Below are 72,089 nucleotides of genomic sequence, written 5' to 3' on the forward strand. Positions count from 1 at the left end.
TAGCATTATTAGTATCTTTATCAGTCAAGAGAAGCACAGATAATAAACACACATTGCTAGAATCTTTAACCCCTTACCACCATATCAATAAGAGTCTTTCAGCAAGGTGATAATTAAACTATAAACTGAGGAGTTGATAGCAACTCCCCTGGTCAGAGATATGGTCTAGCCCTCTGGGAGCTCAGTATTAGATACATTTTGTATCCAACACTGACGCCAAAACTGATGGAAGATTTTACAGCTGAGAGGAACAGCTGTGTGAGGAATCAAATTGCTCCTAGTACTTGCCCTAATGTGTGCTACAACATACAGCATTTAAAAATAAATGCATACATCGATAGTATTCCTTTAAAAACGGTTTTTATGACAAGTAGTGAAAATATCACCTAGGAGAAAACTTAGGTGAAAAAGTGAATTGCATTTGGGCCTAAGTCTCTTCTACAAGCATGTTACAGAACTGGATCAGAACTGGACCAAAGTACATTATTTTTGTGTGGTTCTGATCCAGTTCTGTGTCATGCCTGAAAAAGTAACTCAAAGTTTCAATATCTTGCAATGAAATCTAGTACAGTTAGTCATTAAAGGTATTACTTGAAGTTTGTTTGAGGAATCTAAAAAAAGATGTATTCTGCCATGACTAAGAAGCAGGAGAGTCTTAACCAAGCCAGGGATACCAATCTCTGGCAGAGTGTCTTTTAAAATATGGCCAGCTCTTTCATACATTTCACAATGAGAGAGGTCATACAAGATATTTGACCATTGATATAGAACCCCTGATTGCCTCAAAAAAATGGGGCAAATTCCCATCTGATATCTGTTTTAAAAGCTTCAGTGGTCAAGCTGATTATTCACATTTTTGGTGGCCTTTCCCACTTGACTTAGAATTTTGGCAATGCAATTTTACCTTGTGTTCAGAGATTTTAGAAACTGAGGTTAGACCAGATCCTAGAGTTGCACTATTCCATAATGCTGGATACACACGGTGCATTCGCGCACTCGATTTCCCGCTCGATTCCCGTCGATTCGTTTATTTCCAACATGTCCGATTTGGATTTCGATGGATCGTTAGGTCGATTCGCATGCAAAGTATGCCGAATCGACCTAACGATCCATCGAAATCCAAATCGGACATGTTGGAAATAAACGAATCGACGGGAATAGACAGGAAAATCGATGGATCGTTAGGTCGATTCGGCATACTTTGCATGCGAATCGACCTAACGATCCATCGAAATCCAAATCGGACATGTTGGAAATAAACGAATCGACGGGAATAGACAGGAAAATCGAGTGCGCGAACGCACCGTGTATCCAGCATTAGACTATCCCTTCTCCATCCAATGCACAAAATATATTATTAGGCCACATTTTTCTCACCACAACTTGATTTTTGCTCTCCTCCCAGATCTGCCTTGGTTCCTTAGTTCATAAAATAGACAACATTTACTTAAAAGGGCATTTAACTTTCTCTATAAATGACAACAGCAAAAAGTTTTTTTCCTATGTGATCTTTTCACACCTTATCAATAAAATGCCTTTTGAACTCAGAAAGCAAGAAAATACTCAAAATAATTTTGACAATACTTTTTTACTTTTTAGTACATTTTCCATTGTGGTGTGCTAAAAAAAAGTTATTTTAAACAGATGAAAAATTATCTTCTAGGAGAAAACGTGAAAAAGTGAATTGAATAAGGGCTCTGATGTCAATGGTCAGCCAGGTCTTCGCCCTCCCTTAGGGCCTGTTCAGACTATGCGCGTTCCTAGCCGTTTTCAGGGAACACGTATGGGTACCAAAAACACATAGAAACGGCTCCTAATGCTTTTGAATGGGCTAGTTCACATGTATGCGTATGAGACGCATACGTTTCTTATCCGCATTGCTGCATGCAGTTCTGTGCGTCACACATAGAAACGGACGCAATGAAAGTCTATAGATGCGTTTTAAAAACGCGTACTATTGCGTTTTTAGTGTACGTTTCTCTCTGCGGTTCCCATAATTCTTTTTTTTCCCCCTGGGTCACGTGTGTGTGCAAAACTCAATAGAAAACGCATTAGAGCGCAAGAAAAACGCATGCGTTTTTCAACTTGCGTTTCTTTAAATTTTAGGCGCGTGCTTCATACGCTGACAGTCTGAACAGGCCCTTAAAGTATAACATTGAGGTGTTGTACTTATGGCATATTGATGCTGCCTAACCCTGACATGTTCACTTTTTGTTACACTGCATGGTGGCATAGTGGATAGCATGCTTGCCTTGTAGTGCTGGGTCCCTGGTTTGAATCCCAGCCAGGGCACTATTTGCAAGGAGTTTGTATGTTCTCCCTGTGTATGTGAGGGTTTCCTCCGAGTGCTCTGATTTCCTTCCACATCTCAAAAATATACAGATAAGTTAAGTGGCTTCCCCCTAAAAATTGGCCCTAGACTATAATAGATATATGACTATGGTAGGGATTAGATTGTGAGTTTCTTTGAGGGACAATTAGCGACATGACTATATTTACTCTGTGAAGCACTGTAGAAGTTGTGAGCGCTATATAAATGCTAAATAATAATAATAACTTTGGTTACCTCGCATATTGTATTACTTCTCTACTATCCCACTCTTTCTTCCTAAACTCTGGTTTGTGACCTTACAGAAAGCTTTCACTAAATTTATTTGGGGACAGAAACCTGTTAGAATTAGGTTCACATTAGCGTTCGCTGTCCGGATTCGCCTGATCGGATCCGGACCGTATACTGTACAAACGGAACGTACGTTCCACATAGTAATGCAAAGTCTATGCGGACGTTTACATGCGTCCGTTCCGTACAGAACGGAGCCGGATCGGATCCGGACTCCGGACACTTTTCCAACATGCACTATTTTTCGGGTCCGGATCATCCGGCCCACGCACCCGGACCGGAGCCTGACTGCACCATCCGGAAATAGAAACCAATGGGAAATGGAAAGCACAGAACACACTGGCTACAAACACCTGACGTTCTACCCCACTTCCTATGCGTATTCTAGCGGCCATTTTGGATGGGGACACATGGGCCAAGCATTTCTGGAGTGGAGCAGCAGTGACTAGCGTGCTGGAGCTGTTTGGCAGTATGTCGGAGGTGGAGGTGAGGCCTAAACAGCGGAGGACCTGATTCTACAGGTGCACCTTCTGCTGACCTCCCAGACCCCAACAATTATATAGTTTTATTTATTACTTTTACCAAACGGATCCGGTCCGGTCATCCGGTTCGTTTGGCACAGAAACGCAAGTGTGAACGGGGGCTTAAAACAGATAAACGAACTTATCCTAGAGACAGAGGAGGAGCAGGACTTCCTGACATTTGGAGATACTATCAAGCCTCCATGATCATCAGAATTTTGAATTGGCATTGTAATGAAGACTCTAAAGATTGGGTGAGTCTAGAAAAAGATTTCTTTGGCCAAGACATTAAGTGGTGCCCATGGAATCCTACACTAGATTACAAATTCTCAGCTCTACAATACATTAAATTTCATCCATTAATTAATGCTACCTTATTGACCTTTCGAAAGTGCTGTTCAGAAACAGAAGTCTCGACTATACCTGGCCCTTTAACTTCATCGAGAACAACCAATAATTTCCTTCCTGGACACCAGACAGATTTTATGCCCCACTTGAACCTACGAAAGGATCTCCTTATAAAAGATCTAGTTGATGGACAGACTTGTATCCCCATAACTACTCTGGAAACTGACTCAGAAAATAAGATCCATTTTTGGCAACACTTCCAATTAAGAACATTCCTCTCAGCAAAAGACCTGATTAAGGTAGCCCAAAATAAACTTACAGACTTTGACTCCTTGATTCTACAGAACACCCCCCAGAGAAACTTAGGGCTATATCCTATTCAAGGTGATAAGTAGCTTGCAGATGTAAGCTACTTATCACCTTGCCATCGCACGAGGATTACCGGCAAATCCTATTGCCCATATCCTTCGCGCAATGGCCGATCGTTAGGGAGCATTACTCGGGCGAAAGCCTGAGCGATGCTCCCTTTTACCGAGCGATGGGGAGTGAAGTTTACGCTGTGGTGCTGTCCATCAGCACCACAGCCTCACTCCCCACACATGCGCACTCGCCCGCGAACATCGCCGCCATCTTCTGCCGCAGCATCTGGGGGTCTCCCTTATTAAGGAGACCCCCAGAGCTCCCCGTTGGGTCGCCGCACACTTTAGAAGCCCCCACGCAGCTCTGCTAAGGCTCCCCTCTCATTATAAATACCTCCGCTGATTACCCGACGCCTCTAGCTGCAAAATCCGTCACGTAATTACAGTGTATCTAACACTGTAATTACTGTCCACATAGGAGCCCAGGCAAAGCATCTTTGAATCTGCAGCCGGGCTCCCCATTGGTCCGCTGTCTGAGCCAATAAAAAGCAGAGGTCAGAGGCAGGCAGCAGGCAAGGCGTAGTCGGGGTCACAAGCAGAGGTCAGAGGCAGGCGGCAGGCAGTAGGTGAGCCTGACATTGCCCCCCCCACCCCCCCATGGATAGCCTCTGGGTGTCCTCAGGGGCCGGCCTGTCTGGATGAGCTCTATGAAAATTCCTAACTAATCTTGGGGCATGAACAAACCGTGCTGGCTCCCAAGAATTTTCCTCAACGCCAAACCCCTTCCATTTAATTAAATATTGCACAGACCGTCCCCTTTTTCTGCTATCCAATATTTTTTCAACCTCGTATTCCTCAACTTTATCTAAGAGGATGGGAGAGGGTGGGAGATTCGACCAGGAAAATAATTTGAAATAACTCTCTTAAAGCAAGAAACATGAAAAACTGGGTGAATTTGTACTGAACTAGGTAACGTTAATTTAAAAGTCACTGAATGAATTTGCCTTTCGACGGGAAAAGGTTCAATAAATCTAGGTCCTAACTTCTTAGATGCATAGGCTTGGTGATGCGCTGATACCTTTAATGACTTAGGGTGCATGGTTTATTGCAAGCTGTCAAAAACCTTAAGTTTCTTCTCTAGGCATTATACAGAACTGGATCGGAACCATACAATAAGATGTTTTGAATCACATGGAGACTCATATATGATTCTGTAGGCTCAATCTGACATGATGGCACACAGTTGTACGCGTACTTAAAGAGAAACCGTAACCAAGAATTGAACTTCATCCCAATCAGTAGCTGATACCACTTTTCTCATGAGAACGTTTTTACTTTTCTCAAACAGATCATCAGGGGGCTCTGTATGGCTGATATTGTGGTGGAACCCCTCCAACAGTGTGATGTCAGGACCATGGTTCTGACGTCACACTGTGGGAGCCTTGTTGCATTTTGGGAAATAACAGCTGTTTACAGGTGTTTCCAACTGTCAAAAAACTAAGCAGCATCTCCTTCCACTGACATCACCTACCAGCAGTAAAAATGTCACCATGTGATAAATGTCAGAATTTAAATCAGGGAGAGGAAAGATTTTACAATGGGAAAACACTGACTAAATCATTTATACATAATTATTGTAAAAATGAAGCACTTTCTTATTACATTATTTTCACTGGAGTTCCGCTTTAAGTACACCACACTGGTGAGTTGGGCGCAGGGCAAGCCGAATGACGGCTCTTCCAGCTACCGCAAAACTCTCTGGCAGCGTTAAATACAATTCAGGGTCCGGCCACCGGCAGTGCACACACAGCATTACAGTGGTGCTATAGGGCTAGTGCTAGTTTGCCGAAACAACCTGTTTTGAGTATTACCCCCTTTAAAATGTAAAAAGACTTCCTCACTATTCAGATCTATTGAACTCTAGCAGCATTTGTCAATGGAGAGCAGAGAGGCGACAAACAGAAGTGTCAAAAAGTCAGCCAGTCTTTAAAGAAAAAAAAAACAAAAGAAACTCTGCAAAAACGCAGGTCAAATGGTGTTAAGATTAATAAATACTCATGAACCCAGGCCTTATGCTCAAACTTTTTTTTTAGAGTCTGAAACATTTTCAGAAACTTGTATTTAAATGTCCACCATCCTTTTCCATGGATTATCTGAAGCTGAAGTAGGGGAGTGACCCACAGGAACATCCTGGAACCACAGCAGAATGAGCTTCTCAGCACCTCAGTGACATAGTCGTGGGCTTTCATCTGAAAAACAGCTGTGAGGTTTCTCCCCTGTGATGGAGGTTAAAGGAGGGCGCCAGATTTCTATAAAGGAACCTGGTCCAATGTAGTTACATTCCTGGGAGGGGTACACCGCCGCTAGAGACTGAATGCCACATGTGACTGCTAGCAGAGAATGGGGGTGGGGTGCTCATGTGAATGCTAGGTAGGGCTTCTGTGAATCCTGAAGAGTCCTGTGAGTGCTGAGGGGCTCCAATCATTCATTTATTCACTCATGTACCTTCTGAGGAGAGAGGGTTAGCTAGTAGGGTTCTGTCTAATATTGCCATTACATAGCACATTTGGCAAAATTATATTTTGTATTACAGTTCACAATATTCAGAATAAAATTGCAGCTATCCACATGGGACAAACTGCAGAATCAACAAATAAATCCCAAAGTGATTGTTTGCTCCCAATGAGAAAGATACATTTTACTATAAATATACATTTGTATGTCTACAGCTTGCAAACCCTGCGTTTGTGCTGATCTGAAAAACTAAATTATCCTATTTTATTTCACCAACATTAAAGAGATTGTTTTGAATTTTTTTTTTAAGTGAGGCATGATTATTGCAAACTCAGAAATTTTGCTTAATAAGACTTAGGCGTCACTCTGGTTGCTTAACAAATGCTCTTTAAGATTTCGTTTTTTTCATATTAATATTTATTGTTAAATTTAAATAAGGCTTGTGAGTTGTGTAGATGTAAGGAATACAAAGCCTTTCAGAGACGAGCCTCATGTTTTCAGAAAGGAATACAAGGAACATGGATAGCTTTGAGTTAAAATTATATTTGATGAAAAACAAAGATAACAGTCACATTTTGCCTGATGAGAGCTGGTTTAGTTTAAACATTATGGTAAATGAATTAGTAAATCATCTGTTTGATAATCATAATTGAGTGATATGTAGCAAGCACGTCCTTAATGTCATTATGCACAGAAACATAATTTCCTGCTAATGTATTGATAAAATGCAAGACTCAATCACTGATGTTAGCAACACAGTCATTTACTAAAAGCTTTCAAATGGGGAGAACAATATATAATAAGTTGGGTGACTTTCCTGGTGTGACAGCTTCAATTATTATGATTATCCTTTATTTAGAAAGTGTCAGAATACACTGTAAATAAATAAAAATGGGATCAAGTTACCGTACATATTTTTAGACATTGTACTAAATGAGAGACAGGAGTATTTAAGGACTTCAAAAAAAGCTTACACACTTTAAAAATTCAGCATTTTTAATGTATTTTTTAACCTTTAGCCGACCGCGTCACGCCGATGGGCGTGGCCATGGCAGCAGCCCCAAGACCGCCTAACGCCGATCGGCATAAGGTCCCCGTTTGAATGACAGAGCTCCGCTCCATCATCAGCCTCCCCGTGGCGTTCATCGCTAGAAGACTGTTAGAAGGCAAAACCGCCAGCTAATTAGTCTGTACAGCGCTGCGATCCACGGCAGCGATGTACTGGGGACAGCCGTGTGACACAGCTGTCCCTCTGGGGGAGACAGAAACGATCTGCTGTCATAGGCTGAAGCCTATGACAGCCGATTGCACTGATTGGCTGGCTGTGGGAGGGGGGAGGAGGGAGGGGGGATTGGTAAAATAATAAAAAAAATAGGTTTATTTATAAAAAAAATAACAATAAATATTTATATCAAAAAATAGACATCCTGGGAGAGATCATTGCCCACCAACAGAAAGCTCTGTTGGTGGGCAGAAAAGGGGGGGGGGAATCAATTGTGTGCTGAGTTGTACGGTCCTGCAGCAAGGCCTTAAAGCTGCAGTGACCTATATTGCAATATATTGGTCTTTACAGGGGTTTAAGCCCGTGGTCCTTAAGTGGTTAAGGTCACATGCATATCCTGGAATTCCGCCACGGAACGATAAAACTTCTACTCAGTTATCTTATTTTCTAATATTTTATAATTGCCTCTAATTCTTCCTCCAGGAAAATGAAAAGAAACTGCGTGGTTCATGTACTAACTCCAGTAATCATTTCTTCTCTTCAGTGGCATAGCAATAGAGGTTGCAGAGGTCTCGATTGCACCAGAGACCTTGGCCCAAAGAAGCCTTGTGGGGCCCTCTCTCAACTAAAGTATTAGCTCTCCATTGATCCTGTGCTTGTAATAATCACTTCTATAGATGCTTGAAATAGTAGTAATCATTAACAAGCTGTTCCCCTTCCCTTTCTTGCATCTCTGACAATGTGGTTGTCCTTGGCAGGTTTGGTGCGCCATATCAATTGTTATGTATAGAGTACTTGGGGGGCACCATGTAAAACTTGCACCAGGGGCCCACAGCTCCATAGCTACACCACTGCTTCTCTTGTTTGGAGACTGGTGAGATGTGCTGTCCAACGGAAATTGTGGAAGGAAAGCACTGTGATTCTCTCTATGACAAACAGACCATCAGCGCCTAAACCTCTGATAAAATGTTTAACCGGAGCCAGGGTTTTGTTTTTGTAGAGCTCCATTATTCCCGACAGCTACAGATCTTTATTGCTTTTCTCCTTTTATTAAGCTACCTAGCCACATTGACTGGAAATTCACTTGTAGTTGTCCTAAGCTGGAAGCAACAACGACTCCATAGTCCTATGTATTTCTTTCTTAGTAATTTATCCCTACTAGAGATATGTATTACAAGTACAATTACACCAACATTTTTCTCTGTCCTTACTACCCAGAACCGCTCCATTTCCTTCTGGGGCTGTATGTTACAGAGCTACTTTTACTTCTCTTTGGCTTCTGTGGATTTCTTTCTCCTGGCCGTCATGTCTTTTGATCGATATATGGCAATATGCCATCCATTACATTACATGACTGTGATGAATTCCAGGCTATGCTTGAGCCTTGCCATTGGCTGCTGGCTCGGTGGATTTTTAGACACTGCACTTTCATCCATACTGACTAATTCTGTATCGTACTGTGGCACCAACACAATTAACCATTTCTTTTGTGATTCTGAAACAATTCTAAAGCTTGTCTGTAAAGATATTAGTCTTATAAATCTTGTAAATTTACTAGCCTCTTCCGTTACTGTATTAGGGTCGTTTTCATGCATCACTGTGTCCTATACACTTATAATTATAGCAATAGTCAAATTACCAACTGAAGGCCAACGCTGGAAGACTATTTCAACATGTTCATCACATTTATTCCTAGTGTCTATGTTCTACACAGGTTCACTACTGATGTGGTTGCGTTTCCTTAAAGTCTCTTCCATAGACTTTGGAAAAGTAGCAGTCATTTTAAATACCATTATCACACCAATGTTGAACCCATTCATTTATACTTTGAGGAATAGCCAGGTGCACAGTGCCTTGAAAGAATTTATATGCTGGAGATAGAAAGTCAATTTATAGAGCAACTGGGAGGGAGAAGGTGCCCCAAAAATAGGTGGTAGTGAATGGCAGGTATATCTATATTATGAGACTAAAACTAATAAACAATAATAAATAATAAAAATGGCTTAACTCTAAAAGAAGAGGCAATGCCAATTTCAAACAAAAGATGTATTATTCATCAGACACTATAAACAATAACACGTTTCACAGGAGCACAGTTCGCTTCCTCAGATGAAATAGAAAACAGTGTCTTTATACCATAGACAGTAATTCTGAAGCACCTAGATAGATTTAAAAAATTATAGAGTGTTCATATAGCTGTATGGGCATGTTCACATCTCTGCACTGTAAATTACAACTTTATCCAAATACACTCTCTAAAGTGCGTTTCTGGATAACGTGTGTGTTAACAAGCACATTACTATGGCATTCTTCATACCATGAAAAATAATGTGCACTTTCTAATGTGTGGAGTATGCTTTGCTCTATGCCCGCATTGTAGTGCAGGCATTAAACAATATGCATAATGCGAACTTAACCTAATTCTTCGTTTAAATTGTTTTAGTGAGTTTTTTTGCATTTAGCTAAAAAGTTGGAGAAATTATACCCTAAACCAATTGTCTTAACCACTTAAGTCTATCCAGCCCACAGTACCCATTCATTGATCTAAGTCCCTGTATGAAAGACCGACACCGTCAACGAAGTGGTTCTGTCTTTCACAAATCCCCTTCTGTCCCGGGCCACGCATCACTTCTGCTTTGCGGAGAAATTTCGGCATGCAGAAGTGAGCTGCGAGGGCATCTTATGGCCAAATAGTAAAATTACATCTGAAAATAAAAATTCCCAGACAATGACATTTTTTTTTACTTTTAAAATTGCCCCTTACCTCCCACACTCTCCGATAGGTACACATAATTTTTTTTGTAAAAAAAACAAAACCCAAATCTACATGGCCCTGTGTGAAAAAGTGATTGCCTCCCCTTGTTAAAAAATAAAAGGTGGTTTATTACACCTGAGTTCAATTTCTGTAGTCACCCCCAGGCCTGATTACTGCCACACCTGTTTCAATCAAGAAATCACTTAAATAGGAGCTATCTGACACAGAGAAGTAGACCAAAAGCACTTCAAAAGCTAGACATCATGCCAAGATCCAAAGAAATTCAGGAACAAATGAGAACAAAAGTACTGTAATTGAAATCTATCAGTCTGGTAAAGGTTATAAAGCTATTTCTAAAGCTTTGGGACTCCAGCAAACCACAGTGAGAGCCATTATCCACAAATGGCAAACACATGGAACAGTGATGAACCTTCCCAGGAGTGGCCGGCCGACCAAAATTACCCCAAGAGCGCAGAGAAAACTCATCCGAGAGGCCACAAAAGACCCCAGGACAACATCTAAAGAACTGCAGGCCTCACTTGCCTCAATTATTATTATTATTATTTAGTATTTATATAGTGCCGACATATTACGCAGCGCTGTACAGTGTATATATATATATATATATCTTGTCACTAACTGTCCCTCAAAGGAGCTCACAATCTAATCCCTACCATTGCCATATGTCTATATTATGTAGTGTAAGTACTGTAGTCTAGGGCCAATTTTTTAGGGGGAGCCAATTAACTTATCTGTATGTTTTTGGAATGTGGGAGGAAACCGGAGTACCCGGAGGAAACCCATGCAGACACGGAGAGAACATACAAACTCTTTGCAGATAGTGCCCTGGCTGGGATTCGAACCAGGGACCCAGCGCTGCAAGGCGAGAGAGCTAACCACTACGCCACCGTGCTGCCCTTAAGGTCAGTGTTCACGACTCCACCATAAGAAAGAGACTGGGCAAAAACGGCCTGCATGGAAGATATCCAAGGCGCAAACCACTTTTAAGCAAAAAGAACATTAAGGCTCGTCTCAATTTTGCTAAAAAAACATCTCAATGATTGCCAAGACTTTTGGGAAAATACCTTGTGGACCGACGAGACAAAAGTTGAACTTTTTGGAAGGTGCGTGTCCCGTTACATCTGGCGTAGAAGTAACACAGCATTTCAGCAGAAGAACATCATACCAACAGTAAAATATGGTGGTGGTAGTGTGATGGTCTGGGGTTGTTTTGCTGCTTCAGAACCTGGAAGGCATGCTGTGATAGATGGAACCATGAATTCTACTGTCTGCCAAAAAATCCTGAAGGAGAATGTCCGGCCATCTGTTCGTCAACTCAAGCTGAAGCGATCTTGGGTGCTGCAGCAGGACAATGACCCAAAACACACCAGCAAATTCACCTCTGAATGGCTGAAGAAAAACAAAATGAAGACTTTGGAGAGGCCTAGTCAAAGTCCTGACCTGAATCCTATTGAGATGTTGTGGCATGACCTTAAAAAGGCGGTTCATGCTAGAAATCCCTCAAATAAAGCTGAATTACAACAATTCTGCAAAGATGAGTGGGCCAAAATTCCTCCAGAGCGCTGTAAAAGACTCGTTGCAAGTTATCGCAAATGCTTGATTGCAGTTATTGCTGCTAAGGGTGGCCTAACCAGTTATTAGGTTCAGGGGGCAGTTTCTTTTTCACACAGGGCCATGTAGGTTTTGAGGTCTTTTTCTCACTAAATAATAAAAAACATCATTTAAAACTGCATTTTGTGTTCAATTATGTTATCTTTGACTAATAGTTAACGGTTTTTGATGAGCAGAAACATTTAAGTGTGACAAACATGCAACAGAATAAGAAATCAGGAAGGGGGCAAATTGTTTTTCACACCACTGTATATATATATATATATATATATATATATATATATATATATATACACAATAAAAAGATTACATAAATAGTTACCTTAGGAACTGAACTTTTTTTTAATATGCATATAGTAAAGTATATTACTGTTATGTTTTAAATTATATTAATAAGTGATGAACCCAAAAACTGAAAAAATGCACCTTTATTTCCAAATAAAATATCGGCGCCATACATTGTAACAGGGACATAATTTAAATGGTGTAATAACTGGGACAAATGGGAAAATAAAATACATGGGTTTTAATTATGGTAGCATAATAATGAATTTTATCCATTTTTTTCTTAGTCTTCCTGTTAAAATGGATTTATAATACAATAATTCTTAGCAAAATGTACCACCCAAAGAAAGCCTAAATGGTGGCAGGTAAAAAAAAGATATAGATCATTTCATTGTGATAAGTAGTGATTAAGTTATTGGCGAATGAATGGGAGGTGAAAGTTGCTCGGATGCATAAAGTGTAACAACACTGGAGGCTGAAGTGGATAAATAACTGTTTTTGGTTCTTAAAGTGAACCTCCGGACTAAAAATCCACTCAGCAGAACTGAAAAGGCTTGGTGTTTTTTTAACAGTTTCACAGCATCAGAACTTTGTTTTTCTTACCAAAGCATCATTTTTAGCTGCATTTTCAGCTAAGCTCCACCCATCAAAGAAAAGAAGCCCAGGCTTTTTGTCCCTGATGCTGTGCAGAGCATGATGGGGTTTCCTATGTTGTTATACACGCTACCTAGCAACTGGAAGAGGTGCTCTGGACACAGGACAGTTGGAACTATGTCTCATGCTCCCTGTCACCTCCTTTCAACCAAAAAGATGGCTGCCATCATAAAATCAAACATTTACCTGTTATTTTAAAACAGGGTGGGTAAGAGATTATATTACCTATCTATTTTAATTAACATAACTAATGTAACTTCATGACATTATGTTTGTTTAGGCTGGAGTTCCTCTTTAACCCTCTGGGGGATAATCCCGAGCTGAGCTCGGGGTAAGCCGCCACAGAGGTTTTCTCAGGCCCTGGTGGGCCGATTTGCATAATTTTTTTTTGTTGCACGCAGCTAGCACTTTGCTAGCTGCGTGTATATACCGATCGCCGCCGCTCCGCGCTGATTCGCCGCTACTCGCCGTGCCGTGCCGCTCCCCCCCCCAAGACCCCCTGCGCAGCCTGGCCAATCAGTGCCAGGCAGCGCTGAGGGGTGGATCGAGACTCCCTCTGACGTCACGACGTCGTTGACGTCGATGACGTCATCCCGATCGTCGCCATGGCGACGGGGGAAGCCAAACAGGAAATCCCGTTCTGAACGGGATTTCCTGTTTGCTTTGTATGCCGGAGGCGATCGGAGGGGGTGGGGGGATGCCGCTGCACAGCGGCTATCATGTAGCGAGCCCTGGGCTCGCTACATGATTTAAAAAAATAAAAAAATTTAAAAAATAGTGCTGCGCCACCTCCTGGGCGATATAATTGTATCCCCCAGGAGGTTAAGTATTATTGTATTGTGGAATGTTTGGAAGCTGTTTGTTAAAGTTCTGTTTGATCCCCTAGCCAGACCTAACCATTTTTGGAAAGCTGAAATTCCCAGCTTTCCTTTGCATTGGGTCCCAAGTCAATGCAATGTCCCATTCCCACTTAGGGGGGTTTGGGGGACGGTGTCCCATGCACTTTGCTGCAGAGAGCACAGTGGACGGAGAGGAGACGAGGGTGCATAGCTGCACTGCTCCTTCATCTGTAATGAGAGACCCAGGGCACTTAACATAAGTTTTAAAGACACAGATTTATGCTGCGAAGGAAGAAGACCTACCGGGTGTGCTGCCTATCATCATGTCAGTTTCATCCCATACTTCTGTAATTGCACTTTCTGCAGCCAAGTTCAGGGGACACCCTCCTTCAAAACCCCATAACTTGGGAACTGAGCATCGTACCGACTCGGGACCCAGGGCAACAGACAGCCGGGACTTTCAGCTTTCCAAAATGGTCAGATCTTCCTGGGGAGCAAACAGAACTTTAACAAAAAGCTGCCAAACTTTCCAGGCAGGATGATACGTAAGTGCCCTGTTTTTTATTAAATGTGTAAAACTAGATTTGCCTGTACAAGTTTTTACATCCCTTGCTAATTAATTATTGTTAGTATTATACATTTAAATAGCACCAACATCTTCTTCAGTGCTTTACAGTGAATTTAGCTGTGTCATGATATAGTTAATTTGCAAGTGAATAATAAGCAGTTACTATAGGAAACAGAGTGTTACAAACAACATATTACACAGTCATTTTTTAGTTCATCAATTTCACAACAAAAAAAGTTGTGAATTGGGCACCAAATGAAAAAAAAATATTTACAGTGGTAAAGACAATAGTAAAACATTGGTAAATGTTACCAATATTTTACTACAAATAACCCTACTCTCACACAGAACCCTCCAATGCAGAACCTTAAAACCCCCTTCCTGACATCTAACCCTAAAACCCCCCTTCCTGACTAGAGATGGCCCGAACGGCTCGCCGGCGAACGGTTCCCGGCGAACTTCCGAGGTTCGCAATCGCAGAGAACTGCAAACTTTACCGGAAGCGCATCATGAGGGTCAACTTTGACCCTCTACATCACAGTCAGCAGGCACATTGTACCCAATCAGGCGACACTCCCTCCTGGAGCCACTCCCACCCTTATAAAAGACAGGCAGCGTCAGCCACTTTACTCACTCGTGCGTCAGCAGTAATTAGAGAAGGGGAAGCTGATGCAGACTCTCATAGGGAAAGATTAGTTAGGCCCTTGTAGGCTTGTTAGCTTGCTCCTTGCTGATTCTTATTGCTAAAAAAGCACCCCTCAACAGCTCTTTTGAGAGCTAATCTTGTTCTTGTGATCTATTTTTTTTTTTGTGTGTGTGTGTCCCACTGACATTTGTGTTGCATAGCCATTTAAGGACCGCAGTGATTGAGATCTACGCCCTGTATTGGTGGGCTCCTGGCTGGCAGGGCATAGATCTCAATCACTGTCCGCAGCGCGCATACGCCATTTCCGCTGCTCCACGCCGATTCGCCCGCTCAAACCCGACGATTCTCACCGCATCTCACAGTCTCTGCCTGTCTCTATGACGGCAGAGTCATGTGAGCGGGTCAGGAGCCGATTTCATTGGCTCCTGGCCCTGTCTTTCAATGTAAGCCATTCCCATTGGCTTACATTGAAAAACAGGGTCAGGAGCCAATGAAAGCAGCTCCTGACCAGCTCACATGACTCTGCCATCATAGAGACGGTAGAGTCTATGTCCTGAGGGTCTCAGCGAGCGGCGATGACGGCGGTTGCGGCGGGTATGTGCGGCGATTCGTCGGGATTTCGTCGGGACTGGACGAGCGATCTCTGGTCTTTAAGTGCCCAGAGACTGCTGGTCCTTAAATGGATAGACAGCCTTGGTAATTCCTACTGTGTGTGCCACTGCCAGGCCCAGGACATTCAGTGACTACTACCTGTAAGTGTGACAGGTGCACATTGTAATACCCATCACTGCATATACCTACCTGCTGTTTACAGTGCACCCACCTACCTACGTGAGCTGAGCACACGCAGTGTCATTGTGCCTCTCCGGTACCTGTCTGTGTGTGACAGGTGCACATTGTAATACCCATCACTGCATATACCTACCTACCTGTTGTTCACAGTGCACCCACTTACCTATGTGAGCTGAGCGCACGCAGTGTCACTGTGCCTGTCTGGTACCTGTCTGTGTGTGACAGGTGCACATTGTAATACCCACTGCATATACCTAGCTGTTGTTCGCTGTGCACCCACCCACCTACGTGAGCGCACGCAGTGTGATATACCACTCTGTGCATACCTGTTAACTGTACCTGTGTGACTGCCCATTGTATTAGTCAAGTCAGTGCATACCTTTCACTTCATCCCCCCTGATATGGACAAAATGGACAAAGCAGGTAGAGGCAGAGGTAGAGGCAGACCCAGAGGAAGGCCACCCAGCAGGTCTGTGCGAGGTTGTGTTGATGTGATTTCGTGTGGCCCTGGCCCAAAGTACAGTGCTCAGAAGAAGGCACGTCCCATCAACTCCAAAGATTGTCAGGACGTGGTTGACTATTTAACACAGAACACCTCATCTTCCGCAGCCACCAGCGCTACTACAAGCACCACATCCGCTGCCTTTGACACTTCGCAAGAGTTAATTGGTGGGGAATTAACTGATTCACAGCCATTATTGTTACAACCAGATGAAGGCGCTAAGCAAGTTACACCACCTCATATGTCTGAGTTAGCTGGCAACACTATGGATGTACCGTGTGAGGAGGAGGATGAAGTACCTGCTGTTGGTGCAGCTTTGGAGGTGTCTGAGGCAAGCAAAGCTGGGCAGGATGATTATGATGATGACGATGATACGGATACCACGTGGGATCCTAAGAGACAAGATGACCAAGGGGACAGTTCAGAGGGGGAGCCAAAGAGGAGTAGGAGGAGACGAGTTGCTGAAAGAAGCAGGGGCAGCTCGTCACCAGAAACAGCTGGTGGCAGTCTCCGGTGCCAGCCAACATGCCCTTCAACGTCAGCTGCTGATGTCACCATAGTGCCATCACCCCAGGGGGGCTCAGGGGTTTGGACATTTTTTAGTGTGCCGTCCGTAGATCAGAGCAATGCCATCTGTTCTCTCTGCCTCCAAAAATTGAGCCGTGGAAAGGCCAACACCCACGTAGGGACAACTGCCTTATGAAGGCACCTGCAGAAAAGGCACAAACTGCAATGGGAAGAGCACCTGAGCAAAAGCAGCACACAAAAGCAAAGCCACCCTCCTTCTCCTCTTCCTCCTTCAGGTGCAGCATCTTCAGCCGCTTTCTCCCTTGCACTTTCACAGCCACCCTCCTCCACTCCGCCTCTACCCTTGAGTGGTTCCTGCTCCTCTGCCCAGAGCAGCCAGGTGTCCGTGAAGGAAATCTTTGAGCGGAAGAAGCCAATTTCTGCCAGTCACCCCCTTGCCTGGCATCTGACAGCTGGCTTGGTGGAACTGTTAGCTCGCCAGCTGTTACCATACCAGATGGTGGACTCTGAGGCCTTCCGTAAATTTGTGGCCATTGGGACACCGCAGTGGAAGATACCAGGCCGCAATTATTTCTCTAAAAAGGCGATACCCAAACTGTACTGTGAAGTTGAGAGGCTAGTGGTGTCATCTCTGGCACACAGCGTTGGGTCAATGGTCCACCTGACCACGGATGCCTGGTCTGCCAAGCACGGTCAGGGCAGGTACATTACTTACACAGCCCATTGGGTCAGCCTGGTGACCGCTGGCAAGCAGGGAATACGTGGCTGTGCAGCGGACCAACTTGTGACACCTCCACGGCTTGCAGGCAAGCCTTCCGCCACCTCCTCTCCTGCTCCTCCTACTCCTCCTGCTACATACTCTTCGCTATCATCCTCCTCCTCCTCCTTGGCTGAGTGGCAGTTCAACTATACTGGTGCTGCGATCTCCTCTCTAGCTACACAGACCCATCTCCCCAGGGCCTTTACTGCATGCCAGGTACGACGGTGTCACGCCATCTTAGACATGTCTTGCCTCAAAGCGGAGAATCACACTGGAGCAGCTCTTCTGGCTGCTCTTAACAAACAGGTGGATCAGTGGATGACCCCGCACCAGCTGGAGATTGGCAACGTGGTGTGTGACAATGGAAGCAATCTCCTTTCCGCTTTGAATTTGGGAAAGCTGACACATGTACCCTGCATGGCACATGTGCTGAATCTAGTCATTCAAAGATTTGTGTCAAAGTACTCAGGCTTAAAGGACATCCTGAAGCAGGCCAGGAAGTTGTGTGGGCATTTCAGGCGGTCTTACATGTCCATGGCACGCTTTGCGGACAATCAGCGGAGAAACAACTTGCCGGTAAAACGCTTGATATGTGATAGCTCGACTCGCTGGAATTCGACCCTGGTCCTGTTCTCTCACCTGCTAGAACAGGAGAAAGCTGTCACCCAGTACCTGTACAATTACAGTAAAAGGACACAATCTGGGGAGATGGGGATGTTCCAGCCCAACAACTGGACACTGATGCAAAATGCATGCAGGCTCATGCGGCCATTTGAGGAGGTGACCAACCTGGTGAGTCGCAGTGAAGGCACCATCAGCGACTTCATCCCGTACGCTTACTTCCTGGAGCGTGCTGTGCATAGAGTGGTGGATCAAGCTGTGGAAGAGCATGAACAGGAACAGTTACGGGAGGAACAGTTGTGGGAGCAATTTTCATCAGAACCAGATGTTTCCTCAACACCTGCGGCAGCACAGAGGGGGAGGAGGAGAAAGAGTCGTGTGGAGAAGAGGAGTCAGACTCAGATGATGAGGAAGGTGTTTCTTTGGAGGAGGAGGAGGCGGCGGCAGAAGAACAACCGCAGCAGGTGTCGCAGGGGGCTTAAGCTGCACAAGATTTCCGTGGTATTGTTCGTGGCTGGGGGAGGAGGAGGACTTACCTGACGTCACTGAGGAAGAGCAAGAGGAGATGGATAGTACGTCTGGATCCAACCTTGTGCAGATGGCGTCTTTCATGCTGTCCAGCCTGTTGAGGGACCCCCGTATAAAAAAACTCAAGGGGAATGAGCTGTACTGGGTGGCCACGCTACTAGAGCCTCGATATAGGCACAAAGTGGCAGACATGTTACCAACTCACCAGAAGGCAGAAAGGATGCTGCACATGCAGAACAAGCTGGCAATTATGCTTTACAATACGTTTAAGGGTGATGTCACAGCACAACGCAATAAAGGTACCACTGCCAGTAATCCTCCTCCCATGTCCACGCAGACAAGGACAGGACACTCCAGTGATCTCATGGTGATGTCAGACATGCGGACATTCTTTAGTCCAACGCCTCGCCTTAGAGCTTTTGGATCCACCCTCCTGCAACGCCTGAACCGGCAGGTAGCCGACTACCTGGCCTTAAGTGTGGATGTAGATACTGTGAGCAGTGATGAACCCTTGGACAACTGGGTGCGCAGGCTTGACCGGTGGCCAGAGCTGTCCCAATTTGCCATCCAACTTCTGTCTTGCACTGCCTCAACTGTCCTGTCAGAAAGGACCTTCAGCGCAGCTGGAGGCATTGTCACTGAGAAGAGAAGTCGCCTAAGTCACAAAAGTGTTCAGTACCTCACCTTTATCAAAATGAATGAGACATGGATCCCGGAGGGCTACTGCCCACCTGAAGACTAAGTCAGTCCCCACACACAGCATCTCTGCCTGCACGCCGTGTGACTGGCTGCCTGCCCCAAGACTAAGTCGCTCCCCACACAGCACCTCTGCCCGCAGGCTGCTTGACTGCCTTCTCCGCCACCACCAACAGGGTCCAGGACTCCAGGCAGATTCCTGAATCTCCAAGGCCGCGGCTGGCAGCGGCCGCTATAATATTTTTCTGGTGCGTGTACATGCCTGCCTAATTTTCTGGCTGCACTGCAGCTGCAACAACAAAACAAAAGGCATTTACATGTGCCAATTCCCCTTCGTGATCATTACCTTGCCGCGGTGAAGGGGCTTGCATATCACAATGAAGCAATGACTGCCGGTTATATGAGTGTCTCGGGGGGTGGCACACCAAAGATAATAAGGTTGTTGCTTCATTGTGGACAGACCAAATTTGATCAGCTGGACAGTCACTGTTCTGTCATTCAGCTACCTCAGCCTGACTATATGGGCTGGAAAGCCGCCATCACCTGCACTCTCATCATGGTGCGCACCAGTCCAGCACGGCCGTCACTACACAAACAGCTGTTTGCAGTCACTGCATACCTTTCACTGCATCTTTGACTGCACATTGTATTATACCTGGCAGTCAGTGCATACCTTTCACTTGAATGGATGGCAGACTTGCCCTCCATAACAGATTCTCGTTAAAGGATTCAAAGTTGATTCATCTCATATAGAGCAGGGCCTCAAAAGTCCTCCTGTATTGTTATTTTTGGTCACTACCTCGGGACATGCATGCCATGCCTGCTGCCTTCCTTGGATGTGTGATAGCCGTTCCTGCTACTTTGCCCACAGCGTGCCTGCTGCCTTCCATTGATGTGTGGTGGTGGTAGCCGTTTCTTAGGCTCCCACTCCAGACCGGAATTGATCCAAGATTCCCCAGCCATTACCCGTGGTCACCATGCTACTGAGAAAGTACCATCTAAAGTTTCATAGAGTTGAATGAATGGCAGACTTGCCCTCCATAACACATTCTCGTTAAAGGCAAGTGGTGTCATCTCTGGCACACAGCGCTGGGTCAAGGGTCCATCTGACCACAGATGCCTGGTCTGCAAAGCACGGTCAGGGCAGGTACATTACTTATACAGCAAATGGGTCCTTACTTGGATGTGTGGTGGTGGTAGCCACTTCTCAGGCTCCCACTCCGGACCGGAATCAAACCCCAATTCCCCGGCCATTACCCGTGGTTACTCACTATGGCAGACTTGCCCTCCATAACAGATTCTCGTAGCAGGTACTTAACAGCAAGCAGAACAATTATTTAAAAAAATAGATTTAAGCTTTAACAATGGTAGAGAAAGAACCATTGAAAATTGATAAGGCAGTCAGACATTACCTGATATCACTGAGGAAGAGCAATCTCGCCATGGTGCGCACCAGTCCAGCAAGACCATCACTACGCAAACAGTGAGTTTGGTATGTCAGTGTGAAGCAGTACTCTAATTACACTCCCTGATTGATGTATACACATGCAAGATGTTTTAAAGCACTTTAGGCCTGCAATTTAGCATTCAATATGGTTTTGGCCCTTAAAACGCTGCTTTGTGTGAAATCCAGATTTTTCCCTGGGACTTTTGGTGTCTATCCTACTCCGCCATGCCCCCCTCCAGGTGTTAGACCCCTTGAAACATCTTTTCCATCACTTCTGTGGCCAGCATAAGTGTTTCTAGTTTTCAAAGTTCGCCTCCCCATTGAAGTCTATTGTGGTCCGCGAAAGTTCGCGCAAATTGAACGTTCGCGAACCTAAAATTGGAGGTTTGGGCCATCTCTATTCCTGATGCCTAACCCTAAAACCCCCCTTCCTGATGCCTAACCCTAAAAACCCCCTTCCTGGCACCTAACCCTAAAACCCCCTTCCTGATGCCTAACCCTAAGACCCCCCTTCCTGATGCCTAACCCTAAGACCCCCCTCCTGATGCCTTATAGCCCCTTTCCTAACCTTATAATTTTCAAAACGATGCATTTCAAAATGATAATTTTCTAAAATGAAAATGTAATTAATAGCAAAGACAAAACATTTAAAAAAACTATAACTTTCTAATTTTCAAAAGTAAAAAAAAAAAATCAGGTAGATGGGCCCAGCACCCATTATTTATCTAGTGGCCAAATTTCTGATTTGGGTGCCCAAAAGCCGATATTTGCATCAACGCCTATGGGGCTCCAAAATCCTTCATTAGCTGCAGTCACCCAAATGTCCTGCTTCCGTTTGGATGCACCAGTAAGTCAGTCAGTATTTAATACCCAATTTAACACATAAGGGCCTCTAACCAATTAACATTTTCTCCTAAGTTTTCTCTTAGGCGAAAATTTACCATCTTCTATTTAATATAACTTTTTAGCACTTTGCAATTGGAAAAGTACCACAAACTTGGCGAAAAAATACTATCAAAATTATTTTGAGTATTTTCTTGCTTGTTGGTGGTTTAAAAGGCATTTTATAGACAAGTTTGAAATTATCACCTAGGTGAAAACTCAGAAGAAAAAATGTATAGCATATGAGCCGATACATCTTGGAAATTCCTATGTGTCCAGATAGTATTTCAGTTTCCATTGTAGGGAATTTGCACACACTTTCTCTACCACCCACATCGTTCTCTATCCCTCCCTAAGCTTGCTATATTTTTCTTTTTTTTAATGTTTACTGAACAATGTACATATAAACAGATTACTTATATATAGGAGCATATGTTATTAACATAAAACACATGTTATGATTATAAAACATAAACCATCATACATATCAATTTAAATAGCATACAAGCCATAAAACTAATTAAAGGAACTCCGAGCAGTGCAGAAACTATGGAAAAATGCATATCATTTTAAAGCTCTCTTTCGCTTCTTTCCAATGATAAACAAACCACCGCCCTACGCCTTTTAGTTTTCGCTATTTTCGCGATCGAAATTGCCGCGGCCACAATGATTTGTTTATCATTGGAAAGAGGCGAAAGAGAGCTTTAAAATTAAATACATCTTTCCATAGTTTCTGCACTGCTCGGAGTCCCTTTAAAGTGCTATACAATCTAAATCATATCAAGTGAGATGCAAAAAATGATTTAAAGTATCTAGTTATGTAGGATAATTAGAAGTTTGTAGAGCACCATAGAATTTATTCCAACCTATTAAATATATTCAAAGGATATAGTTGTAGTGATTAACAAAGAAAAATATAATATACAAAGGTTACAGTATACAAACTAAATTACCAAAAAATGTAAATAAATCCATAAGGATGCTGCCTGATCAATTTGTTCCTTCTCTTTTCACTAAGTATTAGCTAAAAACCTTTCCATTTTAAAGTGTATTAGAGCTGTCACTATACTAAGATTCGATACTTACCAGGGGCCCCATAGGCACATGTAAGTACCTCGTCATCCTCCCGCAGTCTGCCGTTCAGCCACGATCAGCCGCAGTAACTGGCTTAGTCACATCAGTCTTCTGCACATGCGCAGAGGTCCTGCTTATATATTGTCTATACAGTAATTGATACGTTTATTGAATGTGGGTTAATAAGAAATGCCCCAGTGTCTTGAATTGCAGATCTACAGGCAACTAAACTGTGTGTTATTTAGAGCATCTTTACAGTGGGAAATTGTAGGATTCCTACATGTAATAATGCCAATCCAGGCTTTAATTTAGTATTCGATACTGTGATAGACTGAAGTATAATAACAATATTATTCCATACATGTTTAACTACAAGGCATTCCCACGACAAGTGAAACAAGGAGCCAACCTTTTCACATTCTCTCCAACATAAATTCAATGATGAATCACTAAATTCTGATATTTTCAACAGTGTATATTAACACATCGCCATATGTTTTTTGTAATGCTCTCCCAATGAAAAATATAGCGATAGTGTCTGTAACATTTATGAGATTGGCTTCCCATTTGAGTGCTGCACTTTCTGGGGCTAATAAGAGCAGGAGTGAAATGGAGCAGGAGGTGGCTTGTGCGGGATCTACAAACATACAAAGGGATCTGAACAGTTAAAGACCTGTCTCCAACCACCCCTTTCTGGAGAAAGTTATTGAAAAGGCTGTCTATCTCCATCCTGAAGCCAGGTTTACAAGAAACAACATCCTTGACCATCTTCAATCTGGCTTCTAAAAAACATCAGAGCTGTGAAATAGCCACCCAGATGTTCAATGATCTGCTCATGGCAAGAGACAGAGTTCAATATTCCTTCCTTATTTTTCTTGACCTCTCTGGGGCTTTTGACACAATTGACCATGAAATCTTGCTTAACAGGCTACAAGATTACTGTGACATAGCTTAGTTCTCCAGTGGGACAACTTGGCTGGCAGAACACAAAAGGTATCCCTGGGGTATTTCATTTTCAACCTTGTACCACTAAAATATGGTGTACCCCAGGGTGTGATAGTATCCCCTTTGCTGTGCATATATGTTGCCTCTTGAAAAAAATCACCCAAAAGCATGGTCTGACATTCCACTGCTATGCTGCTGATACCCAGCTATATTTATCATTCAAACCTGGGGTCACAGACTCTACTCCACAAATAAACGCATGCTTAGCTGAGCTTCAGGAGTGGATGAATAATAACTGGCTAAAACAAAATGCTGACAAAATTGAGGCTCTTGTTATCAAAAGTCAGCGCTCGACAGCAAAAAAAGGCTCCAGTCTCAGCCAGCACCACTAAGGATAGGAATCTCAGACCTGAACAGCTGAGGCATTGTGCGCATCCTGGATGTAGTGATTGATGGGGAAATAGGAATCAGTTCTCAGCTGTTGGGAAACATTAATTCTTTCATCTAAGGAACATTGCAAAAATTAAGCACCTCATACCTTCAGCAGATCTTCCAATCCTAGTTCATGCCTTCGTCACATCACGGTTAGACTACTGCAATGTTCTCTATACAGACCTTCCCATCAAAGACATGCACCGCCTGAAATTAGTACAGAATGCCACTGCAAGGCTGTTAGCAAGCCAACCCCGCCACTGCCACATACCACTGATCCTTCACTAACTCCTCTGGCTACCTTTAAAATGGAGAATTCTATTTAAGATTAACTTATTGTCATTCAAATCCTTGCACAACCTGGACCCTCAATACCTTAAGGATTTGTTGTAACTGCATCACACATCCCACGATCTTAGATCAAAATTATCTACTAACTTGGTTACCCCCATAATCCATCTCAAAACCTTTGGAGCCAGAGCGTTTTGTCATGCTGTCCCTACATTTTGCAACTCCCTGCCACACCCAATCAGAACATCTCCATCCCTGGAAGCATTTAAGTCCAAACTGAAAAGCCACTTGTTTAGTCTGGCATCTATGAACACCTGACTATTTGGTCAGTAACACAGTCCACCCTGCAACCATGTATGATCTGAGACATATCCTTTAGATTGCAAGCTAAATTTAAGCACTGCGCACCTGTTGACCAAACTACTGATGGTTTCACCATGCCCCACCAACCACAACAATGCTGATTCTCATTGGCTGCTCCACTGCTGAACTCACCACCAGCTGATCCATCATTGACCTCCAGACAAACTACATCATTACCAAACCAGACACCCCATCTACCAATCACATACAGCTGGATTTTTTGCCATCATTGATGTTCTGCCAACTTCACTGCTGATCTCCTGTGGACTGCTCCATCCCAGATTGATTATTGATGCAACTTCACTGAACCCCTTCAGACAGATCATCCTTGACAATTATCTCATCTTGGTCTAACTGCTGCCCCCCGTCTATGCTTCTACTCTCCACACCCCATCCTACCTCATCCCTTCAGTACAAAATTTACCCCTTCCCTCCTATTTAGGGCCCTGACCCCTAGGCCATTTCCCAGCCATCTCCCTCCATCCTCATTTCGCTCTCCCCATCACCACCACCACATGCTCTACCTCCATCTCCTTCTACGCCTTGTCCTCCTTCTGTTTCCCCGCACCCTATCCCCTTCTGTCTTTAGACTCCCATTTGGCCCTCAACCCCCATGCACCTCCCTTCCCTCCCTCCCACACTCTACCTGCATACCCCCCCCCCCCCCCCCCGGCATAACCTTATTCTAATCCGTCCTACCCCTAGGCATTCACTCTCTATTTCCTGTGGCTTCTGGAATGCCAGGTTCACGTGCAATAAGCTCACAGCTATTTACAAGCTCTTCATATCCAAATCCCTCACCTTCCTTGCCCTCACAGAAACATGGCTCACACCCTCTGACTGTACTGCTGGTGCAGCCCTCTCCTATGGGGGCCTCCACCTCAGTCACACCCTCAGACCTGACAACAGGACTGGAGGAGTGGTGGGCTTGCTCCTCTCCCCATCATGCACCTTCCGGGTCCTTTTACCTCCCCCCCTCTCTGCAGTTCTCATCCTTTGAGGCCCATGCAATCCGCCTCTACCATCCCTTTCCAGCCATCATTGCAGTCCTATACCGCCCCCCATCTAGCTCCACATCTCTCTTCCTTGACAACCTAGCCTCCTGGCTGCCCCACATTCTGTCATCAGACCTCGCTACCATCATCCTTGTGGACTTTAGGGATGAATATTCCTATTGATGCGCCCAACACACCTGCCACCACTCAGCTACTTTACCTTGCCAATTCCCTTGGCCTCTCCCAGCACGTAAACTCCCCCCACCCACTCTGCTGTTCATACCCTCGATTTCATCTTCTCCAAATCCGCCTCCCTCACCAACATGGCCATTGCACCATTTCCTATCTCTGACCATCACCTCCTCACCTTCACCATCTTCCAATCCTCCTCCTCTGCCCCCCCCCCTAACCAGCCTGGTCAAGGGCAAAGGGATCTACGCAATCTGAACCCAACCATCCTAGCTGGCCCCCTCCTGTCCCTCTTCTCCACCCTCCCCACACTGTCATGCCCCAATCAAGCAACAGCACAATATAACAAGGCCCTCTCATCAGCCTTAGATGAAGCTATCCCCCTAACCTTCCACCCCAACAACCCCCCAATCCCCAACCCTGTCACACCACCCACACATGCAACCTCAAGAAAGGGACACAAGTCGGATATGGAGGAAATCGCGTCTCAATCCCGATTTCCTGGATTATAAAGCTAAGCTGCTACTTTTCCACACTGCAGAAGCTAAACAAAAGTATTTTGCAGCCCTGATTGGAACTTAAGCCTCCTACCCACGACATATCTTTGCCACCTTTATCTCCCTACTTAGAAAAAACCCTCACTCGACGCCTCCCTACCCTCCAACTACCGCCCATTCTCTCTCCTCCCTTTTGCCTCAAAGCACCTCGAAAGCCTGGTCCAAAGACGCATCACGCACTACCTCAGCACCAACTCCCTACTCGACCCACTACAATCTGGTTTTCATCCTGCCCACTCAAAAGAACCAATTTCGTCAAGGTAGTAAATGACCTTACCCTTGCCAAAGCTGAAGGAAACTACTCCATTCTGCTACTGCTTGACCTTTCCTCAGCATTTGATACAGTTGACCAATGACTACCCCCTCCTCCTTCAATCCCTACAGTCCTTAGGGATATGTGACAGCGCTCTTGCCTGGATCTCCTCATACCTCTCTAATAGCCACTTCACCGCCTCTTTTAATGGTTCCTCCTCAACTCCCACACCCCTCTCGGTTGGAGTCCCCCAAGGCTCTGTTCTGGGCCCCCTACTGTTCTCAATTTACATCTCCTCTATCGGCAAAGTCATCTCCTCCCTGGGCTTCAAATACCACCTATATGCCGATGATACCCAAATTTATCTCCAATCTCTCCCCCTTCACTATGGACAAGGTCTCCTCCTGCCTCTCAACCATCTCTTCCTGAATGTCAGCTAGGTTCCGGAAACATAACCTGGATATAACTGAGCTCATAATTTTCCCACCCCGCTCTGCACCACACCTCCCAGATATTCACGTTACTAACAACACCGCTCTGCTTCCACTTCTCCCCTCTGCAAAGTCCTACACTGGCTCCCTATCTGCTTCAGGATTAGTTTTAAGGTCCTGTGCCTTACCTACAAATCTGTGAACAAGACCTGCCCAACCTCCATTTTGTTAACAGATATATACCTGCCCGCCCCCTGCGGTCCTCCAATGATCTCCGCCTGACCTCCCCACGCATTTATCATTCCCATGCACGCTTACAAGACTTCTCAAGAGCCCCCACCCTATGGAACTCCCTTCCACTCCCCCTCAGACTCGCTCCTTCCTTCAACACCTTCCAGCAAGCCCTCAAAACACATTTCTTTAAAATGGCCTACCCCACATCTACCACACTAACTCAGTCAAGGACCTTTTCCACAGTCCTACCTTATGTGTCCCTCCCCCACCCTTTAGATTGTAAGCCTTTGGCAGGGCCTCCCCCCTCCCTTAGTGTGTCCTTCTTAATATTACTACCCCAGCAATGACACCCTTCTCATGGACTAACTCTGACTTGTTTTGCCGGGTCTCTGTAAAATGCATTTTATACCCTGATTGCATGTATAACCTTGTGCTATGTTGTATAACCGTTTGCTACCTCTCTGTCTGCTACCCCTTGTTGCAATGTATGTATCCCTATTTATTGTCCAGCATTGCGTAATATGTTGGCGCTTTATAAATACAATTAATAATAATAATAAGCTCACAAGGACAGGGCTCTCTCACCCTTTAGTGTCTTGGAACTTGTTATACAGTGTTTTATTCATCGTGTTACTTTTGTCAATGTAATAACCAATTCTGTATTTTTCATTGATTCTGTATTTTGAAACCAAATTTGTATATTGGTGTATACCCTTGTCTGTATTATTACAGTGCCATGGAATATGTTGGCACTTTATAAATCAATCTTAATAATAATACCTATGCTTTGAGTCCTATGTGTGAAAAGCCCTTTACACATGTTATTGTATTGTTTTATTGTATTGTAAGGGCATACAGACATACTGTACAGCAGACGACTTGGAAATTATTATTATAGATAACGGAAATTTAGGAATATCACACTACACCGGTAAAGTTGTTTGTATAGGAAACATCCTAAACCGTCTTGGTTTGTATATCAATGAGAGTTCGGATCAATACTTCTTTATGGTTAAAAGAAAAAGTACTTCAGAATCTATGTCTACCTACTTTTTATTATATTAAGATTATCAATGTTTGTTCTGATCTATAATGCAAGCTTTATAGTACGTTCAAATGCAAGGTAACCATGGGCCTTGCCACAATATGACATGGCCAAGGAACTTTTATTTTTTCATACCTCTCAAATTTACTCCTGTATTGTCTTACAATCTGCCTTGCCTACAAATCTAAACACAAAAAGTTGAAGGCGCACCCTCTGGACTGGTTGGCGTGCCCGGACTCCTACTCCTGTGTCCCCAGGAGTACACTCCATTGCATCAAAGAATGAGTCGGTACCACCCGAGTATTTTATAGCTCTTTTATGGTGTAGGCTGCTTTGTTGCCTGCTAATCTATACACAAGTTTTGCTTGACCTCTGACCTGATACACCTGGCCGTCCACTCCACTCTCTCAACAACCTCCTCTGAACCACCCCATGCATATTGCACTCGTATGTGCGACTTTAGGACTTCACTAGAGCTGCCTCCATCCTCTGGAACTCCCTCTTATGCCCATCAGGCTTGCCCCCTACTTCAGGTCCTTCAAACAAGCTTTCAAAATTCACCTCCTGAAGATGGCTTACCCCACCTCATTGATGTCCTAACTCTCTCTGGCAAGAACCACTCGATGCAGCACCCCTCCTATCGTGTCACCACTCCCTTCCTTTAGATTGTAAGACTTTGGTATGGCCCTCCCTTCCTGTGTATCCTACTTGATCATGTACCCTGCCTACAGAATAGCATGAATTTGAATTACTGACACTACTACTACTACTACTACTACTACTACTACTACAACAGTGCATGATCCTATATCCTATGTATCTTACTGCCTATTGCCTGTATTGTGTTTTCCATCACTGCTTTTATCATTGTCTGTAACCTTATTTTGTGTCTAACGCTGTGTAATATGTTGGCGCTATATAAATCCAATAAATGATAACCTCAATCACAGACAATATCATTGCATTAATAAGCACAGTGTATTACAAATATGGCTACAGCACAGAACACAAGCTTTAGACTAAAACATATGACCACCAGCGCACTGCCATATCCTGATCCTTTACCCAAAGAAAAAATGGAGTGCAGTGACTCTGTGGACAAAAGTCTTGCCTTGCAGCGCTAGAGTTCAAGGTTATGTTGCTGGCTAGGACAATATCTGAATAAGTGCATGTACATAAAAGTTGCGCTCTTGGGCTCTATATCTCTTCCATAGATCAGGTTAAAAATCCACAATGCACTCCCTCCAGCAGGGTTCCACTCACAAGATCCAAAAGGTCTCAAAGACCTGTGTGCGCTTTCTGAGGTGTATGGGCCCCATCGCCTCTCTGGCAAAGCTCTTCTGGATGGGATCCCCGTCTCCTGTTCGATCAGGTAGTCTGTGCCTGGATCACTCCAACTTTGCAATATGAGGGGAAAACACAGACGAAAGACCAGCTTCCAATAGTGTCAGTATGCTTTATTTTAAAAATACATTTAAAAATGGCTGCCTGCGGCAAAGCAATATTACAGTGTGCTGTAGGTGGGTTCAGCTCCCGGGTGGCTGCCGACACTGATTGCTGGCTTATGCCACTGCTCGCCCACCGCCTCAATATAACAAGTTCCTCGCTACACGCCGGTCTACTTCTGCATGCATTCGCCTACCTTCTCACGTCACTCTGTGGCTCCACCCCGTGGAGAGGAGCCACAGAGTGACGTGAGATGCTAGGTGCATGAGGAAGTAGACAGGAAGTAGACAGGCGTGCAGCAAGGAACTTTTTATAATGTGGCGGTGGGAGAGCAGCGGTGTGTGGCGTGTAGATTTACATATGGTCATGAAGAGTGAGACTAAACGAATGAGGAGAAGGAGGATTTATATAGTGCTAACTTCTTCCGCAGCGCTTTACACAGTATACATAGTCTTGTCACTAACTGTCCCTCAGAGGAGCTCATAGTCTAATCCCTACCATAGTCATATGGCCATCATAGTCTAGGGCCAATACAGAGGGAAGCCAATTAACTTATCTGCATGTTTTTGGGATGTGGGAGGAAAGCGGAATGCCCAGAGGAATTAAGCAGGCCACTTCGGCACTGGAACCATGAAATGATAATTCACAAATCCTGTGAAAATAGTTAAACAAAGCACCTATTTATCCCCAAGGCACTTTATTGAAAACTAGCAGACCTAAGCCCATTTAAAAACGGGCTCTAGGTCTGTGATTCCCCACCGTCACCTGTTAGTGCACACGCGCGCACGTGCACACTCGGCCGCCCTCTCACACGCCCGCCCATACCCATCCTCCTGTCTGTTTGAGGCTGGGTCTGTGCTGCGAAAATGCGCAGTAGCAAAAAGCACGGACCCAGCTACACAGAGACAACTGTCCCTGCTGTACGCAGGGACAGTTGCCTATTATTATATAGGATAGGTTCAACGTATCAGAGCACATAAAAATAGCTCAAAAACAGCACTTAGATGTAAAAGATAACATTTAATGAATAAATACTTAGCTACAGAATGATGGTCAAACATCCAGATGTCTTTCAGCTCAATCAGATAAGTTCACAAATAGTTCTGAGGGGACCCATACGACCTAATAGGCATCTCAGGATTAGGGCACCTGGGTAAACTTTGCTGTGTCCCATCATGAAGCCGGTGATATAGGTTGTTGGCTCCCTTTTATACCTATACAGACAAAGACATAGTCCCAGGCAATCCTAAGTGGTCTTCAGACACCTTACCTTATAAGCAGGGCCGGGCCGAGGCATAGGCTGGAGAGGCTCCAGCCTCAGGGCGCAGAGTAGGAGGGGGGCGCATAATTCATTCAGCTGTCATTCCTAATTGTGTTTGAAGCAGAAAGAAATAAGAAAAGGGGATACATGGAAGTGACTGCAAGCCAGATAACTAGAGATTAAGGTGTTGGGGAGGTTGTGGGCCATTTGGCGCTTCTTAGTCTAACAGCAATCAGTGTGTGACAGCTGAGGTAGCAGGGATGGAGGGGCGCACTTTGGTGTCTCAGCCTTGGGTGCTGAAGGACCTTGTCCCAGCTCTGCTTATAAGGCAATGGTCATCTGTCCAGCAAGATATATTACATGTACTTAAAGAGACTCTGAAGTCTCCCGAAAAATTAAAATTATTGCCCCTCCTAAAACCCTGCAGAACAGCGGCTGAAAACCCCCTCAATCACCCCAAACTCACGGGGGTACATCGCAGGCTCCTTCCACATAGAGGCAGCTCTGCCTCTATGCGCGTCAATCAGCCTGGATCGCTGCCTCTTCCCCACCCCTCTCAGTCTTCCTACACTGAGAGGGGTGGAGGAGAGGCAGAGATACGCACTGATTGACGCGCATAGAGAAGGCAGCAAAATCCACGACCAAGAAACTTGTGGATTTTGCCTGCCGAGTAAGGGGTGAGTTTGAGGTGATTGAGGGGGTTTTCAGTCACGGTTCTGTGGTGTTTTAAGCTGGACAATAATGTTAATGAGGTTTTTAAAATAAAAACCTAATTTTCGAGAGACTTCAGAGTCTCTTTAAAAGACTGTTCCATATAAGGAAATAGTCAGTAGTAAAGGAAATGGCTGAAATAAAGGAATGTTAAAGCGGATCCGAGATGAAAAACTAACTATAACAAGTAACTTGTCTATATATCTTATCTAAAGTTTAGATAGTTTACTCAGCAAATCTAGCTGCAAACAGCTTTAATAGAAAATGATTATTTCTTCCTGTAATACGACAGCAGCCATGTTTGTAAACATTACACAGAGGCAGGCTTAGATGTCTCTAGATGACTCCTAGATGTCTATAATAATCTATAAACTGCTATATTTGTCATATTTCCTGTGTTGCAAGGCTGCCCTGCCCTCCAAACTCACAGAGTGTGCCCGGCTTTGCCTGGCGCTGGTACTGAGAAGGTCTCAGAACATTATGAGTTATGGGCTGTCAGTTAGGCAGTTCGAAAGTGTCCTGGTGATACCACCGGGGTCCTACCCCTCGTGTTTGGTATCATTGTGCTGGATAAATTGGGACTGACCTGGAAATGTTAGTAAATCTGCCCTGACCTGTACGGTTCTGTGAGATAGAGCCCATATATGGTTAGATATGATTTTTGGTCCCCAGGAGAAGGGGAGGACTCATCTCATGTTCTAAGGGGGTGTGTGGTTCCAGCCCTCACTCCCTCCTACTGGGTCAGGGGTATAAAAATGGCAGAGGACCCAAAATCAATGTCCTCCACTTTGAAACATCATCCTGAGTGATTACATCCTTGCCATCTTGAGGACATGCTGGCATCCGGCTCGTTTGGACTTTGACACTGAGTCCTCTACTCTGAAGCCAAGGACTTAGCATTTCTTTTCCCAGAAAGGACATATTTCCACATGAACTTAAGTGTACGTATTTCCTTCCATTTTTATTTCATACTGTGCTATTATTTGTCTCTATAATTGTTGATTTTAACGATTTTCTGTATATATTAATTATTTCTATTGTATTTTTTAATAAACGACGCTAACGTCCTTTATTTGTTCGGCTACATCTATTATTCAGCAACACAAAAAAAATGAACCCTGGCTTCTGCAGAGTCGCTACTATTGTTGATAGCTAGATAAAATAGAGTGTGTTTAACCGTTTTCTATTTGCAGGTCTAGAGTCAGCAAGTCAGTGGTTTCCTCTGTCCCATGGTAACAGAAGTAGTGGCAGTTATACCCTGAAATAGTGTGTAATTTGTATTACCGTAACTCACAGGCTCCCTTCTAGTCGGTCTGCTGCCAAATTTCAAGTGGCTTCTGCACACCGATTGCAACCACAGATTGCATGGTCTGTGTGCTGAAACCGATTGGAAGGCATTGTGCGGTCCGGCCAATAGGGGTACTGTGACAGTAATGCTATAGTCCGCACCTACGTAGCTGTAATTTGGGTGCAGGAGATAACATACAAACTCTGTGCAGTCAATGTCCTGGCTGGAATACAAACTGGGGGCCCAGGGCTGTAAGGATGGAAGGGCTATCCAGTATGCCAGTAACAAAATATGTCAATTGATAGAATAACATGTTTTTTTTTCTGTTTGTTAGTTCTTGAAGGACAACTGAGATTACATGTGACATGATGAGATAGACATGTGTATGTATAGTGCCAAACACACACATTACTAGGCTGTGTTTCTTTTTTTTTCTCTGCCTGAAAGAGCTAAACATCAGGTATGCAAGTGATAGTTTCTGTCCTTGTCGGGACCGGGTCGGACTGGGTCAGACTATAGCATGACATTAACTGATAAGTAATTACAGTCATAAAATTCTTTCCTGTCAGTAAATGGCTTTCTGGAGCAGGACAGAGATAAAAAGGATCAATAATTCATACATTTATTTATTTATTGTATTTATAAAACGCCAACATATTATGCAGTGCTGAAATTTGAGCTGTAGCATACTTCAGTGAAGGTGTCATTGAGCAGAGACAATGAAACAATAAAATCTTAAAAACTAGATTTAAATATCAAAAAAACTGTGGGTTATCAAAAAAGTCATGTTTTAGGAGAAGGAGGATAGATACAATAGTTTTCCCCTTCAATGTTGAAAAAAAAACAATAGTTTTCCTCATCAATTTATTTTCACCTCGGTTGTCCTTTAAAATTCAGAAGTGAATTGCAGATATCCACAAGGGGAAAACTGCAGAATTAACAAATGAATCCCAACGTGATTATTTCCTCCCAGTGAGAAAAAGATATTTTACTATAAATGTATGAATGTCTACAGCTTGCAAACAATATGTGTTTAAAAGGCCCTGCACTTGTGCTAGTCTGTAAAACTAAACTGCCCTATTTAATTTTACCTTACTTTAAGACTAATAATCAAATTATCCAACATTTTTCTTAATAAAACTCAAATGTTATCCAGATAGCTTAATAAACGCTCTTCAAGGTGTTTATTAATGTTAGATTAAAATACAGCTTGTGGGTTGCTTACTGTGAGAAAGCGCGGTGGAGCCGCCGCCATGAACCAGCGGCGGGCGGCTCCTTCCGCATATGGCAGCAACTCACACGGAGAGGCAGCCGCCTCCTCACATCTTGAGGCGGCTACCTCCGTGAATCAGCCAGCTGAGAGCGGCGTAACCGCCGCGCTGGATGCGGCGATTAGCCGGCAGGTCCCCGCTGCGGAGACACCGCAGAGCGGGGCTGTGCTGGTTGGGACTCGTAGTCCCTCAAGATTCAGAGTGACGCGCGCGCGCGCACTCAGACAAACTTTATGACACCAGGGAAGAGTCAGCTGACCAGGCTGATCAGCTGACCATAGCTTCACTTCCCATTGGTCCAGCAATCAGGGAGGTGCTGGGGGACACCTAATGTGTATATATACTGCTGGCTGTCCATTCATCTGGTGTCTGGCGTTGCGTTCACATACGTGGGAGCACCCAGATCCGTTAGTCAGATCCTTAAGTGTGCCGGGACCGGCTGGAGCCGTAATCCTACACTTAGTTAGAGATTGATAGCTAAAGTACTAGTTTGATTGTGATTATTTGTTATGACTCTTGCCTGCCTCGACTATTCTCCTGAACTCTGACCTTGTACCTCGTTATATCTGATACTCTGTTGCCGACCCCGGCTCGTACCTTGACTCCGCCTTTGCCTACTGATTTTGTACCCCGATATCTCTGATACCTCGTTACTGAACCCTGCCTGTACCTTGACTCCGCCTTTGCCTACTGATTTTGTACCCCGATATCTCTGATACCTCGTTACTGAACCCTGCCTGTACCTTGACTCCGCCTTTGCCTACTGATTTTGTACCTATCTGTCCGTGTGTATACGACCTGGCTCGTCCGACCTCGAGAACCGACCTCACGATTGGAGGCGGTTCCCCGTCCTGTTAGTGATACTCCCGCCTGAGTGTCACTTTCGGACTTTCCTTCCCACTGTCAGTCTGACTCCTCCCGTCTTGGAGAGCTCAGACCTGCGGGAGGAATCTGTGCAGTTCTCCTTGCTGCACTGAGGCTTGTCCTCTGTATTACTGTTGCACCAATCACAACACTCTACCCAGGTGACCAGAGGTTAGCTAGTATATCGGATTATCGGTGATACTGCAGATCACATATAATCTGGTATACGTCTGTATTTCCCGTGATACTGCAGATCACCGGTAATCAGACCTCTCTGTGCTTCACCGAGCGTTACAGAACGCCAGACCACAAAAACGATGGAATCACGCACTGATCCTCTGACTGTGCTTGCCACTTTGGTGGATAACATTCACCAAGCACTGGGCCAGCACAAAGCCTTAATTGATGCCTTATCAGGCTCTGTGAAAACCCTACAGACATCAGTTGATTCAGTGCGATCCCCTCCTAGTGATGACATACGTATGCCTGTACCAGATAAGTTTTCCGGCCACAAGTCTGACTTCCGGAATTTCAGGAGTAGAGTGTTGTCATATTTCGAGTTAAGACCCCGATCCTCGGGGACTGAGACCCAACGGGTCATTTTTATTAAAACTTTATTGACTGGAGACTCCCAGTCTTGGGCCTACAATTTGCCTTCCACCGATACTGCCCTGACCTCGGTGGAGGAGTTCTTTAAGGCCATGGCCATAATCTACGACGACCCTGACCTTGCTGCGTCCTCAGAGCGGAAGCTCAAACTTTTACGGCAAGGCAGAGGTTCGGTCGAGGATTATGCGGCGGAGTTCCGTAGGTGGTCCGTCACCTCTAGATTTGATAATTTTGCCCTTATGGATTACTTCTTGTCTGGGTTGTCGGAGGAGGTCTCCGACCTAATGTTAACCGTGCCCGAGCCCAAGACAGTTGACGAGGCGATATCATCGGCCATTCGCGTAGATCGCAGGCTACGCCATCAGAGACAGGCTAGGAGTAGTCATCGGGTCAGGGTGACATCGTACGCAGTACCGGCTGCTGCATCTTCAGTAACAGCATCTCCGTCCGTCTCGCCCTCTCCGGCCTTGCCTCCACCAGAGCCAATGCAAATTGGTCGATCAAAACTGACCCAGGTGGAGCGGAGGCGGAGAATGACGGAACAACTGTGCCTATACTGTGCAGAGGCAGGGCATAGGGTACGAAACTGCCCTAACAGGTCGGGAAACGGGTCTGCCTAGGAGTAGTGGGGGGTGGCACCCTAGGCACACAATCCTCACCCCTTAAAGAAAGAAAATTAATTCTCCCTTGTACTGTTACATGGGAGGATAAGTCCGTAGCCGCTGAAGCTTTTCTTGACTCCGGCTCAGCGGCTAATTTTATGAATTTTGAGTTTGCTCAGGAGTTGGGTCTACCACTCACTCCCGTGACACCCCCCATTCAGGTCACGGCAGTAGATGATTCCCCTTTGCAGCGGAATTGTCCCCTGTCACAGACTCCGCTTGTAAAGCTCACCATTGGGGTATTGCACGGGGAACAGTTGCAATTTTTTGTTTTACATATGTCAACCTCCACTATTATCCTAGGCATGCCTTGGTTGCAGGTTCATTCTCCGCAAATTGACTGGGCCACAGGGCAGTTGACAGCATGGTCACCTCATTGTTTTCAGCAGTGTTTGGGGAGGCTGACATTAGGTCAGACCAAGGTGCAGGTGGAAGGCGTACCGGAACAGTACTCGGATTATGCCGATGTATTTTGCCCCAAGGCGGCAGATAGATTGCCCCCACATCGCCCGTTTGATTGTCCCATTGACCTTCGTTCAGGTTGTATGCCTCCTCGTTGCCATTTATATAATTTATCTGGCCCCGAAAAACTAGCCATGCAGGAGTATATCCGCGAGAACTTGGCCAAGGGCTTCATTCAGCCGTCCCGATCACCCGCTGGGGCAGGCTTCTTTTTTGTTAAGAAAAAAGATGGGGGGTTACGGCCGTGCATCGATTACCGTGGCCTCAATAAAATCACAGTGAAGAATCGCTACCCGCTGCCACTTATAGACGATTTATTCACACAGGTCACAGGGGCTAGGATATTTTCAAAACTGGATTTACGGGGGGCATACAATTTGGTGCGTATAAGAAGGGGCGACGAATGGAAGACGGCCTTCAATACCCCTGATGGGCATTACGAGTACAGGGTAATGCCCTTCGGGTTATGTAATGCCCCGGCCGTCTTCCAGGAACTAATCAATGAGGTTTTTCGAGAGGTGTTAGGGAAGTTCGTTCTGGTCTATTTGGACGACATTCTCATTTTTTCTAACAACCTCTCGGAACACAGAACCCATGTCAGGATTGTATTAGACAAACTGAGGCAGAATTTGTTATACGCCAAACTTGAGAAGTGTATTTTTGAGGTCACGTCGGTTGCCTTTCTGGGATATATAATCTCCACCTCAGGTCTGTCTATGGACCCTGCCAAAGTCTCCGCGGTCCTGGAGTGGCCGCAGCCGGTGGGGTTAAAATCACTACAACGGTTCTTGGGGTTTGCGAACTATTATAGAAGGTTTATAAAGGGGTACTCCACGGTGGTCGCCCCTCTCACTAGCCTTACTAAAAAAGGGGCAAACACCACTCATTGGCCTCCTGAGGCCTTACAGGCGTTTTCTAAGTTAAAAGGGTTGTTCTGCTCAGCACCTATACTCAGACATGTGGACACTTCCTTCCCATTTATTGTCGAGGTAGACGCCTCGGAGGTCGGGGTGGGAGCTGTGCTGTCCCAGCGTTCAGGTCTCCAGGGTAGATTACACCCGTGTGCCTATTTTTCCCGGAGATTCTCTCCAGCAGAGAGAAACTACGATATAGGCAATAGGGAGCTCCTAGCCATCAAATTGGCCTTCGAAGAGTGGCGTCACTGGCTAGAGGGAGCTGAGCACACCATCACGGTTTATACCGACCACAAGAACCTGGAATACATCGAGGGGGCTAAAAGGTTAAGCCCAAGGCAGGCTCGATGGTCGCTATTTTTCTCGAGGTTTTCATTTTTGATCACATATACGCCAGGTAGTAAGAATACCAAGGCAGACGCACTCTCTAGGTGTTTCGAACCGGAGACAGCACAGCCCTCTGTCCCCGAGACCATTGTCCCACGAAGAGTGGTGTTGGCCGCTACCGAGACTTGGGGGGACTGGAAAGAGACTTTGAGTCCCTTCCAGCAGGATATCCCGGAAGGAAAACCTGATGGGGTGTTATTCGTCCCGTTACCGTTTCGTCTCCAGATCTTGGAGATGGTCCACTCTCACAAAAATGCGGGACATCCTGGAGCGTCTAGAACGCAAGATCTCGTGGCCAGATGTGCATGGTGGCCTTCGTTAGCCGCTGACTGCAAGGAGTTTGTTAGGGAATGTACAGTGTGCGCAAAAAGCAAGCCCTCCCGCCTAGCATCTGTAGGTACATTGCAGCCGTTGCCCACCCCGAGTGAGCCATGGACCCACCTGTCCATGGATTTCGTGGGAGAGCTTCCGAGATCTGAGGGCATGTCGGTCATCTGGGTGGTGGTCGACCGTTTTAGTAAAATGGCCCACTTCGTGCCCCTGAAAGGACTCCCCTCGGCCCAAGAACTGGCCGATTTGTTTGTCAACCATGTCTTTAGACTACATGGCATTCCAGAAGACATTGTATCCGATCGGGGAGTCCAGTTTGTTTCGAAATTTTGGAGGGCATTTTGTCGCCAGATGGGCATGAAATTGTCATTTTCTTCGGGTTACCACCCACAGACAAATGGCCAGACGGAGAGGGTCAACCAATCATTGGAACAATTTTTAAGATGTTACGTTGCAGAAGCACAGAATGATTGGGTTAAGTTTTTGCCTTACGCAGAATTTGCGCACAATAATTTAAAGAGTTCCTCCTCAGGATTCTGTCCGTTTCAGATAGTAACCGGGAAACTACCTAAATTCTCCCCATTGCCAGTCGCCTCCACTCCGTTTCCAGCTTTGGAGGCTTGGCAAAGGTCATTTAAAGACATGTGGTGGACCATCAAGAATAATCTCATAAAAGCATTTCAGAGTCAGAAGGGTCAGGCTGACAAGAGACGCTCCTTAGAATGGAGATTCCAACCAGGAGATTTGGTTTGGGTGTCTACCCGTCACCTGTCACTAAAACAGCCTTCTGACAAACTTGGTCCCAGGTTCGTGGGTCCATTCCCAGTGACTAGGAAGATCAACGATGTCACATATACCGTTGATCTTCCCACCAGCATGCGGGGAGTGAGGTCTTTCCACGTATCACTTCTCAAACCCGCAGTCCAGATGGGTCCCACTCCTCCTCCTCCTGTTTTGGTCGATGCCCAACCCGAGTATGAGGTAGAGAAAATCATAGATTCACGTACTGTACAGAATTCAGTGCAGTATCTCGTACATTGGAAGGGATACGGCATTGAGGAGAGGCAATGGGTTCCTGGGAACCGCATGCATGCGGACGAGTTAGTGAGGGTATTTCATACTGTACATCCAGAAAAACCTGGAAGGAGCTGTCCGGAGTCCACTCCTCGGGGGGGGGGGGGGTACTGTGAGAAAGCGCGGTGGAGCCGCCGCCATGAACCAGCGGCGGGCGGCTCCTTCCGCATATGGCAGCAACTCACACGGAGAGGCAGCCGCCTCCTCACATCTTGAGGCGGCTACCTCCGTGAATCAGCCAGCTGAGAGCGGCGTAACCGCCGCGCTGGATGCGGCGATTAGCCGGCAGGTCCCCGCTGCGGAGACACCGCAGAGCGGGGCTGTGCTGGTTGGGACTCGTAGTCCCTCAAGATTCAGAGTGACGCGCGCGCGCGCACTCAGACAAACTTTATGACACCAGGGAAGAGTCAGCTGACCAGGCTGATCAGCTGACCATAGCTTCACTTCCCATTGGTCCAGCAATCAGGGAGGTGCTGGGGGACACCTAATGTGTATATATACTGCTGGCTGTCCATTCATCTGGTGTCTGGCGTTGCGTTCACATACGTGGGAGCACCCAGATCCGTTAGTCAGATCCTTAAGTGTGCCGGGACCGGCTGGAGCCGTAATCCTACACTTAGTTAGAGATTGATAGCTAAAGTACTAGTTTGATTGTGATTATTTGTTATGACTCTTGCCTGCCTCGACTATTCTCCTGAACTCTGACCTTGTACCTCGTTATATCTGATACTCTGTTGCCGACCCCGGCTCGTACCTTGACTCCGCCTTTGCCTACTGATTTTGTACCCCGATATCTCTGATACCTCGTTACTGAACCCTGCCTGTACCTTGACTCCGCCTTTGCCTACTGATTTTGTACCCCGATATCTCTGATACCTCGTTACTGAACCCTGCCTGTACCTTGACTCCGCCTTTGCCTACTGATTTTGTACCTATCTGTCCGTGTGTATACGACCTGGCTCGTCCGACCTCGAGAACCGACCTCACGATTGGAGGCGGTTCCCCGTCCTGTTAGTGATACTCCCGCCTGAGTGTCACTTTCGGACTTTCCTTCCCACTGTCAGTCTGACTCCTCCCGTCTTGGAGAGCTCAGACCTGCGGGAGGAATCTGTGCAGTTCTCCTTGCTGCACTGAGGCTTGTCCTCTGTATTACTGTTGCACCAATCACAACACTCTACCCAGGTGACCAGAGGTTAGCTAGTATATCGGATTATCGGTGATACTGCAGATCACATATAATCTGGTATACGTCTGTATTTCCCGTGATACTGCAGATCACCGGTAATCAGACCTCTCTGTGCTTCACCGAGCGTTACACTTACATTTTAAGAATACAAAGCCTTTCAGAGACAAGACTGATTTTTTCAGAAAAGAATAAAAGCACATGGGGATAGTTTTGAATTATAACGATATTTAATGAAAAACAACGGTGCTAGTTTAGTTGAAACATTACAGGCAAGAACTGGGTTAGTAAAGCATCTGTTTGTTAACCATAACTAACATGTAGCATGCACACTTCTGGCTGAACAAATCTGAGATATGGGCCCATATGCAATTCAGTTTTTCTCCTTAGTTTTCTCCTGGGTGATAGTTTTACACCTTTTCATAAAATGCCTTTTAAATCACCAGCAAGCAAGAAAATACTCAAAATAATTCTGATAGTACTTTTTCAACAACTTTTTGATACTTTTTTAATTGTAAAATGCTGAAAAGTTAATTTAAAGAGAAGATGAAAATTATCTCCTAGGAGATAACGCAGGTGAAAAAGTTAATTGCTGAAACCGATTGGAAGGCATTGTGCGGTCCGGCCAATAGGGGTACTGTGACAGTAATGCTATAGTCCGCACCTACGTAGCTGTAATTTGGGTGCAGGAGATAACATACAAACTCCGTGCAGTCAAAGCTCTGAAGTCCTACCTTTATATTATGCTGAGCAACTTCAATCCCTGCTATTTTATAAATAAAATAGAAAACTGAGTGAAATTCTTCTTCACCTACACTTTGCTAGACAGGAGCAGGACAGTGATCTACTGGGGTGGTGGCACCAATTACTACTATCCTTTATTTAGAGTGTGTAATTATATTATATAGCACTGTAAAGAAACAAAAATGCGAGTAACACATTTCCAGAGGTAATGTACCACATGTGACACAAGAAGAGTTAAGTACCCCAAAAAGCCTTAGACACCATAAAAAAAATAGAATTGTATATGTATTTTAAATGTGAAATTCATAAATTCATATCTGGGCTTAGAAACCACCAAAGAATAAAACTTCTCTGCTTTTTCATTTGATATATTGTTTTACACATAATTCTGCCTCCGGAGAAATCACTAGGAACCGTGTGTGTCATGTAACACCAGTAACTGCTGCTTCTCTTGTTGTCTGGAGACTTGTGACAGGTGCTGTCCATTGTCCAATGAATTTACAGGCAGAAAGCATTGTAATACCCTCTACAACAAACAGACAACCGACGCCTAGACCACCGGCACCTGACTCTCTGATAAAATGTTTAACCAGAGTCACAGTTTTCTTCTCATCGAGCTTCAGTACTCCCGAAACCTACAGATCGTTATTGCTTTTCTTCTTTTATTAAGCTACTTAGCCACATTGACTGGAAATACACTTGTAGTTGTCCTAAGCTGGAAGCAACAGCGACTTCATAGTCCTATGTACTTCTTTCTCAGTAATTTATCAGTATTAGAGATATGTATAACTAGTACAATAACAGCAACATTTTTCTCTGTCCTTGCTACCCGAAACCGTTCCATCTCCTTCTTGGGTTGCATGACCCAGAGCTATTTGTACTTCTCTTTGGCTTCTGTGGATTTCTTTCTCCTGGCCGTCATGTCTTTTGATCGATATATGGCAATATGCCATCCATTACATTACATGACTATGATGAATTCCAGGGTGTGCATAAGCCTGGCTGTTGGCTGCTGGCTTGGTGGATTTTCAGACACTATATTTTCTACCATACTGGTTAGCTTTGTATCTTTCTGTGGCTCCAACACAATTAACCATTTCTTTTGTGATTCAGAAACAATTCTAATGCTGGTCTGTACAGATGTTAGCTTTATAAAACTTGTAAACATGTTAGCCTCTTCCGTTACTGTTTTAGGTTCGTTTGCATGCATCACTGTGTCATATACACTTATAATAATAGCAATAGTCAAATTGTCAACTGAAGGCCAACGCTGGAAGACTATTTCAACATGCTCATAGCATCTAATCCTAGTGTCTATATTCTACACAGGTTCACTGCTGATGTGGTTGCGTTTCCTTAGGATCTCTTCCGTAGACTTTGGCAAAGTGGCAGTTATTTTAAATACCATTATCACCCCACTCTTGAACCCATTCATTTATACTTTGAGGAACAACCAAGTGAAAAGTGCCCTGAAAGAATTTATAGGCTGCAGTTAGCAGACCTATCTATGCAATTAGTCTAAATTGTTTCTAAATTATTTTTCATGAGGTTTGTAGGTCTAACTAGAAAGGAGGAAAAATGACACACCTCAAAATACTATATGACAGATTTTGTAATGAATTGGTTAAAAATAGATTTATATGTACATACGTTTGTTCATCCTTGGCTAATATACAACGAATTATTATTGTGCATGACATCTTCTCCAGCGCTTTATAGTGCTATTAGTCATATCATAACATAGTTCATTTTGCAAATGAAACGTAATAAGCAATTACTGCCAGTGGCGGACACAGCCAGCAGTGGGCCCCTGTGCAAAATTGTAATTGTGGGCCCCCTATGACCTGCGGCGCGCGTAGCGCGCCGCGGCAACATATGGGCGTGGCTACAACCTGCGGCGCGCTAAGCGCGCCGCGGCAAAAATTAGTGGACAGAACCTGCGGCGCGTAGCGCCGCGGCAAAAAAATGGGCGTGGCAATGACCGGATGAGGGCGGAGCTAACTGTAACTTAAAGCGAACCCGGGGTGAGGGTTTATTTCCTTTTAAACAATACTAGTTGCCTGGCGGCCCTGCTGATCTATTTGGCTGCAGTAATAAACTGAATTACACCAGCAACAAGCATGCAGCTAATCTTCTCAGTTCTGACAATATTGTCAGAAACCCCTGACCTGCTGCATGCTTGTTCAGGGTCTATGGTTGAAAGAATAAGAGGCAGAGGACCAGCACGGCAGCCAGGCAACTGGTATCGGAGCAGTGCTTTTCAGCGCTGCTAGCTTTGGGCGCAGCCAGCGCCGCCATAGACTGTAATGGGAATCAGTCTATAGCGGCGCTCAGTGAGGAAGGTCGGCTCCGTCAGAAGACGGAGCCGAAGTTGTTTAAAAAACACAATAATTCGGCCTCCAGCAATCGCTGGAAGCCGAATTATTTCATTCCCCCACTATCCATGTCGGCCTGGAGGGGGAATAGTAATTAAAACGCCCCGGACTTGTGCAGAAGCAGGACCAGCCATTTAACAGCTGGATCCTGCGCCCAAGTCTACCAGCGCCGTATTCAAATGTACGCACTGGTATTGCTTAAAAGGAGAGAAATATGGCAGCCTCAATATTATTCTCACCTCAGGTTCCCTTGAAAAGTGCAACGCAAAGACAGTGGGCCCAAGTTTTGGTGACCCTTTCCCCAGAAAATTCACATAATTGTGCAGGTTTTCTCAAGAAAATACACATATATGCCCAGAAAATACGTGCAATCATGTCGGCAGATATGCCCAGAAAATACGTGCAATCATGTCGGCAGATATGCCCAGAAAATATGTGCAATCAAGTCGGCAGATATGCCCAGAAAATACGTGCAATCAAGTCGGCAGATATGCCCAGAAAATACGTGCAATCAAGTCGGCAGATATGCCCAGAAAATACGTGCAAACAAGTCGGCAGATATGCCCAGAAAATACGTGCAAACAAGTCGGCAGATATGCCCAGAAAATACATGCAATCAAGTCGGCAGATATGCCCAGAAAATACGTGCAAACAAGTCGGCAGATATGCCCAGAAAATACGTGCAATCATGTCGGCAGATATGCCCAGAAAATACATGCAATCATGTCGGCAGATTTGCGAAGAAAATACATGCAATCATGTGGCAGACCTGCCCAGAACATACACCTGCTAATATAAATAAAACAAAAACATTTACTCACCTGCAGCAGCAGACCTCCTGTCCCAGCCTCCATCCGGCGCGCAGCTCCCATGGGTGGTTGGGTGGATAGGTAGCCTAGTGGGTGGGTGAGTGGGTGGGTGGGTTGGTAGCCTGGTTGAGTGGGTGGGTTGGTAGCCTGGTGGGTGGGTGGGTAGGTAGCCGGGTGGGTAGGTAGCCTGGTGGGTGGGTGGGTAACTAGCCCGGTAGGTAGGTAGGTAGCCCGGTGGGTGGGTAGGTAGGTAGCCTGGTGGGTGCGTGGGTAGCCGGGTGGGTGGGTAGGTAGCCTGGTGGGTGGGCTGGTAACTAGCCCGGTAGGTAGCCGGGTGGGTGGTTAGGTAGGTAGCCGGGTGGGTGGTTAGGTAGGAAGCCTGGTGGGTGGGTAGCCGGGTGGGTGGGTAGGTAGGTAGCCGGGTGGGTGGTTAGGTAGGTAGCCGGGTGGGTAGGTAGGAAGCCTGGTGGGTGGGTAGGTAGCCGGGTGGGTAGGTAGGTAGCCGGGTGGGTAGGTAGGTAGCCGGGTGGGTAGGTAGGAAGCCTGGTGGGTGGGTAGGTAGCCTGGTGGGTGGGTAGGTAGGTAGCCTGGTGGGTGGGTAGGTAGCCTGGTGGGTAGGTAGGTAGCCGGGTGGGTAGGTAGGAAGCCTGGTGGGTGGGTAGGTAGCCTGGTGGGTGGGTAGGTAGGTAGCCTGGTGGGTGGGTAGGTAACCTGGTGGGTGGGTTGGTAACTAGCCCGGTAGGTAGCCGGGTGGGTGGTTAGGTAGGTAGCCAGGTGGGTGGTTAGGTAGGTAGCCGGGTGGGTGGTTAGGTAGGTAGCCGGGTAGCCGGGTGGGTGGGTAGGTAGCCTGGTGGGTGGGTTGGTAACTAGCCCGGTAGGTAGCCGGGTGGGTGGTTAGGTAGGTAGCCGGGTGGGTGGTTAGGTAGGTAGCCGGGTAGGTAGGTAGGTAGCCGGGTGGGTAGGTAGCCGGGTGGGTAGGTAGCCGGGTGGGTGGTTAGGTAGTTGAGTGGGTGGTTAGGTAGGAAGCCTGGTGGGTGGGTAGGTAGCCGGGTGGGTAGGTAGCCGGGTGGGTGGTTAGGTAGTTGGGTGGGTGGTTAGGTAGGAAGCCTGGTGGGTGGGTAGGTAGCCGGGTGGGTAGGTAGGTAGGAAGCCTGGTGGGTGGTTAGGTAGTCGGGTGGGTAGGTAGGTAGCCGGGTAGGTAGGTAGCCGGGTGGGTAGGTAGCCGGGTGGGTAGCTATCCGGGTGGGGGGCCCGACTCCTATCCTCCCTCCCTCCCTTCCTTCCTCACCTCGGGGGGCCCCCTCCCGATATGCGCGGCGGGAGAGTGAGCGGCAAATGCAGGAAGTCTTCAGGGCTCTCCAGGCATCCGCTAGAGGCCCAGCCGCTGAGTCTCCAATATGTCTCCAACTGGAGACATATTGGAGACCAAGCGGCTGGGCCTCTAGCGGATGCCTGGAGAGCCCTTCCTGCATTTGCCGCTCGCTCGCTCTCCCGCCGCGCATATCGGGAGGGGGCCCCCGAGGTGAGGGAGGGAGGGAGGATAGGAGTCGGGGGGCCCCCGGGAATAAAATAATAAAAAAAAAAAAAATATTAAAAAAAAAAAAGTACTTAATGCCATGGGCCCCTGAAGAAAACGGAACTTCAGGGGCCCTCGTGCGGCGGCACGGCCTGCACGGCCGTATGTCCGCCCCTGATTACTGCAGGAAACAGTGTGACAACCACATATTTACACAATTATTTTTTAGTTCTTGAATTTTATTTTTTTTAAAGTGTTTATTATTTATTCAATTTATATATGCAATACAGAGAAGAATCCATCAATTTTTCAAAATACTGCGATCGCTTCTTCTAATAGCATCAATCTTTGCCAGCCTTACAAGAAAACACCTTGAAAAAGGGAAAAAACATATATGGTGTAGCCGGTTTAAAACTCCTATTCTATCACCCTCATGTGACAGGCATCCATAAACATACAAGGTGTGAGTATACACTGAAGGGGTCCACCACCTGCGGGCTCAGGCGCTCCCCCCCATATACCCCTGCTCACCAAAAGTTCGCCTTTAATCACTCATCAATGTCTGCCACCTGGGCATTTCCTCATGGATATATCTGCAACCAAACTTAGAGAGATGCGCTATGTGTAAAACCAATTTTAATACTTAGATTAAAAACATAGTAATGCCCGTACATTAAGAAAATACAATAACAGCATTGTATATCACCATCCCCTCGGTCAAGGCAGGATTCAGCGTCTCGCGTCTCCACAGCCTCCGCACCGCCTCATAGACTCAGCTCGTATGTCCTGTAGCTCCGACCCGTCTGTCCTAAATAAATGGCTAATCCGTTTTTCCTCCATGCGCAGATCATGTACTCTAGCCCTTTGAGAAGGCCTAGGGACAAAAAGCTCATCCGCCAAGGTATTATATTGCCCTCTGATGTATTTATACATGTTAATTAGATCCCCTCTAAGGCGTCTTTTCTCTAGACTAAATAAACCCAGTTTATCTAACCTTTCTCGATAAGTGAGACCTTCCATCCCACGCATCAATTTTGTTGCTCGTCTCTGCACCTGCTCTAAAACTGCAATATCTTTTTTGTAATGTGGTGCCCAGAACTGAATTCCATATTCCAGATGTGGCCTTACTAGAGAGTTAAACAGGGGCAATATTATGCTAGCATCTCGAGTTTTTATTTCCCTTTTAATGCATCCCAAAATTTTGTTAGCTTTAGCTGCAGCTGCTTGGCATTGAGTACGATTATTTAACTTGTTGTCAATGAGTACTCCTAAGTCCTTCTCCAAGTTTGATGTCCCCAACTGTATCCCATTTATTTTGTATGGTGCTAGACCATTAGTACGTCCAAAATGCATGACCTTACATTTGTCAACATTGAATTTCATCTGCCATGTATGTGCCCATATAGCCATCCTATCCAGATCCTGTTGCAATATGACACTATCTTCCTGAGAGTTGATGATTCTGCACAATTTTGTATCATCTGCAAAAATAGCAACATTGCTCACTACTGCATCTACTAGGTCATTAATAAATAAATTGAAGAGCACTGGACCCAGAACAGTCCCCTGTGGGACCCCACTGCTAACAGTCTCCCATTTTGAGTACGATCCATTGACCACAACTCTTTGTTTTCTGTCCATTAGCCAGTTCCCTATTCATGAACACAGACTCTTCCCCAGTCCTTGCATCCTCAACTTTTGCACCAGACTTTTGTGGGGAACAGTGTCGAAGGCCTTTGCAAAGTCCAAGTATATCACATCTACAGCATTCCCAATATCCATATTAGCATTCACTACCTCATAAAAGCTGAGCATGTTAGTCAAACAGGACCTGTCTTTGGTTCACAGTGCCCACGTTGCGTTTGAGTATAACGCTGCACGTTAAATGAAAGTGCAGCATGCTGTGCATTATATTCATATGTAGCTGCGTTAGACTGTTTGCACATGCTCAGTAATGTGTTTTTTTTTATTTAAAAATGTGCCACATGCGCCGTTTTCGTTCGATCAGTATGCGTCAAAAAGTATGCATCAAGTACGCATCAAGAGACGCATAACGCAGTTCAATGTAACGTCCAACTTCAAAGCTAACATGCGTTGCGTTAGGGGCACGTTATGCTATCTTAACGTCGCATCAAACGCAACGTCTTAGTGTGAAAGAGCCCTAAAGGTCTACTATAGAGCTTGCAAAGTGCTGTCAATAGTGAATGAACAATTGTTAACATCCATAGCTCTCCCAACCCCCAACAGCCGATTGGTCTTGGATAAAGATGTTTTACTCTGAAGCGTGGATGGAAAATAACACACCACCTAATGGACTAGTCCACATAACCTCAGTGTTCCACCCTACATTCAGTAGTGGATTGCTTTAGGTTTTAGGTTAATGGTAGTAGCAGCAGTATGGACAGGGGCCATAACAAGCACTTAATGATGTGTAACGATTGGTGTCAGCAAGCACAGCTATTCTGATTACTGGTGATCTGCAGTATCACCAATAATACAGATGCTATTCCTAAGAATGTAAATGAAGCGGCGCTTTAGGGGTTAACTAAGCTGCAGGTTCCAAACAGGGGGTTCCCAAAAGATGCTATTCCTGATTACCGGTATATGGTGATCTGAAGAATCACCAATAATGCAAGTATAGCGTGACACGATACAATCATATGCAAGAGGGTGCTTGGTACAATAGAGTATCTCTATAGGGCACAGAGATACAACCTCCAGCAAGCTGGAACAGCAGACAACAATAATAATATACAGCGTAAATTCAAGTCTGTGGAAATATCCACCACACCGTAATTCCTCAGAGGTGTGGTTACCTCTGAATGGGAACCCTGTGTGTGAGATCCTCCAAAGGACGGAGTGGAGGAGTCTCGGCCTCTAGCAGCAAGGGTTTGCTAGTGGCGGTCGTCTCAAAGAGGCAAGCCTCTGATAGAACCTTACAGTGGGAGACGTTCCACTGAAGGGAAAAAGGTCAGACAAAATGAGGTTCGGCAACACATCAGGCGGTGGCAGTACAGAAACGTGAGACAAGAGAATAGTCGGAAACCAAGCCAATAGTCGATAACGGTACGGGCTGGCGAAGTACAGAATCAGGAAGCAGAAGAGTAGTCAAGACAGGCACAGAATCATACACGATAAATCAAACAGTATAATATGTGTATATATTGGCGATAAACCAATATATAACACAATATCAGAGACAAGGCTGACTAGGTCTGAGTGCTGACACAGGGTATCGCAAACACAGACGAAGTGTGACTGAAAAGCACTTCCTTATATACTGCCTGGGAGAGAATTCACCACCCCAAGCAGCAACCAATCAGAGCAGGCTAAAATGTCAGCTGACCTCCAGGTCAGCTGACACGCTTTCTAAGAGTATAAAGGCATGTCTGGCGTGCGCGCACCCCCCCCTAGAGGCAAGATGGCAGAGCCCTGATGTGCAGCATGCTGGTGAGTTTGGAGCAGTGCGCTCGGACGGGTTTGCGCAGCGGATGCGGACGAATTTCCGCATCCTGCGTTGGAAAGTCCGCTTGCCGGACTGGATGCGACCATTTTTCCGCAATCCATCCGGCGTTGCGGATTTTTCATTACAGTACCCCTCCCTCTAGGCGTGGACTCCGGACACGTCCCACCTGGCCTGTCAGGATGAAGCTCATGAAACCGTCTCCTAAGATTATCTGCATGTAAATCGCCTGTTTTGACACAGGCTCTTTCCTCTGGACCATACCCTCTCCAATGCACCAAGTACTGTACTGAGCCCTGAACTCACCTGGAGTCCAAAATCTCCTCATCTTCTCACTCGGGCTCACCATCAACCATGACAGGGTGAGGAGGGAGGGAATCCACCTGGACAGCCGGCTTCAAGAGCGACACACGAAAGGTTATTCCCACCTTTAGGGAATGCGGCAAACTGACTCTGTAAGACACGCGATTAACCCTTTCAGAAATTGGATATGGTCCAATATACCTGGGCCCCAGTTTCGCGGACGGCTGTCTCAGAGCTATATGCCGAGTTGACACCCAAACCTTGTCCCCTGGTTTAAACTCCCACTCCGGAGATCGTCTCTTATCTGCCTGCCTCTTCTGTATGCCAAAAGCCTTTTTTAGATTTTCTCTGACCTTAGCCCAAATCCTCTTAAAAGATTCCTGCCACTCCTCCAGAAAAGGGAACGGAGATGCCGTCACTGGCAAGGGAGAAAATTTGGGGAACTTCCCATTGACTATCTGAAAAGGCGCATAACCAGAGGACTCATTCCTGAGATTGTTATGTGCGAATTCTGCAAATGGTAAAAAATCCGCCCACTGATGTTGGGCATCCGCCACATAACATCTCAGGAACTGTTCTAAGGACTGATTGATCCTTTCTGTTTGACCGTTGGTCTGCGGATGGTAACCTGATGAAAAGGACAATGACATACCCATCCCCTTACAGAAGGCCTGCCAGAACCTGGAGACAAACTGGACACCTCTGCCCGAGACCACATTTTCCGGAATACCGTGTAATTTAAAGATGTTTTGAATAAAAAGATCTGTCAACTTTTGAGCAGTAGGGAAACCACTCAAAGCCACAAAGTGGGCTATCTTACTGAATCTATCAGTGACTACCCATATGACAGTCTTCCCGTTGGAAACCGGAAGTTCTCCTACAAAGTCCATGGAAATGTGCGTCCATGGCTCCTGAGGGGAGGGCAGAGACTGTAAAGTTCCGACTTGAGCTAGTCGGGAGGGTTTGCTCCTGGCGCAGATGGTACAGGTTTTAACAAATTCCCTGCAATCTGATTGTAACGATGGCCACCAGACAGATCTACACAATAATTCCTGGGTTCTGGTAATGCCAGGATGTCCAGCATTCTTGTGTCGATGAAACAACTGCAATACTTTGGGACGCAAGAGACAAGGAACATATAGAACCCCTTCTGGTTTCCCCTCTGGGAATTCCAACTGGAAAGGGCTTAAGAGGCTAACAAGATCCTCAATAATTTCAGTGGCTGCCAGGATGATCTCTTTTGACAGAATACTCTCTGGGGAAGGAGATGGAGCAGTCTCAGGTTCAAAACAATGAGAAAGGGCGTCTGCTTTAACGTTCTTACTCCCTGGTGTAAACGTAATTATAAAATTAAAACGGGAAAAAAAGAGAGCCCATCTAGCCTGTCTGGGGGTGAGTCTTTTAGCCTTTTTGATGTACTGTAGGTTTTTATGATCTGTGTATACAGTTATTACATGCTCAGCCCCCTCTAACCAATGGCGCCATTCCTCAAAAGCAAGCTTAATGGCCAACAATTCCCTGTTCCCAACATCATAATTTCTCTGGGCAGGGGAGAATTTTCTAGAAAAGAAAGCACAGGGATGAAATTTGTCCTGAAGTCCTGAACATTGAGACAACACTGCTCCCACTCCGACCTCCGAGGCATCCACCTCCACTATGAATGGATAAGCAACATCTACATGACGTAATATAGGAGCAGAACAAAAAGCTTCTTTTAGAGAGGAAAATGCTGCACATGCTTCTTTGGACCAATGAGAGGCATCAGCCCCTTTCTTAGTCAAGTTAGTAAGTGGAGATACCACAGAAGAGAACCCCTTGATAAACTCCCTGTAGTAGTTTGCGAATCCCAAGAATCTCTGAAGTGCTTCGAGCCCAGATGGTTGTGGCCATTCCCTTACAGCAGAGACCTTCTTGGGATCCATGGACAACCCTGTAGTGGAGATAACGTACCCCAGAAAGGCAATCTCCTTTACTTCAAAAAGGCATTTTTCTAACTTAGCGAATAATTGATTCTCTGTAAGTTTTTTCAGCACATACTTAACATGTTGACGATGTTCAGTGAGATTTTTAGAAAATATTAGGATGTCATCCAAGTATACGATTACAAAGTGACCCAGTACCTCCCTGAAGATTTCGTTCACAAACTCCTGGAAAACTTCAGGAGCGTTACACAACCCAAAGGGCATCACCAAGTATTCGTAATGCCCCTTGGGAGTCATGAATGTCGTCTTCCACTCATCTTCCTCCCTGATACGGATCAGATTGTAGGCCCCTCTTAAATCTAACTTTGTGAAGACAGAAGCCTCGGAAACCTGTGTAAATAAATCATCGATTAACGGTAGTGGATACCGATTTTTAATCGTGATCTTATTTAGACCCCTGTAGTCGATACAGGGGCGCAAACCTCCGTCCTTTTTCTGAACGAAAAAGAATCCCGCTCCTGCAGGAGATCTCGAAGGGTGGATGAATCCTTTCTGTAAATTTTCCTGGATGTACTCATCCATGGCCAATTTTTCTGGGGATGAGAGGTGGTATAGGTGACCCCTGGGAGGCATGGTTCCTGGCTTCAAATCAATAGGACAGTCAAAAGGTCTATAGGGGGGGGGGTGGTAATTTATCTGCTGCCTTGGGACAAAAGACATCGGAATACTCCTGATATTGTGGAGGTACTCCTTCCACTTGAACCTTAGTAGAACACAAGACTATTCTCTGTAAACACTGCTGTGAGCAATAAGGTGACCAAGTAATCAACTGCCCATTCCCCCAATAAAACTGAGGAGAATGTAATCGTAACCAAGGTAACCCTAATATCACCGTAGAGGTAGACATCTTTAAAACAAAAAAAACTGAATGATCTCCTTATGCAGGGCTCCTACTTGCAGCGCGAGAGGAGGAGTCTGGCACAGTGGGGACTTTCCCTGCAAAGGAGTGTCGTCGATTGCTGTAACATACAAATGTTTTTCTACCAGAAGTACAGGGATATTTAAACTTAAAGCAAAACTTAAATCTAAAAAATTAGCAGTCGACCCAGAATCCACAAATGCTGTGGTAGGAAAGTTCTGCACTTCCCAGTTTAAGGAGCAGGGCAATAATATTTGTTCTTGTTTAGGGGGTGAAACTACTCCGCTTAGGGTTGTACCCCCAACCACACCTAAGCTAAGGAGTTTCCCGACTTCCTACCACAGTTTTGTGCAATGTGGCCCTTCTCTCCGCAGTACATGCAGAGACCCTCTTTGCGTCTTCTTGACCTCTCAGCCTCCGTAAGGCGTCCGTGGCCTAGCTGCATAGGCTCCTCAGTCTCCACTGCTGCCGAGCTACAAGCACCTGAAGCCCTGGAGTACATAGGGTATCTGCCCTTCTTATTGTACATCAAACGTCTATCTATTTTAATAGATAGCGATATAGCCTCATCTAGGTCTTTGGGTTCTGGGTGACTAACCATCACGTCAGTGACTACCTCTGATAACCCATCTAGGTATCTATCCAGGAGTGCATACCACTCCCATCTAGAGGAGACTGCCCACTTCCTGAACTCTGATGCATACTCCTCTGCTGTACTGCGTCTCTGTCTAAGGCTTTTGAGTTTACGCTCAGCCGTGGCGGCACTATCTGGATCATCGTAAATGACCGCCATGGCCTTAAAAAACTCATGGACAGAAGAAAGGGCAGGATGCTCATCAGGTAAGCCATAAGCCCAAGTCTGGGAGTCTGCATGTAAGAGACGATGAGACGATGAGAGTAACCTTCTGAGCCTCGGTTCCCGAGGACACAGGTCTCATCTTAAAGTAAGATAACACTCTGTGGCGGAAGTTCTGGAAATCTGCCCTAGCGCCTGAAAATCTCTCAGGAATATTCATTTTAGGCTCACTAGGAGCCAAGAGAGGTAGAACGTTAAAGGGTGGTTGCAGCCTCCGGACAGTCTCAGTCAGCTGAATAATCTGAGCCTGCTGTGCAGTCACAGTAATCTTCAGCTGTTATACTTTTTCCCTTATGGTCTGAAGCTGATTTACCACCTCCTCCATCTTACTTCTTTCTGGTCTGTGTTTATGTAACGATTGGTGTCAGCAAGCACAGCTATTCTGATTACTGGTGATCTGCAGTATCACCAATAATACAGATGCTATACCTGATTATATGGTGATCTGCAGAATCACCAATAATGCAAGTATAGCGTGACAAGATACAATCATATGCAAGAGGGTGCTTGGTACAATAGAGTATCTCTATAGGGCACGTAGATACAACCTCCAGCAAGCTGGAACAGCAGACAACAATAATAATATACAGCGTAAATTCAAGTCTGTGGAAATATCCACCACACCGTAATTCCTCAGAGGTGTGGTTACCTCTGAATGGGAACCCTGTGTGTGAGATCCTCTAAAGCACAGAGTGGTGGAGTCTCGGCCTCTAGCAGCAAGGGTTTGCTAGTGGCGGTCGTCTCAAAGAGGCAAGCCTCTGATAGAACCTTACAGTGGGAGACGTTCCACTGAAGGGAGAAAGGTCAGACAAAATGAGGTTCGGCAACAGATCAGGCGGCAGCAGTACAGAAACGTGAGACAAGAGAATAGTCGGAAACCAAGCCAATAGTCGATAACGGTACGGGCTGGCGAAGTACAGAATCAGGAAGCAGAAGAGTAGTCAAGACAGGCACAGAATCATACACGATAAATCAAACAGTAATAATATGTGTATATATTGGCGATAAACCAATATATAACACAATATCAGAGACAAGGCTGACTAGGTCTGAGTGCTGACACAGGGTATCGCAAACACAGACGAAGTGTGACTGAAAAGCACTTCCTTATATACTGCCTGGGAGAGAAGTCTCCACCCCAAGCAGCAACCAAGCAGAGCAGGCTAGCTGAAATGCTATCTAAGAGTATAAAGGCGTGTCTGGCGCACGCGCGCACCCCCTAGAGGCAAGATGGCAGAGCCCTGGTGAGCAGCATGCTGGTGAGTTTGGAGCAGTGAGCTTGGACGGGTTTGCGCAGCGGATGCGAAAAAATTTCCGCATCCCGCGTTGGAAAGTCTGCTTGCCGGACTGGATGCAACCTTTTTTCCGCAATCCATCCGGCGTTGCGGATTTTTCGTTACATGATAATTGTAATCTCTATCGAAAAATGCAGTGGCTAGGATCAGCATATCAACTTTAAAGTTTCTTTCAGCCAACTTATTCTTTTTGCTTGTCACAAAAGCCAACACGATGAAATAGTAGTTTGAATCATAATTAACAGCCCCTGCCACCATTGTCCCATATGTCAACATCGAGTCCAGTAGTCTTCACAGAAGGAATGGACGCCAAACCATGGCCTCTGATTGCAGCCAGGACGCCAACCCTCATGTAGCCAAGTCCACAAGGTGTGCAGAGAACAATGCAGAATGCAATGAATAGTTTTGACCCACCCCCAAAGCTTCCTCAGAATGTAACTGTGTCATACGTCAAATTAACCCCATCCTATTATTATATAAGAAGCCTTTGCTGGGCTCCACTGGCCAAAATGATTCATTAATGATTGGCAATAGGAACCATCAACATCTAAATAATCCTTGTCTATAAAGTACCATCCAGAAAACACCTCTAATCTAACGGTTGAGAGGCAGGCCACACAAACTAATATAACTAAATGCTGTACACATGCTATATACTGTATGGACAATCATGTATATACAGTCTGTTGACACAGTCAGATTGGTTATGCAAAGGTTATACAATGTGTTCAACGGTGTTTCTGCAGTAGAACAGAGTTTTACATACAATTAGATCACAATCAGATAGGCTGCATTGCAAATAACAAGCGTAACAGTCCCACAATATATACTGTAATCAGTGGTGAGAAAAAAGGTCAGTGGAACAAACTTTCAGACATGGATGTTACAAAGGACTAATGTCTTGAAATTTTCACACTAGAAAGTAGAAGAAGGTACTCCACAGGCTTCAAGGCATTTGTAATTTATTGAACAACCAGACACACTACATTTTACGAGTGCACAGACAGTTCCTCACCTGAGGAAGTGTCTGTGCACCCTTAACATGTAGTGTGTCTGGTTGCAAGTTTGAATCCTAAGTAGTACCTTCTTTTACTTTCTAATGTGGATTACTGTTGATGCAGGAGTAGTGTTTCTGCAGAAGTGCCCTGGCCTGCGCTACCCAGTCTAGTGTTTAGCATTGCTGAGGAGCCAGGTGATTATCGTTGGTCTGAGTGACGTGGTTCCTGGACCTAGGACGATTTTCTACAGTCACATAATCTGTTCATCAATGCACATTGTACTCCATCGGGATCTCATGTATTTATGCAACCTGATCTATAGATAGGGAAGACATGGAAATAAATTCAAGGAGGCAACTACAGTCAACTAAAAACTAAAGAAATGCACCAACTGCCCCCTGAGCATATTGAATGGCATTAACAATCTCCCCACACTCATAGTTGATGAAATGATATGGATAAAATGGGCCAGCCCGTTACTTGTTGATAACACTGAGTGTTTTTTGATATAAGAATGGTGGTGCTGCATTCACAGGACATCGTAGGTAGAGTTGTCCTGAACGGTTCTGCCGTGAACTTATTTGCGCAAACATCGTTGGTTTGCGTTCGCGTTAAAACACAAACTTTATGGCAAATTCGACCCATCCCTATACTACATCATTGGGCTAAACTTTGACCCTCTACATCACAGGCAACAGACACATGACAGCCAATCGGGCTGCACTCCCTCCTGGAGCCCCCCCCCCCACCTTATATTATATAAGGCAGCTACGTCGGCCATTATCTCACTCGGTGTTGCTGCAGTAGTGAGAGAAGGGAGAGGAACCTGCTGCAGAGATAGGGAAAGCTTAGTCAGGCTCTTGTAGCTTTCTCCTAGCTGATATTTGTTGTTGAAAAGCACCACAAAAAGAGCTCTTTTCGGAGCTAATATTGTTGTGAAGTCTTTTTTTTGATTGTGTGCCACTGACACTGCATTATACAGCCCTGTATGTCGCAGCTGGCCCTTGCTAATTGCTATACTGTGCAAGGCACAGCACATTCAGTTCCTACCTTTTCACTGCACCTGTGTGTGTGACAGCTGCACATTTGTAATACCAGTCCGACCGTGCATACCTGTTTATGTTCACTGTACCTGCGTGACAGCACGCAGTGTTATATAATACCAGTCACTGCATAACTGTTCACTGCACCTGTGTGTGTGACAATTGCACACTGTATTGATACCAGTCACTGCATACCTGTTCACTGCACCTGTGTGACAGCACACAGTGTTAAATACCAGTCACTGCATACCTGTTCACTGCACCTGTGTAACCGCACATCGTATTAGTCAAGTCAGTGCACACCTTTCACTTCATCCCCCCCAATATGGACAAAACAAGAGGCAGAGCCAGAGGCAGGCCACCCAGCAGATCTGTTCGAGGTTGCACTGTTGTGATTTTGTGCGGCCCTCGACCAAAGTACAGTGTTCAGAAGAAGGCACGTGCCATTAACCCCCAATATTGTCAGGACGTAGTTGACTATTGAACACAGAACACCTCATCTCCCTCAGCTTCCGCACGGAAGCGTGACATATCTTCCTCCTCCTGATTCTGGCACCCCACTTAACACTCAGTCGGCAGCCATCACCAAAGTGCCATCATCCCAGGGTCCAGTAGTGTGGACATTTTTTGTGTGTCTGCCTCAGATGAGAGCAATGCCATCTGTACTCTCTGCCACCAAAAATTGAGCCGTGGAAAGACCAAGACCCACGTAGGGACAACTACCTTACGAAGGCAAATGATTACAAAGCACAAACTGCAATGGGATGACCACCTGAGGAAAAGCAGCACACAAAAGCAAAGCCACACACCGCAGTGGAAGATACCAGGCCGCAATTATTTCTCAAAAAAGGCGATACCCAAACTGTACCGTGATGTTGAAAGGCAAGTGGTGTCATCTCTGGTACACAGCGTTGGGTCAAGGGTCCATCTGACCACGAATGCCTGGTCTGCAAAGCACGATCAGGCCTGCCCGAAGACAGTCCCCACATACAGCATCTCTGCCTGCACACCGTGTGACTGCCTGCCCCAAGACTAAGTCGGTCCCCACACAGCATCTCTGCCTGCAGGCCGCTTGACTGCCTTCTCCACCACCACCAACAGGGTGCAGGACTCCAGATGGATTCCTGAATTTAGCTAGCAGTGGCCGCTATAATAATTTTTCTGATGCGTGTGCATGCCTACCTAATTTTTCTGGCTGCACTGCGGCTGCAACAACAAAACAAAAGGCATGTACATGTGTAAATTCCCCTTCGTGATCGTTACCTTGCCATGGTGAAGGGGCTTGCATATCACAATGAAGCAATGACCGGCTAAATGAGTGTTTTGGGGTTGGGGGGCACACCTGACCCAAGAAGATAATAAGGTTGTTGCTTCATTGTGGACAGACCAAATTCGATCAGCTGGACACTCAGTCACTGTTGTTCTGACATTCAGCTACCTCAGCCCTACCATATGTGCTTGAAAACCGTCATCGCCTGCACTCTCGCCATGGTGCGCACCAGTTCAGCATGGCTGTCACTTCATAAACAGCTGTTTGCGGTGCGTTACACAGTGAGCTTAGTCTGTCAGTGTGAAGCAGTACACTAATTACACTACCTGATTGATGTATACACATGCAAGATGTTTTAAAGCACTTTAGACCTCCAATTTAGCAATAAAATGTGATTTCTGCCCTTAAACTCTGCTATGCGTAAAATCTGGATTTTACCCCGGGACTTTTGGCGTGTATCCCACTCCGCCATGCCCCCCTACAGGTGTTAGACCACTTGAAACATCTTTTCCACCACTTTAGTGGCCACAATTAATGTTTGTAGTTTTGAAGGTTCGCCTGCCCATTGAAGTCTATGGCGGTTCGAAAGTTTGCATGTTCGCAAACTTTTTTCGTGTGATCGGGTTCGTGGTTCGCGAACCAAAATCAGAGGATCGCAACAACTCTAATCATAGAATGACACTGGCAAATAGTGAAGTCTGGACATTTTGACCCCTTATTTCTTATGCAGGCTGGTATCTTCCAGATAATTCTGAGTCAGTAAGCATTAGGCTCCCTCCCTTGAAAATACTAATCCATATGCTCCATAGCATCAAACCGTACCTTTTAAAGACAGGCAGAAAATTGTCAATGTTGGGACAAGAGTTTAATCCCCACCTCTATGAGCTTGGAGGTAAGGATAACTCAAAGCAGGTGATCTGGCCACATTGTCTTCAATTTAAGCATCAGTTTTGATCCTGGCTTTCAGCTTTTATATAGCCAATCACCAACTATCACTTATACTGATTAAATTAGGTGGAAAAAATGAGATTGTCCCTTTACAAACATTCCATGCCTACAATTTTGAAGATGTATTATTTGGTTTATTGTGAAGCAAACAAGTAATAGGGCAAAATAAACTATAAAGTACTGAGTTCCATAAACTCAGTACTTTATGGAACCACATTTTGCAACAATTACAGTTGCCAGTGACTTTGAATAAGTCTCTATAAGCTTGCCACATCTTGCCATTGGGATTTTTGTCCATTGCATGGTCCATGATTTTCGCTTGTGAACAGTAATCTTCAAGTCTGACCACAGATTCTGTATTAGATTGAGGTCTGGACTTTGACTAGGCCATTCTAACACATTTACATGTTTACCCTTTAACCACTCGAGTGTTGCTTTAGCATTGTCATTATCCTGCTCTATGGAGTGTACAGCTTATTGCGGGCCTATGAACAGACATGCTAGTCTCTGGTGTGGAATTATGCAACTCCTGCAGGGTTACTTTAGGTCTCTGATTAATGCCCTCCTGCCTGTGAGTTTTGGTGGGCAGACCTCTCTTAGGAGGTTTGTTGTGGTACTATGTTTGATGGTGCTCTGGCGGATATTCAAAGCTTTGGATATTTTTTTTTTATAACCCAATCCTGACTTATACTTCTCATCAACTTTGTCTCTGACTTGTTTGGAGAGCTCCTTGGTCTTCGTGGTGTGATGCCTCTTGCTTTGTGGTGTTGAAGCCTCTGGGGCCTTTCTGAAAAGGTGTGTTTATTATACTGACAGATCTTGTGACGCTTAGATTGCACACAGTTGTACTTCATTTCACTAAATATGTGGCTTTTGAAGGTAATTGCTTGCTTCAGGACTTTTTTAGGCCTGGAACCCATTAAAAAACGGTATCGCTAATCGCAATCGCTAGCGTTTTGTATGAGCAGTTTGTAAGCGATTTCATGAGCATTTTAGGGAGCAATTTTAGAAAGTGTATTCAATTTGCCAGCGGTTGTGTAACAAGTAGCGATTAGCGTTTTAAAAGTCTGATTGGTCCTTTCAATTATTTTTCATTTTGTTACAGTGTACATTAACTTTAAAACGCTAGCAAAATCGTGCAAGTTTTGAAGAGCGATTACGCCAGTGATTACATATTTTACATTGAAGCGCAAACGCTAACAAAATGCTGCATGTCCTGCGTTTGCGATTTTGCTAATCGCAATCATTTTTTTGGAATTTTCACCATACATTTACATTGGCAGAGCGTTTAGGGAAATCGCTAGCGATTTCTCACGCTCCCTAAACGCTCAAAAAATCGTTTTATTAGATTCCAGCCCCGAGGGGCTTCATGGAATTGTATATATTTCTCATATCACTTCACCAATTTAGGCAATTTTGTGCAGATCCATCACAGAAAATAAGATTAAGAAACTTAATCCTTAATTAAACCTTAATTAAAGGTTGGAATGTATCAAAATTGGTGCTGGGGGGGGGTTACTTTTGCAAGGCACTGTATGTAGTGGAGCTGTTGATTTGCCATGCAGTCACTCTGTACGAGAGTTAATCTTATGTAAAGTACTGTGCCAATGTAGGAGACACTGCTTGAATTGTTGGACCAGATAAAGAAGATATCATAGCTCCCAACTGTGTCTCTTTTGGAGGGACAGTTCCTCTTTGGGAACCCAATCTCTCTGTCCCTCTTTCCTCCTCATTTGTCCCTCTATCAGGACTCATGTACAGATCTATGCAAATATATGCATTTCCCTACTGAAAATCTGTTTAATTGACTCTAAACTTTATTCCCATCATTTAAATTGGTATATTTCTTATTTTTGTATGTTTATGTGATGGAAAATGCACCAGGATAGAAATGACCAGTGTGGTTTAAATGATAAAACAACATATTTTTCTCATGAAATCTTTATGGTATGCATGACTAGTGGTTGTTCCAGGGGCATGATTAGGGGTGTAGAAGGGGTGTGGCTTAAAGAAAACCTGAACTGAAAATTAAAAGTCAAAATAAGCATACACAAGTCATACTTACCTTCCATGTAGTCTACTCCTCAGTGTCTTTCTCCTGTCCCGCGTCCTGTTTGTTCACTGTGATCAAGGGTATTTTCCGTCCTCCATTTTGAAAATGGCCATTACCCATAACAGCTTCCTGGTCAGCACACAGTTAAACTGTAACATCGCCCACTTGAGCCATAGGGAAACATGGACATTACCTGGTACATCAGTTTTCCTCTCAGCTATAACTGACAGCAACTGATATTTTACTGACAGCAACTGATATATTTCAGATCTGACAAAATATTGTCAGAACTGGAAGGGATTATTGTCAGAAGAAAATGGTGAGCTTCTGAGAGGAATTGATGGCAAGGTAACTATGGAATGCTCATTTGAAGTTACCTCATGTGTTTATTTTAAATATTTTTACTCAGTACAGGTTCTCTTTAAGTGTCCCTCTTTCCTATCTCAAAAAGTTGGGAGGTATGAAGATAGGACAAATGCCTAAATAAAGGAGGTGATTATGTGAAGAAATAATCAGAAGATACACTGTGCCTAAAATAAAATAAATAAAATGTTCCCTTAATTGATTAAAGGAGCAAAATCCTATATAATAAAACCGCTGTCTCTGCGTCCTCTTGTGTCCCTGGGTCCGTGCCAGCTGCTTGGTGCACATGCATGGCAGGGTTTCAGGCAATGGTCATGGATAGGCAGTCATGGATGGGCATGCGCGCATGGGGGTTTGCAGTTCTGTGTGTGCACGCAAGGTACACGTGCATAGGGGGTCACGGTTGTGTGGGGGTGTGGTTGGGGAATTGAGGCTGTTCTCGCGCAGGCTTCCCTAGCGCACAATATTAAATGAGCGGACTTGCAACCAGTATATAATAATCAAACTGAATAGAAATGGTGCAGTAAGAACATGAGTGCTACATAAAAAGGTTAACAAAGCGAATGAAAAGGTTTAGTTCCATAAAATAGGGCATCGTTAAACGGTACCTATTACCGACGTTTTTAGGACAAGATCAAACAGTCAACAGGGTGGGAAACATGCAGGTGTTTGTAGGTAGAAGCCATCCCCCTTTTAGGTCAACATAAGCATAGTTTGATCTCTCTAACTACATCCTCAGCTCCCATGAGAACAATGTTGATTGGTGAAACTGACAGCTTGTGTTGAAAGCTATGCTACCCCATACAGCAGCATAGCATGTACAGGATCTTCTCAAAAAATTAGCATATTGTGATAAAGTTCATTATTTTCTGTAATGTACTGATAAACATTAGACTTTCATATATTTTAGATTCATTACACACAACTGAAGTAGTTCAAGCCTTTTATTGTTTTTCTTATTGATGATTTTGGCATACAGCTCATGAAAACCCAAATTTCCTATCTCAAAAAATTAGCATATTTCATCCGACCAATAAAAGAAAAGTGTTTTTAAAACAAAAAAAGTCAACCTTCAAATAATTATGTTCAGTTATGCACTCAATACTTGGTCGGACTCGGGAATCCTTTTGCAGAAATGACTGCTTCAATGCGGCGTGGCATGCCATGGAGGCAATCAGCCTGTGGCACTGCTCAGGTGTTATGGAGGCCCAGGATGCTTCGATAGCAGACTTAAGCTCACCCAGAGTGTTGGATCTTGCGTCTCTCAACTTTCTCTTCACAATATCCCACAGATTCTCTATGGGGTTCAGGTCAGGAGAGTTGGCAGGACAATTGTGCACAGTAATACCATGGTCAGTAAAACATTTACCAGTGGTTTTGGTACTGTGAGCAGGTGCCAGGTCGTGCTGTTGAAGAAAAATAACTTACTCAATGAGACTTCTCCAATGTGGGCCAAAAACATAGAAATCTTTATTTACTCAGCTGAGGACTTTTTCACATGCCAGCATACAGAACCCAGGTCTAACACAGATTCGCTCAGCAGGGAAAAAGTGACCTCTCCCTCCTGTGCTTCATCTTTTAAAACCTAATTAATATAATAAAATATTCCTCCCTCCAGGCAGTCTGTTCTGGTATGAGTCCAATCAGTTTTCATGTCAGGATGACTTAGACCTACTTTATGGGCAGGATCACCTCTGTCCTTCAGAAGACTTCCTGTAATTTAACTTTCACTTTCATGGAAGACAGAACAGATTTGTTTCTCCAGAATGACCTCAAAAATAATCCTGCCTCCAGAGTCCGGTTCAAACTGCCTTTTCCAAGGAATTCTTTCTTTGTGTCCTCTAAAGGACAGAGGAGAGGGGGGGGGGGGGGTCGTTCTGAAATAGAGAGGCTTGAAAACAGTAACTGTATTCTACATTCACATTAATTTTGGTTACATTGTGTGATTCCTAAAACAATACTATAATCATATTCTTAAAGTGTCACTCTAGCACACTGGTCTGATTACATTAATGTGGTTCTTATAGCCACGTGAGAATATAAAGAACATACCATGTGATTAATTATAAATCTTAACAAATTCTTTCCACAGTGCTGAAAAATGGAATATTCATCTCCATAAAGCTTTTCAGCAGATGGAAGCATGAAGTGCTCCAAAATCTCCTGATAGCTAGCTGCATTGACCCTGCCCTTGATAAAACACAGTGGACCAACACCAGCAGCTGACTTGGCACCCCAGACCATCACTGACTGTGGATACTTGACATTGGACTTCAGCAGGGCCGGCCCTAGACTTTTTGCCGCCTGAGGCAAAATTAGAAAAAATCGCCGCCCCCCCCCCCAGCCATGGGGGGGGGGGGGCGAGCTGGAGGGGTAGCTGGCAGAAAGGGGGTATTGGGCCTAGCGGTGGGGAGGGGGGTCAGACCCCCCCCCTCCCTCGGCTGGGTCCCGCGATCTGCGCTCCTCCTCCAGCGTTAACTACCAGCCTGCATATGATAAAGAGGCAACGGGCGGGGGAATCACTCACCTCTTCCGTGTTCCATCGTGCGCTCCACTGACGTCACTTCCTGCAAGGCCGTCCACTTACAATACAGTGGGCGGCGTTGCGGGAAGTGACGTCAGTGGAGCACACGATGGAACGCGGAAGAGGTGAGTGATTCCCCCGCCCGTTGCCTCTTCATCATATGCAGGCTGGTAGTTAACGCTGGAGGAGAAGCGCAGATCGCGGGACCCAGGCGAGGGAGGCGGGGGTCCGACCCCCCTCCCCACCGCTAGGCCCAATACCCCCTTTCTGTCAGCTACTCCTCCAGCTCGGCGGGCGGCCCAGCAGCGGGTGCCGCCCCCCCAGATCTGCCGCCTGAGGCAAATGTTTCACCCCGCCTCATGAGCGGGCCGGCCCTGGACTTCAGGCATTTTGGCATTTCCCTCTCCCCAGTCTTCCTCCAGACTCTGGCACCTTGATTTCTGAATGATAAATAAAAGTTGCTTTCAACCGAAAAAAGTACTTTGGACCACTGAGCAACAGTCCAGTGCTGCTTCTCTGTAGCCCAGGTCAGGCGCTTCTGCCGCTGTTTCTGGTTCAAAAGTGGGTTCATGCTTCCATCTGCTGAAAAGCTTTATGGAGATGAAAATTTCATTTTTCAGCACGACCTGGCACCTGCTCACAGTGCCAAAACCACTGGCAAATGGTTTACTAACCATGGTATTACTGTGCTCAATTGGCCTGCCACCTCTCCTGACCTGAACCCCATACAGAATCTGTGGGATATTGTGAAGAGAATGTTGAGAGACGCAAGACCCAACACTCTGGATGAAGGCCGCTATCGAAGCATCCTGGGCCTCCATAACGCCTGAGCAGTGCCACAGGCTGATTGCCTCCATGCCACGCCGCATTGAAGCAGTCATTTCTGCAAAAGGATTCCCGACCAAGTATTGAGTGCATAACCGAACATAATTATTTGAAGGTTGACTTTTTTTGTTTTAAAAACACTTTTCTTTTATTTGTCGGATGAAATATGCTAATTTTTTTTAGATAGGAATTTGGTGTTTTCATGAGCTGTATGCCAAAATCATCAATAAGAAAAACAATAAAAGGCTTGAACTACTTCAGTTGTGTGTAATGAATCTAAAATATATGAAAGTCTAATGTTTATCAGTACATTACAGAAAATAATGAACTTTATCACAATATGCTATTTTTTTGAGAAGATCCTGTTTAGGACTTCAGCCATATACTTTCAGGCATAGCTAAGGGCAGACACCATCTCACAGATACCGGCCCAGAGTACTGCAACGTAGCTTACAGCAAGACCTGTCAGTTGCACTACTGCTCAAAGGGAACCAAGGATTAAAATACACTTTTGCTGGTTTGATTACTTTTTTGTTGTATTTTTCACCATTTTCGATATATATATATATATATATATATATATATATATATATATATATATATATATATATATATATATATATATATATATATATTCTGTTTACTTGCTTGTTTCACCGAAGTACTGCCAACCACAGTCTGCATTCATCACTTCCCCTGCTTCGGCTTATTGTAAACTCCCACTGACACTTCTCCATTGGACTATCCTTGGCTTATTTATATCTCACGCTGTGACACCAAATCTTTAGGGGAATTCCAAGCAATTAAAAAAAAATTGCAATGGTTGGAATATGTTTTTACTTTCAAGGACACCTAAAGTGAGAAGGATATGGAGGCTGCTATATTGTTTTCCTTTTAAACATTACCAGTTGCTTGTCAGCCCTGCTAATCTATCTGGCTGCAGTAGTGTCTGAATCACACCTGAAACTGGGTCTACGGCTAAAAGTTTTAGAGGTAGAGGTTCAGCATGACAGCCAGTCAATTTGCATTGTGTAAAAGGAAATTAAATCACTGGCTGTAAAAGCGACCATTCACAAAAACAGGCACAGATTGGCTCAGGGAATATGTTCCCTTACACCAATTAGTGCAGTTTTAGGAATCATTGAGAGTATGCATGTACGCGCATGTGTGTGCATGAAAGCACAGGAGCATGGATGATCGCACATACATGCTTGTGATTATGAACAGGGGTAGCGATCGTGCACAAGGGGCGGAGTTCACGCACAGGCAGAAATCATGCACAGTGGTGGGGTAGAGGTCAGGAAAGAGGTTGTGAGTGTCAATTGCCATGCATGGATTATTATCACTGTTACTGGCTGCAACATTGATCATTAAAGAAAAAGGCACAGATTAGCTTAGGGAACCAATCATTGCTGCCATTAGGGCAACGGGAGCACACGTGTACAAACAGGCATGCGCATAGGAGGCGTATGCACAAACATAGAGACCTGCGGGAGTTTGTACACATGCAGGATTGTGTGTACACGTGCATAACTATGCCTACTCGTTCTCAATGGTACATAGTGGCGGGGATCATGCACAGGAGGCAATTATGCACAGCAGCACCAGGTCAGTAGAGGTAAGTACGCTTGCAAATTGGGTGCAAAACAGATTGCACTAATCTGTACAAGGCATCATGATCACTATGTTGAATCAGATTGTAATGCATGCAGTGTTGAAGGGCCCTACTGAATGTCTGCTGCCCAACAACAGTTGTTCCTCTGCTGACCGTAGAACAGGGTGCTGTTTGCCCTTTCACCTGCAAGTAGTGTTTGGAGCCTGGAGTGCTGTTACCCAGAGGTGTATTTCATTACTTATGCTGTACCTGCAGCTCCTTTATATGGAATGCCTCTTCCTCCCAAAAGCTACCAGGATATTCAGTGAATAACTGCTGTTCCTGGGTCCTCCACTGTATTTGCCCCCACCTCTTTGCCTGTCCTGCTACCCTGATCACTGGTTTGACCCATTATATTGCATTGTTGACTTTCCTTTTCATTATATATTTGTATATCCTTTCTCAGTCCGACAATCCAAAGCAACTGTTAAAGGAAACATCCAAGCTAAAAAAAAAAAAAAAAACTCAGCTTACCTGGAGCTTCATCCAGCCCCTGGCAGTTGTTCTGGGCCTTCGCTGTAGCTCCAGTGGCTCCCAGTGTCCTTCGCTGCAGAAGCCAACCTTGCCAGTAAAATTAAAAACAATGGTGCACAAGCCAGCCTGGGGCCCCGGGAACTCTCACTGCCCGGGGCCCCAGAACCAGCATGCAACACCATATGTGAGCGCAGCCAAGCCCTGGAGCTGCCACCCCCAGGAGCCTGTCCCCAACTGCTCTGAGACTTACCAAACACACAAAGGGAAATACTCACTTCCCAAACAGTTCTCTGCTGCTTATATAAAGCCTGCAGGCTGCTTGTAAGCCAATAAGAAGTGCACACACACGTTACACCTAGTCTGCAGTAATCTATTAACCTCCCTGGCGGTTTAATTATTTTGCCAGGGAGGCTGCAATGTGGTTTTTTTTTAATTAAAAAAAAAAAATTTCATGCAGCCAACTGAAAGTTGGCTGCATGAAAGCCCACTAGAGGGCGCTCCGGAAGCGTACTTTCGATCGCCTCCGGCAATCGAAAGTAACAAGATAGGCCGCAATGAGCGGCCTATCTTGTTTCGCTTTCCTCGTCGCCATGGCGACGAGCGGAGTGACGTCATGGACGTCAGTCGACGTCCTGACGTCAGAGCCGCCCGATCCAGCCCCTAGCGCCGGCCGGAACTGTTTGTTCCGGCTGCGCTGGGCTCGGGCGGCTGGGGGGACCCTCTTTCGCCGCTGCACGCGGCGGATCGCCGCGGAGCGGCGGCGATCGGGCAGCACACGCGGCTGGCAAAGTGCCGGCTGCGTGTGCTGCTTTTTTCAGAATGTAAATCGGCCCAGCAGGGCCTGAGCGGCGACCTCCGGCGGCATACCCCGAGCTCAGCTCGGGATTACCGCCAAGGAGGTTAAGCAGAGGCTGAGCAAATTCAGCCAGTCGTTGGAGAGGGTTTCAGTTGCATATAGACAATGGCTATATGGCCAGCAGGGGGCACCAGCGTGCAGGATATTCCCTCTCATCTGCCCCCCTCCTAACTAAACTGCATGGGAATCTACAATAAAATTAAAAACAATGGTGCACAAGCCAGCCTGGGGCCCCATATGCGCTCACATATGGTATTGCATGCTGGTCCTGGGGCCCCGGGCAGTGAGAGTTCCCGGGCCCCAGGCTGGCTTGTGCACCATTGTTTTTAATTTTATTGTAGATTCCCATGCAGTTTAGTTAGGAGGGGGGCAGATGAGAGGGAATATCCTGCACGCTGGTGCCCCCTGCTGGCCATATAGCCATTGTCTATATGCAACTGAAACCCTCTCCAATGACTGACTATATTTGCTCAGCCTCTGCTTAACCACTTGATGACCCAGCCTTTTCCCCCCCTTAAGGACCAGCGCTGATTTTGCTGATCTGTGCTGGGTGGGCTCTACAGCCCCCAGCACAGATCAAACACCAGGCAGAGCGACCAGATCGCCCCCTTTTTTCTCCACTAGGGGGATGATGTGCTGGGGGGGTCTGATCGCTCCTGCCTGCGTGTGGCTGGTTGGGGGGGGGGCACCTCAAAGCCCCCTCCACCGCAGGATTCCCCCTCTCCCTCTCCTCCCTCCCTTCCCCGGAGATCCGAGGCTGCACAGGAACAGATCTGCAGCTGCCAGGGCGGCTTCCGGGTCGGCTTCTTGTGCGATCCACGGCGCGGGTTACGCAGTCTGGCCGACGTCTACGTGACACGCGGTGGAGCGCAGAAAAAGCCGACCCGGGAATCCGACCTGGCAAGGTCGGCTTCTGCAGCGGAGAAGACAGGGAGCCACCGGAGCTGCGGCGAGGGCACAGGACGACTGCCAGAGGCTGGAGGAAGCCCCAGGTAAGTGGAGTTTGTTTGTCTTTTTTTAGCTTGGACTTTCTCTTTAAGTACTTTTAACTCGTTTCCATCACTCGCCTTATTTTCCTTCTTCCTGCCTGTCAGCTGAAGAATTTGTATTATTCTTCACTTATAGCATTGGCACTAAATGTAGTGTTTTCTCCCTGTAGCCCTCAAATTCTCTCTGTATTCCTCTGTGTAACTGTTCTCTACCTGTCTTCATTCCACTCTCTAAACAGTCTCTTCTGTAATCTCCAAATCCCACTTTACTGCCTGTGCTCTGGATCCTATTCCCTGCCACCTCATTCCACAGCACTCCTCCTGCTTCATCCCTGCTCTGACATCTCTTTTGAATGTATTGCTTTCCTCAGGCATTTTTCCATCCTCTATCAAAATAACTGTCATTACACTAATATTTAGAAAAAACATCTTTGGATATCACTGCATTCTTTAGCTACCGTGCATTGAGGTGTATGAAATACACTGCATTAAGCAGAATTACACATGCATAAAGTATTACTGCATGATGAGTACGGCAATACTTTACGCATGGAATTCTGCATAAGGGCTCTTTTCCACTGGGAAGCGCGATCACAACAGCGATCGCGCGAACTCACAATTTCCACTATCTGTAATTGCACCGAATTGCTGCTGGGAACGGAGTGCGATCATGACAAGAAAAAGCATGCAGAGAAAAGGCGATGTGCACTAGTGGGAAATAAGCACCCTAATTTACATGCAAATTGCGGTGCTCTAGCGATTGGCAAAATGGCTGCGATCCGTTTTTTGAAGTGGATAGCAGCAAGTTGAAAACACAGTTTATTGCATACACCTAACACAGTTTATTGCATACACAGTTTATTGCATACACCCCAGTGTCACTCCTCCCCTTTGCCTCCAAATTACTAGATCACCATGTCTATGCAGAATTAATTATCTTCAAATACAGAAGTTATCTTCAAATAAACTTGAGTAACTCCAGTCTGGCACCCGCTAATCACTTCACTAAAATGACCTATAGCAAAGTAGCAAATGGTCTCCTATTAGCTAAATTCAAAGGCCATTACGCCATACTTATCCTTCTTGATCTGTCCTCTGTTTTTTTGACATTGCTGATCACAATCTGCTCCTCCAGACACTTTCATATTTAGGCCTTGCTCCTTCTTGGATATCTTCATATCTGTCTGTCTTTCACTGCCTCTTATTCAGCCTACACCTCCTCTCTACAGAGGCGTAGCCAGTGGCGGCTCCACACTGGGGCTTACCTGGGCTCAAGCCCCAGATGACATTTTGTGAGACCATCCGAAAGCCCCCCTGGCCCCCCAACCGACCCAGGAGGGAGAGCAGCACTAGAAGTAAGGGCGGAGGGGACAGCGGCGGGGCAGGGGGCCAGAACCCTCCCCCCCTCACCTGGGTCCCCTCCTTCTGCTTCACTCCCCCTCCATACATGCGGTGGCAAGCAGGTGGGTGGGCAGAGAAGTACTCTGCGTTCCATCACCGTCGCCAAAGGTCTCCGCCTCAAATGCTGCCCACTGTGCTTCCTGATTAGCGGAAGCACAGTGAGTGGCATTGAAGGCGGAGACCTGTGACGACGGGGATGCTGCGCTCCAGCGCTTGGAACTTAGAAGTAAGGTGAGTAATTCTCCACCCGCCCGCCTGCTTGCCGCCGCATATATGGAGAGGGAGAGAAGCAGAAGGAGGGGAACCAAGTGAGGGAGGGGTGGTTCTTGTCCCCCACCCCGCCACTCCCCCTCCTTCTTGTGCTGCTTCTCCTTCCTGGTGTAACTATACCAGCTACACTGGGGGCAACTATACTACCTACACTGGGGGCAACTATACTATCTATACTGGGGCAACTAAACTACCTACACTGGGGCAACTATACTATCTATACTGGGGCAAATATACTAGCCTATACCTGGCATTACCTGATGTGGCCAGCTTAGTATGCCGCACTTGCTCCTTTCCTTTTTGAAGTTAGGGTGCGCCTGTGAGCTCCGCTTGCCAACCATTGTGCCCCTTGTGAGCCCCCCCTTCCCCCCAAAAAAATCTGAAGCTGGAGCAGCCACTGAGCATAGCAATAGAGAATGCAGAGGTTGCGACTGCACTAGGGCCCCTGGACCCGAGGGGCCCACTAGGGGCCCTCATTCATCCATCCAATTAGCTTTTCATTGATGCTATGCTGATATTGAACACCTCTATATGTGCATTGCATAGTGGTAATCCTTATGGGCAACTGAAGAGAGCAGTATATAGAGGCTGCCATGTTTATTTCCTTTTAAGCAATACCAGTTGCCTGGCAGCCCTGCTGATCCTCTGCCTGTAATACTTTCAGCCATAGACCCTGAACAAGCATGCAGCACATCAGGTGTTTCTGACAGTATTGTCAGATCTGACAGATTAGCTGCATGCTTGTTTCTGGTGTTATTCAGACACTTCTGCAGCCAACCAGACCAGCAGGGCTGCCAAGGAACTGGTGTTGTTTAAAAGGAAATAAACATAGCAGCCTCCATAGTATTCTCACTTCAGTTGTCCTTTAACAAACTGTTTCCTTACTTATAAATACACCTCTTTAACACTGCAGCTGTCCTTGGTAGGTTTTGGGGCTCCATATCAATAGAGTGCTTGGGGCCCCATGTAAAACTCACATTGGGGCCCCAAGCTCCTTAGTTATGCCACGGCCTCTCTACATACACTGTCTGTGGGGGTACCTCAGAGCTCTGTCCTCTTCTTTTTCCATGCATATGCATGGTTATGGCGACTTAAGGGGCTTGATTCACAAAGCGGTGCTAACCTAGTTAGCACACCTAAAAGGGCTTGATTCACAAAAGAGTCCTCACTGATAGCACGGGCGTTTTCGCGTTTCACGCGGTCACGAATTTTTGCGCAAATGATATCGG

The sequence above is a fragment of the Hyperolius riggenbachi genome, chromosome 1, assembly GCF_040937935.1.
Source record: "Hyperolius riggenbachi isolate aHypRig1 chromosome 1, aHypRig1.pri, whole genome shotgun sequence".
In the NCBI taxonomy this organism is placed as follows: domain Eukaryota; kingdom Metazoa; phylum Chordata; class Amphibia; order Anura; family Hyperoliidae; genus Hyperolius; species Hyperolius riggenbachi.